General features: G+C 43.7%; 2 protein-coding genes and 1 long non-coding RNA gene across 5 annotated transcripts; 2 read left to right on the forward strand and 1 right to left on the reverse strand.

Moving 5' to 3' along the window:
• Positions 1-10,123: 10,123 nt before the first annotated feature.
• On the reverse strand, positions 10,124-37,441 carry FAM114A2 (family with sequence similarity 114 member A2). Its single transcript, XM_066613741.1, has 14 exons — positions 37,370-37,441; positions 32,371-32,567; positions 30,137-30,236; positions 29,617-29,712; positions 27,771-27,892; positions 24,902-25,036; positions 24,577-24,735; positions 23,998-24,121; positions 21,772-21,851; positions 20,090-20,218; positions 19,427-19,566; positions 18,505-18,577; positions 17,880-17,933; positions 10,124-15,949 (listed from the first exon to the last, which is right to left on the reverse strand). Exons 2-14 carry the CDS (start codon positions 32,551-32,553, stop codon positions 15,848-15,850), a joined length of 1,497 nt encoding a protein of 498 aa, XP_066469838.1. The 5' UTR covers positions 32,554-32,567; positions 37,370-37,441; the 3' UTR covers positions 10,124-15,847.
• On the forward strand, positions 15,722-20,844 carry LOC136639502 (uncharacterized). The gene is made up of 3 exons (XR_010793689.1): positions 15,722-15,969; positions 18,333-18,420; positions 19,324-20,844. It is a non-coding gene; the product is annotated as an uncharacterized lncRNA (long non-coding RNA).
• A 97-nt stretch (positions 37,442-37,538) lies between the features above and the next one.
• On the forward strand, positions 37,539-55,451 carry MFAP3 (microfibril associated protein 3). 3 transcript variants are annotated; one of them, XR_010793851.1, is made up of 5 exons: positions 37,539-37,581; positions 46,947-47,379; positions 48,491-49,143; positions 49,986-50,081; positions 52,479-55,451. XR_010793851.1 is itself a non-coding variant. In XM_066616923.1 (4 exons), the coding sequence occupies exons 2-4, from the start codon at positions 47,097-47,099 to the stop codon at positions 50,022-50,024; spliced, it is 975 nt and encodes a 324-aa protein (XP_066473020.1). In that variant the 5' UTR covers positions 37,539-37,581; positions 46,947-47,096; the 3' UTR covers positions 50,025-50,571. The 3 variants fall into 3 exon arrangements, 2 of the variants coding, with proteins under 2 accessions (XP_066473020.1, XP_066473019.1); XM_066616923.1 differs by lacking the exon at positions 52,479-55,451 and having other exon boundaries at positions 49,986-50,571; XM_066616922.1 differs by lacking the exon at positions 52,479-55,451 and having other exon boundaries at positions 48,491-50,571.
• Positions 55,452-71,720: the final 16,269 nt, after the last annotated feature.

The following is a 71,720-nucleotide window of genomic DNA, read 5'->3' on the forward strand; positions in this document are numbered from 1 at the left end:
AATGTCCATGTAAATAGATGTGCATGAACTTTGGGCCCAATCCCATCCAACTTTCCAGCATCGGTGCAACTGCAATGCAGCTCCAAGGTAAGGGAACAAATGTTCCCATACCTTGAGGAGGCCTCTGTGACTGCCTCTCCACCACAGGATGCAGTGCACGCCCCATTGGCATGAATGCACTGGCACTGGAAAATTGGATAGGATTGGGCCCAGTATCATCTAGGAGTTAGTGTGTTGCACTTTGATCAGGGACACCAGGGGTAATATCCCCAGTAGCTATGAAGCTGACTGGATGAACTTAAATCAGTCACAGCCTCTTAGCCTACCCTACCTTACAGGGTTGTTCTGAAGATTAAATGGGGTAAGCCATGCCTATGTATCCCATCCAGAGTTCAATGAAATAAGGCTGAGATACGAATCACTATACAGTATTAACCTGCCATGACATTTTATATGCTAGTGAGGCTCATTTTAAATGGATTGCTTGCAACAGGTTGTAGAATGTTCTGAATATTGAAGCTACATTAGAAAAGCAAATGACTTGAGAAGGAGAGACTCTTCTAGGGTAAGTGGAGGACTACAACATACGAAGCAGTATATATGGAGCTGGATGTTGTGGGGAGGTGGGGGGAAATAAGTCAATCAGTGCTCCCTGATTTGAGAGCAGGAAAATTAGGTTCCTGTTTCTGGTTGTAGAATGCTGGAGGATGTGGCATTATGATTTAGACAGGCTGTGCTGGAAGGGGTGCAGAGGTAGCAAATGCTCCGGGCTGCAGTCTGGCTGGGGGCCACAGTCTGGCTGCCCGCCAATGCAATTGCCCCCTCCCCCCACGATCACTGCTCATGCCTCTTGCAAAAAGTGCCAGAAAAGAACAGCAGGGGGGTTCGCAGTCTCTGGCCACTTGCTCTCCTTGCTCCAGAGGCTTGGGGGGGGGGAACCAGAAGGCTTGGGGGGGCAAGGTGTGGAGAGGTGGCAGAGCAAGGGGAACAAGTGACCAGAAACTCCAATCACTGTTCACAACAATTGGGAGGTGAGCAGGAGGGATTGGGGGAGGTAGTGGATTTTTTTTATTTTTCAATTTTTTTAAAAAAAGTGGGTGTGATGTCACACCTGGAAGTGATGTTGCTTTCCAGGTGTGACATGGGGGGGGGCATCATTTTAAACTTTGCCCTGGGCTCCAGGGTGGCTAGCTATAACTGCAGCCCCCCTACAAAAGGTTACTATTGCTGGTAGCGCCCGAAACTGAGCAAGTTACCAGTGACAAATGCATGTAGTCACAGAGTTAAGCACCATGAAAGAGATTTACCCACTTTGCAGATGTACCTCCTACTCCTTGGACTGGAAAATGAAGAGGGGGACATTGCAGAAGAGGAAGTGTTGCTCTCGCCCACCCTTCCACTCCCTCTCACTTCTGCTCTACCCCCTCTTCCTTTTTCAATCCAGGGAGCTGGGATGTGGAGGTGGATGCCTAGCCAATCTGCCGACAAAAGCAACTGCCTTGGTCACCCTCATGGATAGGTCAGCCCTACTTCTTCGGTGGGAGGTGGGGTGGAAACAGTGCTGCAGCTGCTGTCTCAAGCTATGGCCTGAGGTGAATAGCTAGGATTTGGTGGAGAAGAAGAGACCATATTCCCACAATAACTAGGACTCTTTGATGTGGCTCTTTGGTAGGGCTCCCTTCCTCATATTTCCTGAGAAGAGCAGGAGGCATTGAGAGGGAACCGGAGCTCCGACCTCAACCCTCTGGCAGTTTTCTGCAGCTGCCTTTGCTCACCTGTGGTCCAACTCCTTTTCCTGCCAAGCTCTCTTTTGCCCTTGCTTTACCACCCAGCCAAGCAAACCAAAGCAGCAGCAGCAGCAGCATGTTTCCTGCTGAGTTTCCTCCCAACTTGGCCAAACTCAGTCACAGCAGCGGAGGACACATGTGCAGAGTTGTGCCTTATGATATTTATCCCACCTCTTCCAGGAGACCTGAGATGAGGAAGGTGAATAATGCCTCATTTGAAGTGCTGAAGCACCTTGACACCCTGGGCAGTAATTTTCACTTCTGCTGCAGCAGCGCCCTCCCACTCTTTGGAAGGTCACAGGTGCGCATGGGAGCCTCCAATGACTGAGGCAGAGCCAACCATCACAATGAGTCAGAGTGAGGAGGTCAAAAGTCGGGTTGCCAACCCTCCAGAACTGGCCTGGAGTTTCTGTGAATCAGCATCCATCTTTAGGTGACAACTGCAAGCAATCCTGGAGTTTTAAACAGGGCTTCCAGGAATTCCCAACATTACATGATGCTGGAAAATAATCTCCAGATACAGTTTCTGTCAATGCTGGCAACCCTACTGCAGAGGTGGTGGATTCACCTGGAACTCATGAAACCATTGGGCCCTATTCATGAACTGCCCAGATCAGGTTGGCACCTGGGGCTACTGGGTGTTGGGGCTTTGCAAATGTCACATTCTCCTTGAACATGTGCTGTGGTCCTTTTCCTTCAACGGAGCGTCAGTACTATAATATTTATCTCAGAAAGCAAACTTTAAAGGATAGTTATTGTACTAAAATTTCCACCCCTACTTTTTCCATCTTTTCTTACCTTTTTCTCCTTCTTTTTCTTAACTTTTTTGTCTCCCTCCTTCTTGTCTTTCTCCTTCTCTTTTTCCTTGTCCTTGTCGTCTCTCCCAAATACTACAGACAGTAACAAGAAGTCAGAAGACACAGGAATATGAAACTGGGTGTGCTGTGATGTTTACCAAGCAGGGTGGGAGACTCATTATTTTCTCCAACTAAAACATCTTTCCAAATGTTAGTGCACATGATGGCTAAGCTTTTTGGCCAAGTGTGCCACACATCATGCGTGAGACTGCAACACTTTAGCATGCATCACTATGGTGCATGTGCAGTCCAAAGGCCTGCTGTAGTTTTGTCTCTAGTCTACTGAGTCAAGGAGTGGGCAATAGCAAAGCTGGGACATGCAGGAATGCAGGCCCTTACTGTCCAGTCTAGTTCAGCTTAAAAGTCCTGTTGCAGCAGGTGCCACTTGGGCAACTGTGCCACAGATTGGTGAGATACCTTGTTTATCTACAAGAAAAACATGCAAAAACTTCCCCAGACGTCTAACTGGAGACACATTCCACTCTCTGGTCTGCTCATTACGTAGATGGAAACCTCTGGTGGCCTTAGAACAGGAAGAGGATAAAGTGAATAGGGAAGGACAGAGTCCATCTCAAGCCCTTAGCTACAAGAAGAAGCAAATGCCAGCATGATGGTTAGTCTGGGCATATTTGTGAATATTTTGTCATATTTGGGCATGTTTGTGAATAGGGTTACATGCTAAGCTATGCTGTGAGTGAGCTGCTGTCACAAAGTGACACAGTAAACACCAACAGAGATGTATCTGAGGAATTCAGATTTAAGCCCATAAACAGTTATGCAGATATAAAGGTGTGGGAAGTTAGATAAAACTGTGTTGCAGTACAGAAATGGATAGAATTTGGAGTTGATGATGAGGGAGAGAGATTTTATGTTAACATCTTATTTGAAATAAAAAATCTTGGGATGATTTTCCATAAAGATTCAAAGCAGAAGAGACGCACCTTTTAAGATTGAAGACATTCTTCAGTTACTTCACAGTTCTTGCTAGGAAGTTCAGAATACCTTAATATCTGAACCTGAGGTTCTTTGGCCAGTATCCTACAACGTCCTTGTGCAGAAGCAGGACTGATAGTTCCCTATGTAGGAGGGGAAAAACACATGTGAAAAGTGCATTGGAATCTCTGTGGAAGATCTTTGAGTCCAACCTGTGTATTTGGAGCAAGCCGTCCTCATGGGACCAGTCTTGGGAGAGTTGATATGATATTAGCTGATATGATACTGGCTTATTTCCAAGCCCATGCAGAGAGAAACCTGTTTGACCTGTTGTCTCTTGGTTTCACCTGCAGCCTCACATACCTCAGAGTCACCCATCTAATAATTAACAAAGACTGGATGATACACTATGGACTTACAAATTTGTTTGCTGTGTAACAAACGAGCACTATTAATTTTATTACTCTCACTGGAAAATTTCAGATTTTCCTCCTTAGTACTGGAAAAGCTAAAAAAAAAAAGTCACTGGTAAAACCACTGAAGAGGAAATCAAGCCAATGCAAATATTTCTTTCCTCCATGAGCTTCTTTTCCTGATGCAAATTTGATAAGCCCCAATGTTTACATTTCCTAGAGGCTTGCCTCTGGTGATCAGCCTCACTTCCCCAAAACACTGAAGAACCTCACAGCAAAATGTCAGGACCTCAGCTCCACCAATCATACATAATGGGCACAGCCCAGAATCCCAGTCCAATACGCAACCCTTCAAACTGCACATCCAGTGGAGATTACTGTCTTGCCCACCACAGATGGAGTAGTAAATGATCTAAAACCAAAGCATGATAAAGGAAAATAATCTCACCTGGTGGAGAGGAAAGACTGTCAGCCTCCTAAATACTCTGTTGGCTGACTGAGATGTAGCTCATGCTTTATTAGTTCCACTGTCTCTCCTCCCACAATATGCTCTGGAAGAGAAGAAAAACTGGTTCAAGAGCCCTGCCCCAGAACATGCATCAGAAGGTGTGGCTGCAACCCTTGCTTAGGCAAAGGTCATTCTTGAACCCTGACAGTCTCTAACAGAAACTTGAAATATGAAGCAGTTAAACCAGACTTGTGAGTTAGCTGAAACATGATTTCCCTCTCTCTCCCTGAATTACTCCAAAATGGTAACAAATCCACTGAAAGAAATGGAAGCCAACGATGGGAGAACTTGGCTTAATATTTAGCAGATTTCTCAGTAGACAATTGTAAAAAAAGCAACTCTCTCAGAGCTCTCTTTCAGCACATAATGTTGGTGCATGCATACTTATGGTGCAATATGCATGCACTTTATTGCATTGTGCCCTGGGGACTGCAGTTTCCAGCACCAGACATGGATGAGAGCCACTCAGAAATTCAACTTTAAACTTCTGTCTCCTCTGAAACACACATATCCAAGAACAAGAGTTTCAGTTCAGGCTAGCGGTCTGCATCAATAAAATGTTCACAAGGAACACTAAAGAGGATAGGACCAAATTGAGAAAACTTCTTGCTATCAGTTTAGAGTGGAATCCTAACAGTGCGCTTGGCCGGCATAAGTCCCTTGCGCCAGTCCAAGAGTGTCACAAATGTGCCATAATTCACATTCACAACTACTATGGAGTTGGCCACGCCAGTGCACAAATGTGTGCTAGTGCACAGAGGCCACATCCAGCCTCTGTACTGCTGAAAACAGGCAAGATTGCACAAGACAAGTGTGGGGGGTGGGGAGGGTGACACGAAGGCTGAACAGGGTTGTTTGGGGGCAGGGGAAGGTGGGGGAAGGTGGGCCAGTGGACAGACTGGGGCTGGGATGAGGTGGGACCAGCCTGGGCAACCTAGGCTTTATTCTCACCCCCCCACCTCAGCCAGCCTAGTGTTGCACTGGGCTGCTTGAATCTGCACCAGTGATTTTGCTAGTGCAAGTTCACATAGTTCCGTGGGGTGGCTGCCATTATATGGGGTAAGGGGAAATAAATCCCCTTATTCCGAATTGCATGGCAGCCGCCTTCTAACCTGTGTGAGATACAGTAGAGGCCAGTTGGCCTGCCTGTTCCAGTGCAGGCCTGCCCATCAGGTGACCAGATCACCGAGTGTATCATAAATAACAAGGAATAAAAATTAAAGAGCTTGGGCGTACATGTCTACAAAGCAGTTGACCATCATAATTCACTTGGATTGACAGCAGTCAGTGAGCAAAATCTTTAATTTAATCTTTAATTTAATATTAATCTTTAATTAATATTAAATATTTTGCTGTGGCTGAAATGCTCACTGACTGCTGTCAACCCAAGTGAATTTAATATTAAATTTAAAGGTCTTTCATTTTGCTTTTAAATTTAATATTTAATTTAATATTTTGCACATGCACTACAGTGCAGCTCAAATGCTGACAGTGCACGTCTAGGACCTCATTTCACTTTATGAGCTGGAGAAGAACGTCCGGAGGGAAATGATGCTCAATTCATCATACCACAGAGCATTAAGAGCTGGACAAATTCATATTCCTAACAAGGTAATTAAGAACTCTTGCAACTTCTGTATATATTATAGAACTGCTGTGTTGCCTGGAGGATGTGCTTCTCAATTTGCACTGTGAAAATAGGCAGGTGGAGGGCCATTTACACTTTATGTGACATATGATTGCTGTGGTAAATCCATTAAGTGTGGGGGAGGTACATGCCTTCAGACATTTGAAGACACACAGTACATTTGCCCACTGCATGTTGTTTTTGTCTATTTAACCCATTTCTGCCCAGTCCACAGATGTACACAATTGATCCCTGTTGTGAATATGCAACACTGGGCAGAAATGACTTATGGAGGCTTTCCTGTACCCACCACTTCCTTTCCACTTCCTTTCCAACCATGATGGCAACTGCTGTTTTAAGGAAGGTTAGACCAAAGAGCACCTTGAAGCCTCTCGTCAGAGTCATGACCAAAAATACATAATCTACTCTAAGTGGTATTCTACAAATGTAAATAACTTCTCTTCTCAAGCGCATCGGTAAAGCAGCTACCACGTTTTCCAGACTCACAAAGAGAGTACACTTCTGTACTGCAGCGAGTCATGGACTCTTCGCTCACAACAGGAGAGGAAACTGAGCGCTTTCCACATGCGCTGCCTCCGACGCATCCTCGGCATCACCTGGCAGGACAAAGTTCCAAACAACACAGTTCTGGAACGTGCTGGAATCCCTAGCATGTATTCAAAGCTGAAACAGAGACGCCTGCGTTGGCTTGGTCATGTCGTGAGAATGGATGATGGCCGGATCCCAAAGGATCTCCTCTATGGAGAACTCGTGCAAGGAAAGCGCCCTACAGGTAGACCACAGCTGCGATACAAGGACATCTGCAAGAGGGATCTGAAGGCCTTAGGGATGGACCTCAACAAGTGGGAAACCCTGGCCTCTGAGCGGCCCGCTTGGAGGCAGGCTGTGCAGCATGGCCTTTCCCAGTTTGAAGAGACACTTTGCCAACAGTCTGAGGCTAAGAGGCAAAGAAGGAAGGCCCATAGCCAGGGAGACAGACCAGGGACAGACTGCACTTGCTCCCGGTGTGGAAGGGATTGTCACTCCCGGATTGGCCTTTTTAGCCACACTAGACGCTGTGCCAGAACCACCTTTCAGAGCGCGATACCATAGTCTTTCGAGACTGAAGGTTGCCAATACAAAAATAACTTCTCTTACTTTTGAACTTGGAATACTAGTGTATGCTGCCAGTACTTAGCATTACAGCTGTTATTTAGGACTAGTTAGTTTTTCATTCATTAGATTGCTATCCTGTCTTTTGATCTCTTTTGATCCTAGGGGGATGCTTATAAAAGATAGGGTTTTAATTATGTAAGCAAGCATACCTTCCTCACATAAACATTCCCATGCTCGGAGCCTCTTCTTCTTCAAGTTATTCAATTTGCACAAGCTGTTTTTTTACTGCAGGGCATGACTAAACAAACAGCCTGGGCTGGGCAACTTATATGGGGCTCAGGGGTTGATTTAGCTCTCCTGCTCAGGGGAATTGCTCCTTGTGTTCATGATATGGCAAAATGTTCCTGTTGCACTTAATACTCCTGTCCTAATAATGACATCAAGCTGTTTGGGTGCAAAGCGTCAAAGGAAGGAGAAATTGCAGGTAGGCAGAAATGCTCCTTTCTCCGCCCCATCCCCCGATTATACTGGTACTTCAGTATTTCTAATTCTCAGCCCTAACTGCCAATAATTTAGTATACTTTTTATTAACAACACTATACTGACTATTATATTGTTCTTTTTTAGGCTAACCATGGCAGGAATTTAAAGGTCAAAACACTGCCAACTTCTCAATATGGAAAGGAGGTCAATAATGCCCCTTTGGACATTCCTGGTAGGTTTCAAGGTTTCTAAACTGGAAAAAGAATGAGCATGCAGGTTATAATCCCTTGTTTCCAATAAAATTCTGCACCCATCTTCTTCTGTTCCACTTCCTCACCATTCACCTGTAAGGTATGCCATCCATTTCCATCTGTAATATCCTGAGGGACAGAGAGCTTTCTATTTGTAAGCCCTTGTGATAGCAAACCCACTAATCTCATGGCCACTTCCCAACTGGTGTTGGCAAAGAGAGCATTCAGCTAGATTCTTTGACAAGCAACACCTATCCCAAAGTGTCCTTGTGAGTACATGTTGCATGGATATGGGACTTTTGTCATATAAATTCACATGTCAGATATGATCTAGGAAGTGTTTATAGCAGACTGCTCCTCCTTCGTACTATTATCAGGTTTTAGCTTGGGTAATGAAGTGTATTTCTTTTTTGACTGCACCCGTTTGTGTCCTTTTTCCTTGCAAGTAATACTACTACCTTGTGCAGTTTGTCTCTAATGCCTCATCCTCTTCCTAACCTGATGAGCTTGTCTGTTTCCGATCTGCCTATAAAATCAGCAATGGTAGTATCCCCTAAGCCAAGGAGTGATATTCTTAATAATAATAAAAGTATTCCTTTAGTTTTGGAGTAGGCATTCAATCAGTGTATTGGCCTTCTCACCTTTTTCACGATTAACAGTGAGGCTGAACATCTGTGAAGTTCCTACTTGTTTACATCTGCAAGAGGGATCTGAAGGCCTTAGGAGTGGACCTCAACAAGTGGGAAACCCTGGCCTCTGAGCAGCCCACTTGGAGGCAGGCTGGGCAGCATGGCCTTTCCCAGTTTGAAGAGACACTTGGCCAACAGTCTGAGGCTAAGAGACAAAGAAGGAAGGCCCATAGCCCGGGAGACAGACCAGGGACAGACTGCACTTGCTCCCAGTGTGGAAGGGATTGTCACTCCCGAATTGGCCTTTTCAGCCACACTAGACGCTGTTCCAGAACCACCTTTCAGAGCGCGATATCTTTCGAGACTGAAGGTTGCCAACAGTGTCTGTTCTCATGGCTTCTGTTTTACAACCCCACATATAATAACAAAAATAAAAATGTTTCCCCCACCACTTTTTTAAATGATTGAGTAAGCAAAGTTAGTGATGTCTGCACATGTGATCATTTCATGGTTATTTTTAAGATTCCTTCTTTCCTCCCCTCCCCATTTTAAATAAACTACTCATAGTAAAAGGAGGAAGCACATACATCAAGAACATTATCTGCAGGCCCTAGAGCCTTATGCATTACACAGGACTTGCTTACACTATAGGAAATAGGAAACCTAGAAGGCTGCTAATGAAATGACAACATGCAATTTTGGCTGTATAGTGTGTATGTGGAGATGGTGTGGTGGAAGATTTGGTCTGTTACAAGTGTGCTAGGAAAGGGTTGTTTTCCTTTCATCTTTTTTAGAATTTATTAATCTGCTTGTAGAGAAAACCTTGCATTTTACTGGGTGGAAAAACCATAAGCTGCCCATGACTGCCTTGGTTTTAGTCAATGTTGCAAAACAGAGGAAAATTTATGAAAGTTAAGGCTTTGAACTGTAATGCTGATGCTTAAAGATTAGCACAGTATGAATGAATGAATGAATGAATAAACCTTTATTAGGCATAGATTAAAAAATCATAAAAGCAAACATAATCAGTCCTAATCCTGTTTATCAAAAACAGAGTTAAGATACTAAATTACTAATAATACATTTACAGTTCAACATAAAATATCAATATTTTTGACAAATTACATTAAGAAGGCTTAGAAATCGCTAAAAGTAAAAATTTAGAAACCCCCTCTAGCATATCTGGTGAGCAGTCATTTAGGAGACACTTCAGTTTTGCCTCATCCGAAAGCTCATTCATTTTGCTGAGAAGTGGAGTCATGTAAGTGTGGCGGGATCTAGTGTGCTGAGGACAATAAAAAAAGAATGTGTATGATTGATTCAACAATTCCCAAATTACAAGGGCAGAGGTGTTCTTTATATGGTATTTGCCTATATCTGCCTTCTGTGACCTTGGATGGAAACACATTGAATCTTGCCAAGGAGATTGCGTGACGTTCAGAAGGATTGATCAGAATACTCAGATAAGGAGCCATTTGCCCATACTTAAGCGGGATAGAGAAATTAAGAGGGGAGCAAATTCTAGAGATCAGCACAGTATTTTATTCTATGTTTTGCTTATTATTCTATGCAATTTATTATGACTTACAACCAAAACAATATAATAAACATTAAAAACTGCAGAAGAGATTCTTGTTCAAGCATCTCACAAGAACAGAAACATGTTACAATAGAAATTTCATCTGGACAAAATGCAATTCAGTATCATCAAAGAATTCTTCTTTAAGGTTCTCTTTGCAAGCTTTTCAAGAACTCTCCAAGATGTATAGAAAAAATGCAAACAGCTGGCCCTCTGCCATGTAGGAAGCCAGTGTTATAACCAACTGCACAACAACTCCAGGAGAAGACAGATGCAAGGAATCTATGAACAATGAGCTTTAAAAAAAAGTTCTCATAGCTACGACTGAGGGCATACATGGTCTACAAATGGGACAAAGTTGTATTGAAAAAACCCACCCCTCTCTTTCGAACATGGCCATCAAACTGAAGGTAAACAGCTGTGTATCATAACACAAACTAGACAAAGTCATTGCATACAAATTATGCATTAGTTGTGATATTTGAGAATATGGCCCAGGATAAAAAAGGGGGGGGGCTTTCTGTCTGCATACAAGTCCTCCTTCTCACTATGGATCCTTGCAATTCTCTCAAAAGCCTCTCTTGGAGACTGGGTTACTCTGGAGCTATACAATGCAGCTCAAAGAGTTGCTGGTAGAAGGGAAAGCTATCACACACGCCAGGAGCACACAAAAATCATTAAAACATGCACAGAGGCTCCTGGCCTCAGCACTTCCAGGCCAGTTGTATATCTGCATGCACTTTATTGTATCAGCAACCCAATAATCCTCTGAACATGCCTTGAAGATGTCCATGTTCTCATGGGGGATGCAATAGCTTTCTCTTGTACACCAGATGTTTCTCCATCTAACAACTGGAGAGCCTGGCAATGGCAAATGAACGAACAGCACCATATTCAGACATTTCATATTCATCCCCCCCTCCCACGTCTCTCTAAATATTTGCACTGCTGGTTTAAGAGCCACAGAAAGTTGCACACTTACTAAAAGACTGGATGAGCCAGTACTGTATTAGGTTTGTTGTTACTGCATGAACTGGGCTATTGTACGACATCTATAGCACAGATGTATATTTGTACATGCATTAATTATAATTACAAAGATTATATTTGTATATGCATTATTTTTCAAATTAGAGATCTTGCTTCCTGAAAGCAGAGCATACTTACGATAAAAATCAGCTGGAATCAGAGTATTGCTGTTTTTAGATTTCTAAACACACTGCAATAGGTATCTTCTCACACCATCAAAAAACCAAGATGCCATGCCTCTGCAGATGATTCAGTTCTCACTGTGAACATTTATAATTCTACTAAGTCCAAGAGGGTGCCAGTATGGCTATCGAGCAGAGGGGCTGTAAAAGGTAAGGAGGCTTCCTTCCATAAATGGAAGTTTTGCCTTAATGAGAATTTAATACACACACACTCCAGCAGAACAAATATAAAAAGACAACACAGGAGGCAAAGGAAAATTTGTGACGCATGCCTGACCAGCAACATTAAGGGAAATCATATTTTCCAAGTGTGTTAGAAACAGAAAATGTGCTAGAGGAGGAGTTGGCACGCTAGATAGTGAAGGGGGTGAAAAAGATCAAAGGGAACTGGAAGATTGCAGAGAAATTCAATGAATTTTTTGCATCTGTCTTCATAGCAAAAGAGCTCAGGCAAACACTGTTGCCTGAACAGCCTTCCCTGGGAAGGATGATCAAAGAATTAGATCAAAGAACACAGGTCGAGAGAGAGGACATTTCAGAACCTATTGACAAATTAAGACTGATGAGTCACTAAACCCAGATGGCATCTACCCAAGAGTACTTAAGGAACAGAAGTGTGAAATTACTGATCTTCTGAGTTAAAATATGAAACTTGCCCCCCTCAAAATGCCCAGTGTGCCAGAAGACTGAAGGATAGCTAATGTACTGCCAATCTTTAAAAAGGAGGGTCGAAGGACCCAGGAAACTACATGCCAATCAGTCCAACATGTTCCAGGTAAGATGGTGCAAAGCCTAATCAAGCATAACATTTTGGAATTTATAAAAGTTTTGTTGAGAGTCAGTATGGCTTCTGTAAGAGTAAGTCTTTCCTCAAGAATCTTTCAGATGACACTAAACTTTTCCAGGTGGTGAAGTACAGAATGGATTGTGAAGTGCTCCAGAGGTTCTCTTCAAAATGGGAGAAAGGGCAGCAAAATGGCAGATATGCTTCAATGTAAGTGTAAAATGATGCACATTGGGGCAAGAAACCAAAATTTAACATATATACTGATCAATTCTGAGCTGTCTGTGATGGATCAGAAGTGAGATCTTGGGGTAGTGGTGGACAGTTCGGTGAAGGTGTTGACCCTGTGTGTGGCAGCTGTGAAGGCAAATCATTGGTCAGGATAAAGATTGAGACTAAAACAGCCAATATTATGATGCCATTGTACAAACTGATGGTAAGACCACAGCCAGACTACTGGGTCAAGGGCTGGTCACTGCTTCTCATAAAGGATATAGTGGATCTGGAAAAGGTGCAGAAAAGAGCAATCAAAAGGAAAAGCTACAATGTTTGGGGCTCTTCAGTCTAGAAAGAAGACACCTAAGGGGGACATGTTGAGACATAAAATTATGCATGGGGTGGATAGAGGGAAGTTCTTTTCACTGTCACACAACACCAGAACCAGGGGACATCCACTAGAATTAACTAATGGGAAAGTTAGAACAGACAAAAAGGAATTTTTTTTTTTACCCAGAGTATAATTAACCTGTGGAACTCCTTGCCAGAGGTTGTTGTGATGGCACCTGGCCTAGATGCCTTTAAAAAGGGAACAGACGTAAGTTTCTGAGATTTAGAAGTAGCCTCTCTCTGAATGCCTGATGCAAGGGAGTGGCAACAGGAGACAGGTATCTTGTTGTCTTATGTGCTCCCTGAGACATCTGATGGGTCACACTGTGAAATACAGGAAGCTGGACTAGATGGGCCCTTGGCCCATAAATATTACCCCCCTACTGCAGCTGAAGAACTGAGGCTGAGTTGGAGTGGCCTGTCTAAGGCTACCAAGTGAATTCATGGCATCAGTGACATTTGAACCTCAAAAGTCCCAATTCACAGCCCAGCACTGCATCACACCCGCTGATAAGGTTAATTTGCAATGAAATTTTACCAACATCTACTTTGGGAAGAACAAATTCCTTTCTTTCTCCCTGCTCTAGTGCATTAGAAAAAATCCCTGAGGTAGCCTTAGAATTTCTGGTAGTACCAGAAAGGCTGAACATATTTTGGAGGCTGCTCACAGATTTTTCTATAATCGTTTCTAAGCACTTTGGAGTTCTCTAGGTATATGTGGGAGAGATATTTAATAGTACAGCACTCCTTCAGCCAGGTTTACAATGCTACCGTGGTCATTGTCAGACTAGTGTAAGAAGTTTACCACTAGCTTCAAAATTCTGATTCAAGGCTCCACAGAATCCCCAATTTGTGGTACATCTGTGTGACATCGCATGTGGATCTGCCACATGAAAAATAGTTGCTCCTTGAGTCTACATGGGAACAGTGATTGCATGCAAAGGAGAAAGCTTCAAAGCAGTGCTTCTCAAATTGTGGGTCATGAGCAGATTTTTCTGTGAGTTATGGGTCCACTATGACCAGAAGCTGCATCTGGGTCGTGCCAGTCCATGATCCATGTTATTGGCCACTTCATCCCATGCTCCAGAATGCCTTGCAGAAGCTACCTGCAAGGCATTCTGGAGCACAACATGGTATGACACAGCCAATGATGCAGGTCATGAGCTGGTATGACCCTGAAGCAGCTTCTGGTTCACGGTTCATATTGTCTTGCAGTTTCCTGGTCCCAGCAGGCCTGGGACCGACCATGGATGCTGGAATGGGTCACAAAGGTAGGAAGTTTGAGGACTACCGCTTTAGAGCATAGGAGAGAAGTACAATTCATCTTTTGCTAATCCAGACTGCAGTGTTGCCAGACAGTCATTTGGTTAATTGGAATTTTTGCCTTTGGAACATTACATAACATTTATTTGCATTATATAATATAGTGCAGATTTCACAACATCACACGTATTCAAAATATAGTTTGCTAGGGAAAAAATTGGTCAAAGGGAATAACTAATGCTAAAAACAAGATTTTTGTTCAGCTGTATAATCGCACTGGTCTGTTGTCACATTTTGAGTGCATTATACCACGGATGTTTTTCTTGATAACCAGTATTATCAGAGTATACCAGTGAAGAGATTTGGCAATCACAGCAGTTTGAAGGTTGGAACCGATGCTAGAAGACAGCAGCAGGTTCTCTATTAAACAGAAGCAATTTAATTCAGTTAAACTTTCTTCCCCTCCTGTTAAAGTAGAAGTTTCGATCTCCTGCAAAAAAAAAAAAATCACAATGATGATGAATTGTCTACTTTGGACAGAAGCAGGGGGCACAGTGACTGCATTTTTGTTTTCGTTAAGTGCTCATCCATGAATTCCTCCTGGGAAAGAAAAAAAAAAAACAGGCAGCACTCAAGCACAAGAGAAAACATCTCTCATAGTGGTATAGAACAAAACAGCAGAAAGTCATTGTTCTGTTTAAAAAAAGGAAAAAGATTTGGGACTGTTTGGAGAGTCTTGAGGTTTGTCTATATGAAGAGAACAAAGCTATCACTGGAGTCTAGACTTTGCTCCCACATTCCTGAATAGTTCTTGCTGTAGAACAAAGAAACAGCTTTTGCTGCCTTGCAACAGGGCTAAGGGATAAAAAATACTGCATCAGCTCTATGCATTTGTTTAGCTTCCTATGTCATAAAAAGCTTGAATTAGTCACTTGAGTGGAACCAGCCTTCTTTTTGCTACGTCATATTTATTGCTAGAGGTTAGGCATTCAAACTGTAGTGTTGGATAAATCAGTTCCAAAGTTCTGTCTCCATACATGTATTTGTTTCTTCGGTGTTCATCCTGGAAATATTATCATCTGAACAAGGAAGTTCTTAGAATTCCCAATTCTTTTTCAAAGCTATCACTTAAATCCAGAAGGCAAAGACAGTGGGTGGTCAGTCAGGCTGCTAATCTCTTTTACCTTGCCATAGCCTATGTACATTTACTTGGAAGTAAGTCACACTGTGTCCAATGAGGTTTATTCCCATATACGGAATATAAAATCATAATCTTAGGGAGCCTCTTACTGAATATCCTCCCTTGGATCTCTAGGTCACTGAAGAATGTACACAATAGGAAAATGGTTTTGAGGAGACATATCTTCCTTTTGCAGCAACTTCATGCTGGATTGGTATTTAACTTGAGGCATCCATTTAGAGGGTATACGGAGCATTTTATTATGTATTCCAATAATTCCTCTAGGAAGGGATTCCATCAATAGAGATGAATTATCATGTCTTTTGGATTCAAAGGGCCTACACTTGAGTTCGAATGCACTACTTCATTACAAAAGAACATGTAGAAATAACATTACCCAGAATGTTGCCAAAACTACCTGTACTTTGAACTATCTGCATTTCAATCCCTTCTCACAAGTGTACACATCTAACTCATGGATGTTCAGCATCTCATTACTGTCAGCAAAATCCTAGAAATTGAGGCTTTTGTCTTTTGTTACATGTTCTTATCCTTTTGCTGAATCAGATAACTATTGTGCAAGCAGGTTTGGGCTCTGCTGTTGTACAGTCCAATTTGATTTATTGCTTTGTTAACTCTGTCTGAGCTTGGATGTGGGAGATCTGAAGAACCGGCAGGAGCAGCTGGAAGGCATCTTGGATATATGAGGCACTGTTTGAAGCCTAAAAGCAAGAACCAAAAGGTAAGTCACACTGGGCCCTCTCCCTTGCATACAGAGTTAATCTGAACAGTGAACATTTGCTCCCTCGCTTACCAATCCTGTCATAGAATATTATGCAGCACTAGCTGTTTAGGACATAGAACCAAGACGCTGGCACTCACCTATAAGTCGACCCCACAGATAAGTCGAGGGCAGGTTTTGAGCCAACCATCATGGAATTTTCTATGACCCTCAGATAAGTCGGGGGTTAAACTTAGGGGGGTGTCTGACTATAGTTTTGTCTGATTTTACCTGAGGCCAGATCCTGAAAAATAACCTACCAGTAATTGTTACCCAAGAACTGTACTCTCTAATTTATTAAAAAATCATAAGATACATTTTTATTCTTTTTTAAATTCTGGTCTTCACCACCTTTTTGTAAACACTATCAGAGTAAGTGCACTGTAAACTACATACCAGTAAAACAGTGGTTCCCAACCTGGTATTCATGCACTCCCAGAGACACTCAACAAGACCTGTAGGGGTACTTGAAAAAGAATGGAATAATGGCAGAAAAAGGCAGGTCGTGCTCCAGAATGCCTTGCAAGGCAGGAATGCCTTGGAAGGACCAGCAAGGCAGGAAGGGAGGTAGCTAGTTGGCTGTGAAAGCCCCACCAATAGCTAGTTTTTGGTCATCATTTCATGTATGCACCAGTGATTGAAAACCAGCACAGGAAAAAAGCTGAAACATAATAGGGAAAGTGATCAATCACCCAGAATTTCTCAGGACACTTCTAGTGCAAAACAGTGCAAAGGCAGAGTCTTCTGTTCTTCAAACAGTTAAAAAGAGATAACAGTGAAATACATGAAGTCTGGGTTTTCATATGGGGAAGATGAGGGCTTGTATTATTAATTACAAACATTTGCTAATAGGAAGGGTATAATTTATGGAAATGGGCTGCCAAGGGATATGCAAGTGAAAAAGGTTGAACCATGAATCAAATCCACCTTTAAGGTGTCTGGTGTGTTAAGCCAGAAGCTCTACGTACTACATACAACCCATAACACATAACCGGGAGTGTGCAATTCAATTCACAGCAGAGAGATGCAGCTACATATATTTGCAACCCTTTTACTCAGAAGTAGACCCACTGTTTTCCATGGGTGTCATTCTTAAGTAATGGTGCACTGAATTGTAGCCTGGGAAGGAGGGTCCCATCCTGGTGTTTCAAAAAACAGACCTGCTTTGCAAACATTTGCAAAGCAGAACCAGGCTGTAGCAGAAGGAAGGAGAATAAAAGGTTAACTTTGGCTGGAATTTCCCAGTTGCCGTAGAAACGATCTCTGCCCTGCCTGCCTGCCCTTGAGAAGCAAAACTGTTCAGAGTTGAAAGGCTCTGCCCTCTGATTGACCCGGAGATCAGGCAAAGTGAGAACTGGAGCTTGATTACTTGGCAAAAATTCCACATACTATACATGAGTATCTAGGGTACACAGTATGCCAAAGTCTCTATCCCTTGCCTACTAAACATCCTGTCTTCCCCCTCTTTTTAAAAAAAAACACACTTTAAACTTTCTTTAAATCCTGAGAGCTGGAATCTTGCTAAGATAAAACAAAACTGAAACATTAAAGGTCATGAGAAAAATCATAGATTCTGTGCCAAGAAACCAGACTAATACAGCTGCATATTGTCCGAATATGATACTACAAAGATCCTCTATCTTACATCCAATCAACATCATAGGCAGTGTGATGCAAGCTATGGTGCTTTTGATAATGAGATTTCAGAAACAACACCTTCAACAATGTAATATTAACCGGATACTGTACCTCTGTAACAATACTACACTACAGCCTTCAACACTTAATTCTCTCTTCACACACAGTCATTAGCCAACCATGTCAGAGTCCGAGCCTGTGAAGATTCTATCACTAGTTAACACATTCCTTACCTCTAAAAATACTCCTGTGATTAATGGGTTAAGGACATCTGCCTTCTCTTCCACCTGAAAAGATTAGATATTTCAGAAATGAGTACAGCTACGTGGAAGGACTCTGACCTAATTTAATACAGGTTCATTAATTTACTTCAGTTGATAATCTGACTCAAATGGTCCAAACGTGCAGCTCTGCACCAAGCATGTGCTATAAGGGCGTTCTGAAATCAAATTCTTGCGGAGTCGTAAAAACTCACTATAACACTGGAACACGTTTCCTGAGAAAATGTTCAGCATGAAGTGACCATGGAGGAGACAAACAGGAAAAAAAATCCCTCATTTGTGACATGTGATTAACATGAGCTGCCACAGTAGAAAGGGAAAAGAAAATGTTTGGGCCTGGTGGATGATCCCCAGTGATGTTGCCAAAACTGCCTGCAAAAGAATTAACCTTTTCTCTTTCTTTAGGACAAAGTTCAATAATGGAAAAGTCCAATCCTGTATGGACTCCGCTGCAGCTACAAGAGACCACAGGATGCCTCCCTGCTCTAAACCAGTATGTCAAGACATTGCATTGGTACATTGTGGTTGCCTCACTCTTCTGTGTTCATACAACAGTCTTTCAATCATGATCCCTTACCCCTGCAGCTGTTAAGCATGTAGCAAAGTCTTTAGACAGAGATGACAGTTCTTTACAGAGCACAACAGTCATTCTAGAAAAGAACAAACAGTGCATAGTAAATAAGACATATTAAAGCAAAGTTGCCTCCTTTCATTTGATGCCTGTCAGTGCTGGCTCATAAACAACAAATGCAATTCCATTTATGAAACTTCTTTTCACAAAATAGAAAGAAGGGATCAAGCACCTGCAAACTTCCACAGTAAACCACAGGCAAACAGCTAAATAACTGAAATTAGTTTAAATACTTTACATGCAGCATATAAATATATATTTAAAATATTTCACAAAGGCACCTGCTTTCTATTTAAAAACAAACTCCCCAGCTATGTGTGCTACAGATGTTTTACAACAACAGTTTTTAGGGAACCACTGCAATGCCAACCATTTCCATAGAAACTACACACTACAGGTGATTCTGGGACATGTTTTAAGGTCATACACTCAATTCATGTGACATTAGGGCCAACTGGGAACTGAAGTGGCAAGGGGAGACGCTTGACCCCCTTCACTGCTCCAAACTATCCCCCTCATTAGTTTTTACTTCGGTGGGACTTGTTTACATATGAAACCTGTAAAAGCTTCTTTTGGAAGAGCAATAAGGACAAGAGAAATTAAGGCTATAGATGAAATTGGGGGCAGGGGCACAATTTTAAAGAGGAAAAAACATGGTTTCATCAGCATAAATGTTCTGCTACAAATTGCAATCTCTATAGCTGCATTTGGTGACAGAAAAAAAACACTCAAGACTGAGCACTCCATGTCTTTTGTTAATTTCAGGATTGTTAAGAGAAACTATCCAGCTGTGTCAAAGCCAATAAGCAACATACAGTTTCATAAACCTCCGTTATACATGGCGGGATCCAAGACTGATCCATCTTACTGTGAAAGGACTTTGGCTCGGTCTATGGCTGACACTTCTTGCTTCTGGCCATGAAGAACCAATGCTGCTGTTTTGTGAAACACTTCAATGGAATAGGCTGTCAATTCAGCTAGGCTTCGGATGGCAAATGTGTGAATATCCTGCAAGAGTTAGAAAATGATGTCAGTTTGTCACCAGCTGCTTTGTGAGAACAAGGAGAAGAAAAAGTGGGAAGGTGAAGAGCCACCATCCCCTCCTCCATCTGTTGGTGAATTGTTAAGCTGAACTGTGCTTCTTCCCCCTTAGAGAAACATCAAATGTCCTGTGAGGCAAATACCTCAGAGACAAATCCCCATCCCCTTTTACTTAAATATTCATCTCTCTCTCTCTCTCTCTCTCTCTCTCTCTCTCTCTCTCACACACACACACACACACACACACACACACACAAGACACCTTGAGCATCTCCCAATGTCGTGGGAAAAGGCAGCATGCAAAAATTTAATTAAGTGAAAAGCTATTCTATGAGCTATTCTATGAGCTTTTCTGTCTCACTCTGTTCCAAAAGTTTCATGCAGAGATTATAAATACCAGGACAAAAGGAAAATGCTTTCAACTAACAGTATGGCCCAAGAGTATACCCACAGTCAGAATGCGCTGCAACCTGGGCTTGGTTAAAATTACCTCTACTGATTTTCTGTCTTCTTGTTCTGCATCCCCCGAGCCCACTTGTTGGCCTTCTTCATTTTGTCTTTCCTCCTTTTTGGTTGGCACATGAAAGCTTTTAGCCAACTCATGAGCAGAGTTCCTTGCCTGCCCAAAAGGAAGCAGATGTACCCCAGTACATTATTCAAAAGTGTAGGAAGTCTGATTCCCCAACTCATCCCTCAATAAAAGAAGTTCAAGTGTGATTATATAAGTGATCATAACACCTATTTGACAAAGAGACCAAGTATAGGAGAGTCAGAAAAACCAGTGTCCATGGTGGGGACCAGTTTAGCCCTAATAGAAACTTTACCCATAGGGGTAAGTGGCAAATTTTCCCAAATGTGAGATAACCCCAACCCTGCTCAAGAGCACCCCCCCCCCAACCACTAAGAAGCAAGTCTCTTGCTATGTGCATTGGTTTCTTGGTCATGCTAATATAAGACCAAGTGTTGGAAAACAGCATGTATAGATTGGTTTGCTTTCATTGACTGGTGGCAAACTGAATCGTGGTTCAGTTTACATATACACATGCGTGCTCATGTTTGTGTGTGCTTTGAATTACTATAGCTTGCTCCACGTCTTAGAATGGGCTGAATTGTAAAAGCTACATAAATTTTCATCTCTGTATAAAATTGTCATACATTAAGAAATTTTTATCCCACCCTTCCGTCCCTACAGGGGCCACTCAAGGCAGCTCATAATCAAATGTAAAACAATGTATAAAACTGATAATCAAATGGATATATTAAAAACTATCATCAACATTGTGTTGCAAGTGTAATTTTAATCATAATTTGCGTTATAATTGTTACTGATGCCAAGAAAGGGTTAGGCTATAATGTGAAATAACTCAGTGACTTAAAGACAATCTGCTCAAACATTGAGGTTTCATCATTCTCTTTTGGACTCTAGCGCCACTCAGTGGCTCTGTGAGATGCCACAAAAGAGTGCAAGGAGAGTGCCAATAAACTGCTCTGAGGAAGCAGGAGAACCTGCCCCTAGATGACAATTGTATTAACTGCACTCACTTGGGATGGTATGCTTTTTACGCTCTCAGGGAATAAATATCCCAGGAGTGAAGTTTAGAAAATGAGGGCCCAATTCTATGGGCCACAGTGCTGGTGCTCCACCAGTGCCATTGATCCGGGCTATCACAAAAGTGCTAGCATCAATCAGCACTGAGCCTCAGCTCCCAAAGATGAGCGCCAAGAGCTCCCGGAAGTAAGTAGGGCCACTGGTTGGTGAAAAGGCTTTTCAGGGCAGGGCGGGGAAAGGGATCAGAACTGGGTGGGGAAAGGGGAGGATCAGAGATGGCAGCAGGCTCTGCCGCTGTATCCTAATCCCCCCCCAGGGCTGGGAAACTCAACACGGATCTCCTTGAAACTGCACTCACTCAGCCTAGAGGAAAGAGGATACAACTTCTTGCGTATTTCAGGGCCCAAAAACACCACCAAACAACTCCCTACCTCAGTAGTTCCTAAACTGTGCCCTGTAGCAAACTCACAGGGATGCCACAGAATGTCCTCAGCATCGTCTTCTTCCCAGCTCTCCCGGGTGCTGCTATATTGAATGGCACGTGATTGTGACCACAGTAAGTTTGAGAACTGCTGTCGTAGACCACCACAATAAACAGAAAATGAGAAAACGGAGCAACTCACCCGGGTTAGTTTCTCTGGCTTTGTAGAGACATGTAGTTGTGAAAAGAGATCTAGTAGCTCTTTGGTGAAGTCTTCCTGCTCTGAAAGCAGCAGGAGACAGAAGCTGAATGCAACATATTATATATAACAAAGTCATTTAGTTAGTGACAAAGTCATTTAGGGTGCAATCCTAACCAACTTTCCAGCACTGACATAGCTGTGCCAATGCGGTGTGCACTGCATCCTGTAGTGGGGAGGTAATCAAGGGGGCCTCCTCAAGCTAAGGGCATGTTTTTTACCTTACCTTGGAGGCTGCATTGGGGCTAAGTCAGTGCTGGAAAGTTGGTTAGGATTGTGCTCTTAGTTTGGTTACTAGGACAGCGCTGCACCATTTTGTCCTCCAGAAGGTGTGTGTTTGGTATGACAAAGAAAAGAGGGATCTGGAAAAGTCCCCAGAGCCTTAGGTCTCTATCCACAGAAGTACTGTCAATAACATTGGGATGCAAGGGTGAAGTTATTTGCCACACAAAAGAACCACTGCCATGGAACAAACAAGAACTTAGCAAGGGCCTGTATACCCTCTTGTTTGCTCTATAGAGGCAACTGCAGAAGCTGCAAGGGACCCTACAGAACAAGGAGGCCTCCATCCCATTCCCTTCAGCAATGATGTAATATCACCGAGGGCCTATCCAAGTTATGTCAGGCAGTAGGGTGGAGGGAAGAGCCCACACAGTCACTCAACCACCCTACTGTGGACCGTTAATAGAAGGCTAATTCGCTGGTAGTAAGAAAATCAGCACATATTCAGAAAATATGGAAAATTTAAACATTTTACTTGCCTCATCTCACATGACTGAAGAGGCTTGAAAAAAATAAATGTAATCTTAGTGTTTTGCCTAATGGTGAATAGGTCATATCTGTCAGTAACTTTGGACAGATTCTTCAACAACATTGGTGTAAGTGCCGATCAGCCTTTATATTCCAAAGCATGTGGCTGGGATCCAAAAGTACACTCAGAGGCTTGGTTAGTGGGAATTGTTTTGTAATGGAGGAGGAGGAATGCCAGGTTGCAACCTCCCAAGACACATAACAAATTGCTTCTGAAACAGCTTTTAGTTTAGACAGCTTTCCACATGGTATGGAAATTTGCAGGGGTGGGGGGACCAAAGCACACCTTCAATATCCTTTTGGGTACATGAAGCTAGTTGAACAAGTCCATTCAGATCCATTCTAAAGCCCCTATATTTTGCAAACAGGTACGTAAAGAACACACAACATTAGGGCATTTGCTCCCAGCTTGCAAAATGATACACATGTGAACCCACACGTGAAAGTGCAATACAAGGTCATTCCTTTTACAGTTTGAAGGTTTACCATGAGAAGGAATTGCCTTTTATTTTCTATGATGCAGCTTTTTGCCAGCCAGTATACCGTATTACTTGAAAAAGATATGCACTCTCTATAAACAGCTGCCTATGTAGCGCCTTAGAGAATTTAAACTGATGTTGAAAGCCAACTGTTTACCCATTATGCATGCAGCACCATATGTCCACACAATAGAAAAAGCTGCTTGATGCTCATACATTTCTCCATCCATCGAAGGCAGGCTAGAACTGAGGTTTAATCTAAGGAAAAGCCTCTGCCAAACCATTTATGTAAACAAGACCAAAAAACTGATGTAGGGAAAAACAGAGATCTCTGTTGAGCAAGTCCTAGAAAGGCCAACTGAAGCTTTTTAAAAAAATGTAAATAATGCAGTGGGGAGGCACATGCTACTGGGATAAGAATTGTGGTTTAGGCTAAGGCCCTTCCACACACACACCTGACCTACCTCACAGGGTTGTCATGAAGGAAAAATGGGTTATAGCCCCAGGATGCTTCCCTGAACTCTTTGCAGGAAGGCCGAGATACAATCAATAACACAAGTTAAGAATATCAAGATGTTGATGGCAATTTCATGCATTTTTTTGCTAAAGCGATCCATAAAACACAACCTGCAGAAGGCAGCATTGCACACAGTATGCATTCAATTAATGCCACATACTTCTCTTTAAAGATTCCAGAGAACTGGGCTCTGCCAGAAACAGAATAATGTTTCTGACCACTGATCTCAACTCGCTTGCCAGTCTTTATGAGAAGTCTCTGTCCCATAAGTGTCACTGAAGCATGCTTACTAATCGCAGAGTAAATTAACATTCAATTAGTTTAAAAGCCAGTGTTCACCCTTGAGAAAATGCTCATAATTACCCTTCTTTTCTTCCTCTTCCTCATCACAAAACTCAGCCAATGAAAATGCTTCTTTGAGCTGTTCCAGTTCTGCCTTTAAAATGTCTAACTTGTCTCCAGAGAGTGCGCTTATAACCGACTTCACCTGATCAAGCAAAAGAAAGTCAAAAACCCATCAGCAGAAATGCTTTCTACCAAGTGTGTGAAAAGAAAGGCAGCAGCACAAATGATAGGTTAATGAGTGAAAATAATTCTCGCTTTGAGAAGGGGAGCCCAGCATTTCCACCAAGGAGGGAAACAGAGTATCAAACTTGCCATATCTCACAATTGCACTGAGTTTTGCAAACTGTGGCCCAGTCAGTGAGAACAACAAAGATGAAGAAAGCTCTTATTTAAACATATACTACACCGGGGGGGGGGGGGGAGAGAAAAACAGCTGAGGGAGGATGTGAGGCCATTCTCCCCCTATTTTTATTTGGCTTTCATTTACTGTGCAAGACACTTGTGAGGAATCTATAAAAGACTCATCCCCCAGAATTTAATAGATACCTATCTTTTTTCTCTTCAGCTGTAAAAAAAGAAATTGCTCAAGGCCATTACCTTTGATTCACTCTCTCTAGAAAGCATCTCTAAGGCTTCTAAATGAGAAAGACCCTGAAACTCATCAAAGAGTAGCCCATAATGGGCTTTCTTCTCTGTAGCCATGGAAACTTCACTAGCTGTCCTCTGTTCTTCTGTCTCCTTTGCTTCTCGCAAGATCTACAAATGGAAAAATCGAAGCATTACAATTGCTGCATAAAAAAAGACAAAGGTTCATGCCTGGAATGTTTGCTTTCCTACTGTGAGCAATTCTAGCGATGGATCATTTGTTGTTGATGGAACCCAGGAGGTGATGGCTCTCAGCTGAGCTAGGGAAAGCCAGTACCTGAGAAAGTGTGGAATTTCTGCTCATCAGACCTTTTGTTTTCTTAAACCCAGGATCACCTTCAGCTATCACATCCATAGTCTTCTTGCCAATGAATTCCAAAGCATCCAGGCCTCCAGTAATGACGGTCTTCCCCTAGAAAACAGTTGCACGTTTGGAAGAGAGATGAGTACAACTCAAAGTTCGCCATGAAAAACAATGCCATTTGCGAGACCTGAGAACAGGAACCTTTCTTCTCACTATGCAAGCCACCACATACACAGACACTGCCATATAACAACACATAAAACTCAAAAGCCTGGAAGAACTAGAACAGGGTTGTTAAACATAAGGTCTGCAGGCCTGATGCAGCCTCTGGAAGCTCTTTATCTGGCCCCCATTATAATCGGGCTCTCCCAGTGCCGCCCTTTCAGCAGCACTGCTTCTGCAGAGGCTCTGGGAGGAAGAGACGGAAAGCCTCAGAAGACAAGGAACATCCTGGGCAAAGGGTCAGACCAAGGGGGCCGAGAGAGGGAGATGCTGCTGAGATGCTGGGAGAGCCCAATTATCATGCAGACAGCCCTTTCAGCAGCACCACCTCTGCAGAGGCACCACTTTGCAGGGCGTCAGCTCTGAGCTCCTGTGATACTGTGGCAGAGGTGATGCTGCTGAAAGGGTGGTCTGCATGATAAGTGGGCTTTCTTAGCATGATAACTGAGCTCTACCTAGTTTGACACTCCTGGACTGAAAGGTCTTTGTCTGGCATCAAAATTACATCAAAGTAGATTCCAAGTGAACTCCCCTGGGCACAAAGTTCAATAATCAGGGTGCCACAACTGAAATGGTTGTCTCCCCACTCACCACCTGCTTGTCTATGTCAATCACCTTAGGTAGAAGGGGCCCCTGAACATGACCTAAGGGTCTGGACAGCCTCAAGCTCAAAAGTAGGTGGGCCAGGTTCCAAGCAATGAAGGGCTTCAAAGGTAACCACCCACACATTGAATTCTGCCCAGAAGCCAACTCAGTTGTTAGGCATTAACCACTCGCAGTGGAACACATTGGCAAGTTTCAGGTGCCCCAACCTTCCCCAAGGAGTTTGAATGAATGCCATATATTGATTGGAAGAGGAAGGCATGGTGATGGTGGGAGGGGGAAGAGTGCTAACGCCTCCCTCCTTTCCTCTCATCAGTCTCTGTACCAGTGACTGAATCAGTACACTCCACTGCCTTCATGAGAACAAAGTCAAGCAGAGAGAGATCATCCTTGGAAGCCTCTCTCCCAGTTACATAGAAATTCTCCCAAAACCTAGACTGTAGCGGGTGGACAGGAGTCCAGGAGAATTGGGGCAAGGCTCTGGCTGAATTCAACCAACAACAGAGAAGCAAAGAGTTAAAACATAAAAAGAGATCATTAAAACACAAAAGAAGTGGGAGAAATAATACAAAGGAGGAAAACATAGAACAAGGAGGTTTAAAATGTGCCCGATGTGGATCTTAACAAATACACAAGCAGGAAATTACAGGAAAACTTAAATGGAAAATAATTCCCTAATACGATTTAGCTCACTGATCCTACTGGGGCCTTAGGTTTCTAGGAGCCACTATACTCTCTGAGTGAGGCAGGTGAACTAGCTGTGCAGACTCATTCTGAGAAAACAAGATCAGAACATACATGAGTATCTTTGGACTTGACCTTAAGTAACCAAGTTTCAATGAGATCAGAGGTTCATTTCAATGGATTGTTCATGGTCAGCTGGGCATCCCTACATGACATGATCAGGGGGCTTGGATGCCCAATAGGTTAAGTGCAGTGATTTCCAAGCTGTGGGTTGGGACCCACTGGTTAGTCGCAACCTGATTTATGGTGGGTTACCAAAGAGTGATGGAAAGATCAGATAATGAATTGCCTCAAGCCCTAAAGCTATTCAAAAATCAGGTACTGTAGCTGTTAACTACCCTAAAAAGAGCTTCTAAGGCTCCTGCAGTTTGAAGCTTAGCTGCTAACTGCCCTGCAAGGAGCTGAGCTCCTGCAGTTTGCAAGCATGGGAGATAAATGTTTGAGGGTCTTTCTCTGGTCACTATTACTTATAATTTTATAAAACAATATTATTTCTTTTTAGATTTCCTTTTATAAAAGTCTGGTAAACCTACGTGGGTCCGGCTAGTGTTGTTTTAAAAAGTGGGTCCTGGTGCTGGGAATGACTGGGCTACTGCATACCAACCCCAGGAGGTGAGCTGGCTGGTTATTGTTCTGGATGGATTCAGATAATGAAAACAAGCAATTTATAAACTGTCTACCTGCTGGGCCATGCAACCTTTCTGCAATGGTGCAAATTGGCAATGGTGCTAATTTCAAGCATCTCAGAAAAGCCTCTTCCTGTGCAGAACCTTATGCTGTAGCTTTCTTTAAGGGAAAAATATGACTCGAAGAAGGGAGCTCAGTCATTACAGAAGGTTAGGAAATTAAGCCCAAGGAATTATTCTGCAAGAGAATGAAGTAGTTATTGATTCTAATGAAGCAGCTAAAGATGATTGCTGCCCTCCCCAAGGTATACCCCATTGATGCACCTTATATGCCAGTGATCTTTTGTAGTAGTGGATAATCACCACTGTGTGTTCCATGCAGAATTGTTCCTAGAAACCAAGATATTCTAGCAAGGTTTTTAAAACTGTTGCTTCTCATGTGCAAACTGAAGCTGCTAGTACTGTGTTGTTTTTCCAGATTATGTTTCATTGTCAGCTAGTCAATAAAGTCATTATTTTGCAGAAAGGCAGGATATAAATTAACAAACAGAACTAAAAACTAAGCTAAATAGAGGTTTCATCCTACCAGGACTAAAAAAAGAAAAAGAAAAAGAGATAATTAACATATTCCTTTCGGTCTCACTCACTGTGTTCTGGACGGCAGCCGAAATAGTAGAAAACATTCCAAATGCACCACTAATAGGCGATAGGTTTTCAGTCTCTCCTTTGTAGTCATCACTGCCTGCTTCAGTCTCTTGATTTTCTGGAACTAAGGGGATACTGTGAGTTGAATTATAAAATTTCAGCGCTTCAAAACTGCATTGTAAACTGGATACCATGTGATTCAAAATGGATGATTTTGAAACAAAGAGCCAAGGTGTAAATATGTCTCCACGGCATCCTTGAAGCATTACCAAACATCAGTGCATACTTTCTAGCTTGTGCACACTCTCTGTGCCATGGAAGTCGCTTAATTTTAATACATCTGTAAATGAGTTTGCGAATGAAGCCCCAAGCATAGTTCTTTATGTGTGAAGGTACCATATCAATCAGTTTGCCATAGAACACCACAATTGCCACCTTGATCTTAATTCAACATCCTTACTTCAAGTTAGCAAACATCTACTACTTCCAGGAATTCTGAACTGGGAATCACTGGGTCTACATACTGATGAAAGGTGGCCCCAGGCAAACAGAAAATCTAAGAGCATAATCCTATATGTAACTACATATAAAAGTAACCTCTATACATGGGAGTAAGTTTCACTGAATTTAAGCAGGTATAGGACTTTTGCCTTTCAGAGAAGTCCTATACATATTTACTCAGAAAACACATCAATTGAGTCTTGAGGCTTACTAATGAAATATGACTTATTTCCAGCTAAATGTGTATAGATAAAGCAAGCTTACATGCTTTATGACCTATGGATCAAGAGAGATTTGTTTCACATTTTATGGCCCATGAAGCAAACTGCTGAGCAACTCAAAAAAGCGCCATATGCAATATCATTAAGAGTGAATGCACGATGGCCACCCTGCACTGCATTTCTATTCTCTGAAGGATGTTCTCTAACTAAAACTGACAGAGTTTTATAACATTTAATGTCTCAATCACAAAGCCAAACTGTGTGTTTGATCTTCCATAACGACAGAACTCAGCGCTGTGTTATCATACCCTAGGCTGTAAGTGAATAGGCGGTTTCCATCAATATCAAACTTTACATTATTGCATATGAAAATGTACATTGAGTTTGATCCAGAAATATATATCTACCCAAAGGGCATTGACTGGGATCTAAAGAACTATTTTAGGGGCACCCAAGAGCTTGGGTAGGGCCGGTGGAGTTTGTGACTACTACTCTTTTTTTAAACAGCAGGCCCACATGCTGCATCAAACTACTTTTTAAAGCACCACCACTTTGCCTCATGACTTGGGGAGATGCTGCTTATTTGAAACAAGTTCAAAACTCCACTGGACACATGGAAGTAGAATTACATCCGGATTCCAACCGCAGTACATGTCTAGTACTACATGAAATCATTTGATAGTGATATACAGTCTCATCTGGATCAGTGACCCACAGTTATTCACAGCACACAGCAGAGTCAGGGCACTGGTTTGTTCAAATGCAGAGGCCTTTCCCACCAATCGTGTACAGAGGGACTTGATGAGATTTACATGGATGGAAAAAAGTCCAATGGCTGGATAAAAGCAACAATATCAAGTGTGGCTGCATTCCTCTGTGGGAATGCAGCCACATATGAATCTCACACATATGAATCTCAAGTAAAAGAGGGAGCAGCACAATGCATATGAAAAGTCTCATGGCTTGTAAGCAATGACAGGAGGAAAGGCAGTTTCTCTGGCAAGGTACAACAGAGTCTGTCAGTTAAGAAGTAATAGTGTAAATATAACACCATCCATCACAGTACAACAGGTGACAAACTTAAAACACGTTTTATTATTTTATTATTTTTTAAATAAAAACTGACCTTCTGTAACATTTTTGGCTTCAGAAGGCAATTCGCTAGGGCTAGGAATTCCAAGGGATGTCTCTGCTTTTTCAATAACATTTGAGATTCCATGACCTACAGAAGGCAGAGAATAGTATTAGAATAGAATAGTATTAGAATAGAATAGAATAGAATAGTATTACTTTAGTCCTAAGAGAAAATGAATTTCTTCACTGAGCAAGCAAGCAAGCAAAAGCCAAAGAAACATGAACTGCTCAAGGCAGAGGGCTGCATCTGAAAAACCTAACAATACATTGCCCAATCTAGCCATTAGTTTAAAATTCATTTATACAGAATGCTTCTCTCTTTCTTATTTTGACATAAAATGCTGTAAGGTTACATAAATTATCCAGGCTTTTTGTTAACACGTCTAATGTTAATATTTTGGATAATTTTTCTTCCATATTTTCAAGAAGGCATTTTGCCACAGCTAGAGTCTAAAAGCAAAGAAGCAATGTTGGGAGAGACCACTATATAGCAAATTTTTAGCAGGCCTTACCTACTGTAGCCACAGTAGCAGAAGCAGTTGAAAGCAATGATTTTCCCCAGCTCCCCCAGTATCCCCATGCTGTCTGTGACTTTTCAGTGGAACTGGAGCCCTTTAAGAGAAGAAAGTGAGATTATTTCAACTACACCTTTGAAATCAAGATCTCAGTTACCAGAACTCATTTTCAGTTACTTTACAGCCAGGACAACCAGAAGCAAAAACTCTAAATGTGTACTGTATTTCTAACTCACTCCAGCTGAAGGATTCAGGGCAAGCAAGATTTTATCATTTATGAACCTAATAAATCATTATGATGCAATAAATAATTGCTTTCAGCTGGAAGCACCGACATAAGGTGGTAATGCAAGGGAGGGTTTTCTCCATAGAGATGCCCCACGTGAGGAATTTCTTCTCCCTTCAATTTAGGTTGGTCTCTTCTTCACAGATATTTCAGCAAACTTTAAATACTTTTTTGTTCTCTTCCGCTCTCTAATATAGGACAATCCTTCCCCCTATTTGGCTTATTTGTTCTCTGGATTGCTGTTTTTCTTATTAGTATTTTGACTGCTGGAGGTTTCTTTTTTTACGTTTTTAATTTTACTAACGTAAGTCACGCTGGATACTTCGACTGGATTGGAAAAGCCTGCCCTTCTACATACTCATGTTTGGGTTTTATTATAGCCACGTGTCTGTTTCTGCCACAGCTCTCTGTGGCATATATCAGTGCAAAGGATAAAAGTGATTAAATGGACCTGACACACAGATAGTAAAGTCAAAAGAAAACTCCATTATTTTTAAACATGACAATAGAATATAAGTGAAAAAAACGGGTAAGTAAAGATGTTATGGTGCAGTAGTACCTAAGCCATAGAAGCATGGTGGTTGTTTTAAGGTATGAGGTTCAAGCAACACTATCACTCCAGAATAATCATAGGGAACCAGTAGTATCATGCACTTTCAGTACCTCATTTCCTATGAAAAGTTTGTTACCTATGAAAAGTGGTTCTGCACTAAGACTGCAACAGCAGTTCCACTTAAAACATGTAGCATAACAGGTTCTGCTTAGAAATACACCGTTTTGTTCTGTTTTATAGCTGGGGAATATTGAGACTCAGAGATGTACAACTTGGCTGCCCTCCCCCCAACTTGAGTTTTAGCAGCCTAATTTTGGGGGGGAGGGAGGAAGAAGAATGCATTTTTGTTACTGCCATTATTGAACAACTGGGAGTCAGAAATGCTTGCTGATTAACTACAAATCACCCAGAGGTCTATCACTAGGATCCTGATCTACATTCTGCCCACCCCCAGTGTAGAATGTGTCCCAGCTGAGCTAAGAAAAGACTGCCTGTGGGACACTGCCAGTGTGAGCCTTCTCTCTTCTCCCATCAACAGCAAAGTAATAAATAGCACTGAGGAGCATCCTTTGCCTGTCATTTCTCTAAACTTCACATCTCTCAGATGATTCCATCTGAGTATCAAATTTTAGATTTTCAAAATTTAGACTTTCATAGTACCGCAAGAGTAAGCAACTGAAGGCTTCAGCTTTTTCCTGTACCTGACAGCAGCCATGCACAAGGATACTAACCATAGCTATTCTTTTGCAAAACATTTCTTTTGCAAACAAAAGAAAGTTTGGCTTTTGCTATCTCTATCATTCAAACAGGTCCACGTTTATGAATATTGGAGATGAATGTATAATTTCATATGTAGAATAAATGTAAAATGCAGAGATACCTACTTAACAGTTCCACAGATGTATGCCAAACACCACATACAGAAGTTTCTGAAGCGAATGGATAGAGGGATGCTCCCTCTCACACAACACCAGGGGATATCCACTGAAATTGCATGTTGGGAGAGTTAAAACTGACAAAAATAAATATTTCTTTACCCAATGTGTAACTGATCTGTGGAACTCCTTGCCGCCGGATGTAGTGATTGCATCTGACCTACATGCCCTTAAAAGGGGATTGGACAGATTTATGAAGGAAAAGTCAATCACAGGTTACATGCCATGATGGGTATTTGTAACCTCCTGGTTTTAGAAGAAAGCTATCTCTAACATGTCAGACGCAAGGCAGTGGCAACAGGAGACAGGTATCTTGTTGTCTCATCTGGTGGGCCATCATGAGATACAGGAAGCCTGATCCAGCAAGGCTCTTCTTACGTTGCTCTGGGGGAAATATTCAAAACGTAAACACTGAAAAGAAAATTAGAATTTATTAATACTGGGTTAACACAAATACCTGTACATTCTGTGCCAATGGCTCTTGCACAATAGGAAGCTCAGAGACTTTGGCTTCTGGTCTTTTCCGTGTCATAGCCACAGGCTCGGTTTCTGCCTCTGTTGCAAACACCTCTGCCTTCTGATCATTCTCATCAAGTCCATCAGCATCTTCTTTCAAAGTTTTATCATCCCTTTCAGACATGATCACAACATATCCTAGATTTATAAAGAAGAAGTGTTATAATCTATACAACATAATGTGCCATATAGTATTTATCTTATATGACCTTACAACAAGCTTATGAAATAGGTCACAGTGATCAGAAAGTCCCCCAACATACTAACTGACTGGAAGCTGAGTTAGTATGTCAGAGAGAATGAGAGAGAAAATGAATTATCACTGTCTACACACTCCATTCCCATGGATTCACTTATCTGAAAGACTGTTACTCATGTCATGCCATCCTCTGCCTGTTCTCAAGATATGCACAGAAGCTATTCTGAGGCTATCCATTGTGACCATTCTAAGGTTATTCCCTGCTGGAATTCCTAACCTGGTTAGCTACGCCTCTCCCTAGGCCCACAGATCCCATAGGATCAATGATTCCATATCCACCAATTATCCACTGGGTTTTCCAAGAACCTAACCCCAGTGGATAACAAGAACTGACTCAGACACACTTGAACAAGGGTAGTTAAAACTTTGAAATTACTGAATTGTGCTACTAATCAATTTTATGAAACAAAATGGAACATTTACCATGGAAGAATATAGCCATATAAAATATTCTATTCAACATCATGGTCACTACTAGCTCCTAACTAAAGGTGGAGAAAATAAACATTTTCCCCATGGTAACTCAGTGTACTGTGAGCTCACTTTGCCTGTGACATTGGGACAGTAAACGTGACAGTTTCCATTTATGGGTATATGTGGCATAAGACTCCAGTCTAGAATGTTTTAGGGGTTTCTCACCCTCCTTCTCACATTAATTTGAGACAATACTAGTGAGATTTAGAAAAGTAACTATCTTTTCTTTGGAATAACCTAACAAGAAAGAGTTCTAATTAATTATCAACAACAAATATATTTACAGCTTAATAAAACTGTAACATAATAATATTTACACAACTCTTTTCCTTTCTCTGATGGGTGAAATAATAACCCTAAACATATGAGATCTCCAGGAAAGTCACTGTTCACACTGTAAATTTCTCAGAGCAGAGGATCCCAAACTCTCAGGAGAATCAGGACCTCTGTAAGTTGGTGTGGAGGTGGGTGAGGAAACAGTACCTCCAGGATTGTGATGCTGCAGCGAAAACAGGGCACATTTTCACTCATTGTCCCTCCGGAAGGTGTGGGGGGCCCATGGCCCCCTCTGTAGGCCTTCCCGCACTTCAGAATGGCTCCCTAACACGATTACAACCCATTTCCAGTTTTTAGACATGATCCTGAAGATGTTGTCACCACCACCACGATGTTGCCACAACTCTTAAGGGGGTAGCAACCAGTTTCCCCGGCTGAGGTATTCCAACACCCCAGTTTGGGAACTTCTGCCTCAGATGAAGGCTGCCTCAAAATGCAGCATTGACTTTACTTACAGAAAGCCAGGACAGATGGATTCCACAGAAATTATCCTTGCAAGAGCTTCACCTGAAAGTAAAACCTATTTCACCCTTTATGTGAAAGGGTTGTACAAGACAGAGATCCCTCATACCCTCTCTCCTCTCCCTGCGACTACAGTTTCACTACCATCTTCATTCCCTTCCCTCAGGCAGACCTCAGCAAGCTGACACACAACTTTATAATTCTACTTTACAGTTCAGCAGTCTTAAGCCCAATTTCTTACCACTGAAACATAGTCCAATTAGTATTTGTTTATTCTAAACAAAATGTTTATACGTTTGTGACATATACATGGGGGGGGGAATCAACCTTTTCCCCAGACTCATATCCCTATGCATACTTTGCACAACTAAGAGGGAATCACCACCTTGGGACTTTAGACTTCCACGCAAGGAGAAATAAAAAGCAAGACCTTTATGGGCCTTGCTAGAAATGCAGATTCAGCACAACATTTGTAGCCAGATTCTGAAAGCATTCATTCAATATTTGTACAGAGGTACACAAATTCAGTTGTATGCATTGGACGCTCATCAGAAAAGGGCTACAGGAGGCTGGAAAAGTTACACTGTTAAAAAACAGGTTTCAACATAATCAATACAATAATGAGCTATGGTGAGTAAAGTGGGACATAACAGCTCTTCACTATCCCATAACTACATTGACCTTTGGCACCATTGCCAAACTGATAAAAGGCCACACTCACAAATGGTCTGCACAAGGTATTTTACTTAACAAGTTCAGATCACACCACCCCACAGCTAAAATGACCAAACTTTGGTCAACTTTCCATATTAATCTGTGGTTAGAATTCAGAAAGCTTTCTCAATATACATTCAATCAAATTAATTATTGGAAAAGCCATGCATTTAACATGACATTGGAATAATTAATATGGCATGGTCCAGCAGGTATAGATGGACCTAGAAGACGCTATCATTACTTCAGTACCCCTCCTGAAAAAGCTAGGGCCATAGTGGCATATTCTACAGGAAGTGTGCATACAGAACTAGAAAGCATAATCAGATATGAGGTTTCTGAACAGAAATTCAGGACAGAGAAGGCACAGGGAGCAGGGGAAAAATCTCAGCTCAGGAAGGTTTACAGGTCTCAGCAGTGCAAACTCAGTCTAAAGAGTGCTACAGTACTTGGGTCCAGCTCTTCAGCTGCTTTTCAACGTTTCTGCATAGCAGATTATTGGTGTGAAGCATATGGTGCCATCAATATGCAGATGCAAACATGCATGCAGAAATGCAATGGAAAAATTACAGTAAATAGATTGTATTTAGAATACTTTTTTTAAAATAAACCAAGCAGCTTTGATATCAACTGCAATTAACATTAGGTCAAGTAACAGCTTGTTAATTATGTATTTTTAGCAATGTGTTTTTAACCACAACACAAATAATCTTAAAGCAAATATAAATAAAACCATCAATTTGCTGCCAGTGGCACCTATTTCCACACTGTGTGATGCAAGAGAGGTTGAAGAGTGCTATGAAAAACTAAGTCACACTAAATGCCTCTGTTACTCCGTGTCCTCTTGGAGCTGGGAAGTCTCCTACAACTTTGTTCTCTCTCTGCCAGTACGTGGGCAGTGACTTCATTCCAAAGGTATGAAGGACATTCTGGAATTACCCAATACACAACTTGTGCTAAAACTGACAAAGGTGGAAGAAGTCCAGGAGCATCACCATTGCTTCCAAAGCAATGAGGGCAAGACCGTCAAAGGCAATAATTAACTGCAATTGCAAGTAAGATGCTTGCTTGTTGTTCTTGGAGTTGATTGAGATGTTATAAATATGTATCTTTTTCAGTGAAAGAGTGAGGTGAGCATCCCCAATTTTAAGCCAGAATTGCCTTTCACATATCATAAGTTTGCATATCGACATTGTCCTGGGGATTGCCAATGGCATGTACAAACTTGTACAGTAAACATGTCTTAATTCTGATTGTCAGCTGGAAAAGAGGGATACAAATAAAGAATATACAAACATTTATAAATCAGATTTAACTCCAATTTGCACCCTGTGGGCCCACCTGAAACTGGTTCATCACCCACCTAGTGGGTCCTGACCCACAGTTTGTGAAACACTGCCCTAACAATATGTTATTTCAATTTCTCCAAAGGCAGAATCATTGAGAACAGGAAGTGAGGCAGCACTTCTACAGTGGTTCCTAAACTATGGGTCAGGACGCACTGGTGGATCGCAACTTGATTTTTGGTGGGTCCCATAGCAGCTGAGCAGAGCCTCCAATGAAAACACAAGTGATGGAAAGATCAGATTACTAACTGCCTCAAGCCCTGAGACTTTTCAGAAATCTTAATTGCTCTGCAAAGAGCTCCTGCTGTTTGCAAGCATGTGCACACATGGGGAGATAAATGTCAGAGCATCTTTTTTCCTGGTTGTTATTATTATGTGTAAGTAAGTAAAAATATTATTTCCTTTTAGATTTTTTTTTAAGTCTTGTGAACCAAGGTGGGTCCCAATAGGGCAGCCATTTTCAACCATTGTGCCGTGGCACACTGGTGTGCCGCGAGTGGTCCACAGGTGTGCCACAGGAATTTGGGGGAAGGTCATTTATTAATAGGGCCAATGGGAGATGTGAGCCCCCAACTGGCAGCATGGTGTGCCTTGTCAATTGTCAAAAACCTGGTGGGGTGCCTTGACCATTTTAGTGCCTTGTCAGTGTGCCATGAGATGAAAAAGGTTGAAAAACACTGCAATAGAGTGTTATTTTAAAAAGTGGGTCCCGGTGCTAAGACGTTTGGGAACTACTGGTTTAGAGTTATGGGATTTAAGAATATAAGAAGAGCCCTGCTGGATCAGGCCAAAGGCCCACGTAGTCCAGCTTCATGTATCTCACAGTGGCCCACCAAATGCCCCAGGGAGCACACAAGACAACAGACACAACCTGCGTCTGGCAATCTGGGGCAACCCATTTCTAAAATCAGGAGCTTGCACATACCTATCATGACTTATAAACCGTGATGGACTTTTCCTCCAGAAATTGGTCCAATCCCCTCTAAAAGGCATCCAGGCAAGATGCCATCACCACTTCCTGTGGCAAGGAGTTCCACAGACTAAACACATTAATGTGGCCGAAGGGGATTTCTACTGAACTTACTGCTCCTGTAAACAAGCAGTCAGGGTGCTCTGTGCAGAGTGACCAAGTTGACCAGGAGCACAAGCCTTTGCACGTCTACTTAGGAGTAAGTCCTACTGATTTCAATGGGGCTTCCTCCCCTCTTTCTCCCCCTTCCCCTCACTAACCTGTAGGAAGCTTTTGGACACCAAAATCACCACCTGCATCAACAGAGCCTGCAGGCAACAAAAACAACCACCCCCGCCTCAGCCCGGATGCTGCCCCCTCAGCCTCCCTGGGCGCTCACCTGCCAGAGCCAGGCAGGCCACGTCTCAGCCACTGCACAGTCCCACAAGCGTTTGTTCCTCCGAACCATAGAGGCGCCGGGAAAGAGCGGCGCACACCCGGAAGGACGCCATGGTGAGAGCTGAAGGCGACTCCCAGCGGAGGTTGCGCATGCGCAGTGAAGTCGCTGTCGGCTGGAAAGGGGAAGAAGCAGCACCAGGAACAGGAGGAGGGGTATGTCTGGATTGGGGTCGGGGTGGGTGAGTGACAGCCCAATCTTATGCATGTCTACTCAGAAGTAAATCCCCTTATGGTCAATGGGGCTTACTCCCAGGAAAGTGTGGACAGGATTGAGTGAGCGATTGAGGCTGCAATCATATCTACATTTACCTGGGAGTAAGACCCATTGACCACAGTGGGACTTACTTCTGAGTAGACTTCTGAGTAGACTCTGAGCACACTGCGCCCAGCACACGGCCATGACCCTTCGTCATAGGTGCTGCAGTGACGCGTGGGGTGCTTTGAAGTAGGGGCGTGACGTCATGATGCTCAACCATGACGTAGTGTGTGTTGGGAGGCTTTGTCCTGAGGGATAATAATCACGTGGTTTTGGAGGGTGGGAGTGCTTTTAACTTCAGCTGGGGGGCCTTTGGGAGTGCTTTACAAGGGGGGGGCAGAGAAGAGGGGTCTGCTTAGGGACTATCAATGAAGATATAGCCCTGGGAAGTTGACTAATACAAGGTTGCTGCTGCTATTATTATCATTTAAATAGCACTATCAGTGTTTATGGGGCTTTATTTAGGATACAGGAGGCTTGTCATGTTTGATTTTTAAAAAAATGCTAGTAGCACTAGAAGCAGACTCTGAACAGGCAAGAGAATGAGGCATGGGAGATGGTGGGGGGAGGAAACAGGGGGGGTGAATGGGCCATGAGAATGGTTGGGGAGGCAGAGGCTTCCCACCTGAGAACTTCAGAAAGCACTGACACTGTGTGAGGCATGCAGGCACTCACAAACTGTGCCCATAGCACTGTAGGTTGTGAGTGCTTGTGCACTGCACACAGAGACAGTGCTTTTTGAAGGACTCCTCTGGGAAGCCCCTGCCTCCCCACCCACTGCACATCCCTATGGGAAATGTCAAAGTGGAAACTGGTGAATGTGGTAAGGTCTACAGCTATTTTCAACCACTGTGCCTTGGCACACTGGTGTGCTGCAAATGGCCCCCAGGTGTGCTGTAGGAATTTGGGAGAGGGTCATGAATTGGTCAGGCCATTGGGGGTTGTGAGCCCCCCAGTGGCAGTAGGGTGTGCCTTGTCAATTGTAAAAAAACAGATGGTGTGTCTTGATCATTTTAGTGCCTTGCCAGTGAGCTATGAGCGGAAAAGGTTAAAAGTCACTTGTCTATAAGGTTTATACTGCATCTGAAAAGTGTTATTTTAAATGTAAGGAAGCTAAGCAGGGTCAGGCCTGGTTAGTACTTGGATGGGAGACAGCCTGGGAATACCAGGTGCTGTAGGCTTATACCATAGTCTTTCGAGACTGAAGGTTGCCAATGAGTGCTCTTTGATGCAGAAAACTGGGGTATACTGTAAATTAACTAAAAAAGTATTTGGCTGGACACCTTTGAAGCTTATTGGTTTTCCAGGGCCTAAAGGAGGTTATCCACAAAAATGTGTTTTTCCTACTTGAACGAGTCAATTAATGGCTGGTGCTGCCTCTGTCATAAATTGCCCTGTTACTAGTTAAACAGTGCTATTCAAATGGCTTTGCAGGTCAAATGTTCTCAGAGGAGTTGTGCATAGCCAGGACACTCTACCTTCCAGGTTTGTTTTAAACAACATTTTAGTGGCAGCAGGTGCTCTGTCATGTTTAGTAGGTTGTAGGTCACAGAGTAGTCCTTGACAGCCTCTGCATAGTCAATGTTAGATAACAGGACTAGGAAAGATTTCTTTCTGAAATTGCTGCTTGTAGCAGCAGCAGGCAGGACTCCACATTACTGCAGGTGGGAGAGGAAGGCAGCTAAAGCAGTCACAGGAGGACTATCCAGGCACAGTTTTGGTTCCCTTGTCCCTGAATTTATCAGTGCATTTAAAGGTAATGTACATTCTCCAGGTTGCAGTTTGGCAATTCTAGTCTGTACTTGGAGAGCCATGTGAGTCAGAGCAAACAGCTGCCAAAACCCAAAGCATTAACAGTATTTTTTTGATATCTTTGTGAGTCCTTAGTAACTAATATCACTGCAACTTTTCAGTGTTGTGTTTCTGTGATGTAATGAATATCTGTGTTATTCATTAGCAAGGGAAGGTAAAAAAGCAGTTGTGTCAGTTGTGTTTGGGCATGGTTCGTGTTTGATGCTATGGCACCATCAGGCTTTACAGTTCAATTCATGTAACTGCTTTTAAAAAAACACACCATGTTTTATTCATTGTAATTGCATTATGGCAGATGGGACTTGTATTATATGTTAAATTCTTGAGCATTGGCATTCCATTTTTTTTAAGATGTCAGCCCTGTGGGCAGTATATGACAGATAGGTAAGGGTCAATGGCGCATCTATGCGAAACTGGGAGTCAGTATCTGAGGTGTTTTGACCAACCATCTTATGCCTTCAAAGGAAGGGAGGCCTCCTATGTGTTATTTCTGGGGGGAAAAACACATTTTATCTAACTAGATGATCTACTTCAAAATAACACATCAATTATTTTAGTGTTCTTCAACCTTGGGGTTGGGACCCCAATGGGTTTGCGAAGCCTCTGTTGGTGGCAGCTTAAGGGAACAAAAAAAGTTGAAGTCTACCAGACTAGAGCACTAAGATGTAAAGGGGTAGGCATCTGGTGTACCCCCTTTTTGTACCATAAGATCATGCCCCAGTCCTGCTCAGTAGCTTTCACTAGAGCCTGCTTCATGGTAACTTATTCTGCTCTCTGTAATAAGGATATGTAGTTACAGTGAATGGTGCTGGAAGGGCATAAAGGGGGCAGGGAGTGGGCAGATAGGGTCCCAGGAGGGGGCTGGGACCAACGGTGGGTCCTCAGTCTCATTCTTTATTTATTGGGGTCGTGGCACAAATGAAGACCATTGTGTTATGTTATACTCAGAACTAGGGAATTGTATAAGTTTGGAATAAGCTTTCTCTTATTACATCTTGGAGTCTGGTTGCAGGGGATCCACAATATAATAGGATGATATGCACAGATTCATCATTGTGGGATTTTTATAACTAGGTCATGTTCCATGTTGTTAGGCTGTTTTCAGTGCTTTGAGCCTGTGTGCTGTGATATTGCATGTGCCAATGGGGCACAATCCTAACCAGGTCTACTCAGAAGTAAGTCCTATTTTGTTTAACGGGGCTTACTCTCAGGAAAGTGTGGTTAGGATTGCAGCCTAAAAAAAAGTTTCACTTTACCAGCTGCTCAAGATTTTGTTTTTATCCTTTCTACTATGGGGGAGTGCCTTCTGAAGCATTTGTTGAGCTCCACATTCATCTGGTCATGCCATTTTGTTGACCTTGAGTTCTCCTTCACCTGGCCTTAGATAGGAGCTGAGGCATGTTTGTCTACTCATGAGTAAATATGCACGAGTGGCTCAATTTCACTTTCTGTAAGGTTCAGTACATTTTCCTTGTCTGCTTGGAGGTGATTTCCTTCTTGAGAAGCTTTTGAGGCCTGCATTCATTGAATTAGGACCATTCTGATGGCCTTGATTTCCTCTTAGACTGCCCTTCAAAGTGGACTGAGGCACATTTGCCTACTCATGAGTAAACCTGTACATATCTACTGTAAGCAAGTCTACTCAGAAGTAAGTCCTATTGTGTTCAATGGGACTTACTCACAGGAAAATGAGGTTAGGATTGCAGCCTTAGTTTCACTTTCCATAGGGCTCAATACATTTTCCTCATCAGCTGTCAGTTTCAGGTTCAAGAGTCACCTACAAATCAGGTCACTACCCGGGGTTTGAGACATATTGTACTAAGATAACTGTAGAACCCTGGGTATGTGCTTCTTTCTGTGTTGTGATGATTCTTTTTGTGTTTTGTGCCTTTCTGTGTTGCACTGCATAAAATTGAGCATATCAAAATGAAACATTTCTCCAGCTGGGTGAGCAGTTCAATCTGAATTGTGTGTCACTGCACATACAGGTTATATTGTTCAGGGAGATTAAATATGACTGAACATTAAAGCAGGGAACGTGCTGGAATCCCTAGCATGTATGCACTGCTGAAACATAGATGCCTGTGTTGGCTCAGTCATGTCGTGAGAATGGATGATGGCCGGATCCCAAAGGATCTCCTCTATGGAGAACTCATGCAAGGAAAGCGCCCTACAGGTAGACCACAGCTGCGATACAAGGACATCTACAAGAGGGATCTGAAGGCCTTAGGAGTAGACCTCAACAGGTGGGAAACCCTGGCCTCTTGAGCGGTCCGCTTGGAGGCAGGCTGTGCAGCATGGCCTTTCCCAGTTTGAAGAGACACTTTGCCAGCAGTCTGAGGCAAAGAAGGAAGGCCCATAGCCAGGGAGACAAACCAGGGACAGACTGCACTTGCTCCCGGTGTGGAAGGGATTGTCACTCCCGGATTGGCCTTTTCAGCCACACTAGACGCTGTGCCAGAACCACCTTTCAGAGCGCGATACCATAGTCTTCCAAGACTGAAGGTTGCCAATACAATATAACAACTATGTGCTATGAACATTTTCGTATTTTTTTAGTTTTAGAACATTACAGTATATTTTCCCTCCTTGTGTCTTATCAACAGCAGCAGCTGTTTTATACAAGTATGATGACTGTCATAAAAAAAAATTCACATCTTGTTGATTTTTTCAAAACCTAGCAATAAAAGATCTTGCTTAACACTAATGGGTTTGCATGAAAGAAGATGAGAAAAGCAATTTAATAAATCAAACACTGAAAGATTTAATGGCAAATCCAGTGACCCGTCACCACCACTGCTGTGCATTATTGAAACTCTGTACAATATACGGGGGAACATATGCAATTACTGTAGATAATTATCTCAGTCTTTGAGAGAAAGCGTAACTCGTTGTTTGTTCCTCGGTTACAATGTAACAAGCAGGGGTTTTAGTGTTGCCTCATAAATGGAGCCAATAAAATTTGATGAACCAATTTCTTAAGTAACATAATATAAGCTGAGGGGGAGACCACATGAGTTGAATGAAAGAAATGAATTCTTTTTTTAAAAAATAGCATCAGCTTCTTCATTATTTATTGCTTGTAAAAATGCTTATACTATACTAGGAGCTGTACATAAAAGAAATGGGCCCCTGCCCTCCAGCTTGCAATTGAAATAAAAACATGAATAGAAAGGGATGGGAATGGAGGGGAAAGAAAGTCTTCATGTGCTGGTTGAGGCTGAAAGTAATCTAAGGGGAAAAAATTACAGTAAAAAACTCTATGCAATAGTTACCAAAAAAATAAGAAAAGTATCCGAATCAAATATATCAAAAAGTAAACACACATTTAAAAAGTGTGTGTGTGTGTGTGTGTGTGTGTGTGAGAGAGAGAGAGAGAGAGAGAGAGAGAGAGAGACTTAAAAGAGGATGGCTGACACCTATCTAGACTCTTTCACCTATTAGGGCCCAATCTTATCCCATTTTCTAGGATTGATGCTGCTCTGCCAACAGGTCATGCATTGCATCCTGCACTGGGAAGACAGCCACAAAGGCCTCCTCAGTGTAATGGAATGTTTGTTCCCTTTCTTGGAGCTGCGTTGCGGCTGCATCAGTGCTGGAAAGTTGGTTAAAGATTGGGCCCTTAGAAGCTGCAGGAGAGAAAGCACCACACAAGAAATGGCATGGAGGAGGCTTCATGAGATTACTATTTGAGGTGTAAAATTTAGAAGTTTAAACATAATATTTGGTGGGTCACATAAACAGTTAATGCATCAGAGTCTTGATTGCTATCAGAATTAATATTTCAATTATCCTAGATCATCTGAGATATAAAAGAGTGCTCAGAGTCTTAAGTATGGTTAGATTGATGAAGCCAGTCTGCATGTTAAAGGTACATAGAATTTTTTCTTCATCTTGCTATGTGTAGTCATTCAGTAGAGTAGTCTATGGACAAACATTAGAAAGTGCTTCTAAATAGTATGATCATTTGTTGCTCTTTTAACTTCAATAAAATCACTGGCTGAAGTCTAATACAAAGTGGGCTTAAGCCTATTGATTTTCAGGGTAACTTAAGCACTCCTAATTCTGTATAAAATTTTGGTGAAGCATTCATTTAATATTTGTAAAGTTCCGTGAACCAGTCTTTTTTTCCTCCTACATCAGTGGTTCTCACACATTTAACACCAGGACCCACTTTTAGAATGACAGTCTGTCAGGACACACTGGAAGTGATGTCATGAACGGCTGCAATCCTACCCACACTTACCCAGGAGTAAGTTCAATTTACTATCATTGTTAAAAAAAAATATACATAGTAGCTTGTTATAAGTACGGGTCTGTAATATTACCCCAAATGCAGTCACATACCATGGTAGCATCAAGTCTAATATATTAAAAGTAAAATATTGAAATGAATGGGGACCCATTTGAAATTGGCTTGCGACCCACCTAGTGGGTCCCGACCCACAGTTTGTGAAACACTGTCCTACATAATAGGACTATAGCATTAGAGATTGTTGTGTGTCATCCTGTGAAAAATGTTGGAAATCTCCCAGATGGCTGTATTCCATAGGAAACTTTCAGCCTAGTCCTGGCCCAACTGGTGCTCACATGCTGCCTTTTTCCATCACCCCGAGAATAAAAATCTTGCACGTACATTAGCACACACCCACGTGTTCCCTCTCCCCCAGTTGCTTTGGTGTAGGGTAGTGGTATTCAAACTGGGACATTGCGATGCTCCAGCCTGAGGGTCCTTGTCCCTTTCCCCTTAAGGGGTGGGGGCAGCCAGGAACCAGGGAGGAGGCAGCAGCATGATCCCCAGGATCGTGCTGCTTAGGGGGCTGCAAGGGCTTGGTGCACTTGCCCAAGCCCCCTGCAGCCCCCCGGGGGTGCGGGGAGCCCTGTGTGACCTTCGGCGGGGCTCCCTGGGTCAGGGAAGGTGACAGCTGAATGATCGCGCTCCGCTGTGCTAAACCAGAAGCGGTACGTGATCGCCCCACTTCCCCTTTTGACCAGTCCCTGCCTTCAGGGCTCCCCGCACCCCCAGGGGACTGCAGGGGGCTTGGGCAAGTGCCTGAGAGGCACGATCCTGAGGATTGCACTGCTGTCTCCCCCCCGCCCCCGCAAAGACTTACTGCGGGATTCAAACGTCCTGCGAGTTTGAAAACTGCAGGTGTAGGGACTGAAGTTGCAGGGTCCAACACCCCTTTTGGAGAAGTGGCAGGAAGACGTGTACAGGTGGAGCCTATTTATACGCCTTAGTTCCCTCTGTGACCCGGCAAAAAAACTCATTGTGCTAAATTCCATAGAGTTAAGCAAATACACTGCAGCCTGACACTTGGGGCTGGAAGGAAACTAAGGCAGCTGTTATCAATCCCCTCTGCCTCCTCCTCCTCCTTCCCCTTTCACAGGTGGGATGTTGAGCTTTTAAGAGTCCAGACCTATGCATTTCTACTCAGAAGTAAACCCCATTGTAATCAATGAGGCTTACTTCCAGGAAAGTTCGGAGAGGATTGTAGCCTAAATCTCATGCTTTGCTTGCTGGGAAGGCTTGCTTGCTGGCTGTTTTGTTTCTGTAGGCTGGAGCACGGAGAGCCTGCACCATCTCATGGGGGGGGGGTGGAATTGGGCAAACACTCCCTGGGTTTTTTAAAGCAATCCCCTCTGTTGCTACCACACCTGCCCCTCTGAGTGTGAGTGTGTGTGAGAGAGAGAGAGAGAGAGAGCGCGCGCGCGCGCAAGCACTCTACCTTGCTCTGGCTACAGAGGTTTTCTTCCCCCCCTTTCAGCCTCTTTGCTGGCTCAGGGGCTCCAAGAGTGTTACTGTTCCTTCACAAGGGGAACCTCTTCCATGGCTCCAGTGCTATATCCCTGCCTGAGCCTTTTTGCAGTGTTTTGGGCTGCCTGGAAATGGAGCAGAGGCCAGCACAGGGCAAAGCAGGCAAAGGTATGTGTGACTTTCTGTTCCCCCCACCCCATTCAAGTTGAGACAAATCAGCAGATAAAAAATCCATGGTCAAATAGGTTACACCTGTATTAAGGGCTTAGAGAAGCAGACTTGCATTTGACATTGGCAATTAATTGTAAGTGCATTTTTGTGAATGTCCATAAAATGGGTCTATATTGGAGCATGTTGAGCATAGAACATGAGAGCTAATAGGCCATGCAAGTGCTTTTATAAGTTGCATTTTATCTCTACTTCTCCAAACCATGTAACTTTGCAGCTTTTCCACATTTCAGAAATTTGACTGGTCTGCTTTTTAACACAATAATTTTTTTAAAATGTTATACACATTCCTCATATTGTATCATTTGCTTTGTGAAGAGAACCCTTGAAAAGAACAGATAGTGAGTCTGAGATGGTAACCAGAGGCAAGTTCCTAACATGAGGAAATACCAAGAGGAATAAGGCTCCATTCCTTAACTGGAAACTATGTTCATAGCTGGCTTTTCTTGAACAAGGTGCAAGCAGATTTTGTGAGTACCTGAGCTCGGTGCACCAGCTTAACACCGATCCATGCGGTTAAGCATGTTTTCAAGGGTTAGCGCCGGCTGAGCGCCAGAGCTGGTCCAGTGCAAGCTTGCACTGGGCAGCACCAGTGGGAAGCTGGCTGTTGCTCAGTCCTGCAGGCAGCAGAGAGGTGAGTGAGGGGAAGTGGAGAGGAGGTGTTCCAGGGTAGGGGGAAGTGTGGCGGAGGGAGGGAGTGGGGCGAGCGGAGGGTGGGACAGGTGGAGTTCGGCTCCACTGGATCCTGAGCCCCATGTCAGGCTGCGTGGTTCAACATGGGACTCTCAATTCACTTCCAGCTCAAGAGCCACTGCAAAATTGGGTAGCTACTTCTCTTACCCCTGGGAAGGGGACAAAAGTCCCCTTCCCCTGAGCTGCTGTGGGTTGCCTGGTTGCGCGTTGGATGCCACAGTAGCAATTTTGGCGCTGTGGCAGCCCCACGCTCCAGGCAGCTCAGGATTGGGCTGCCCAACCTGATTCACTTGTCACACAGGAGGAGAAAAGGAGTGCAACCAAAGCAATTGGCCTTCGCAGGCCCCAGAATGCCCTGCAGAAGTGACTGGAAGTGACTTCAGTTCAAACCAGAAGTTGTGTCCACAAACCACAAGTTGCTTCTGGTTGCTTCCGCAGGACATTTGGCGCAACCAGGAAGCAGTCTCTTGGGGATCCCAAGAAAGCATTGCAACGCTATAGGCAGCATTGCATCATGGTGCAGCACGTGGGTTCACAATCCATCGCACATTGGGTCATGACCCACAGTTTGAGAAATGCTACTCTATTGTATGTGAATCACCAATCAGTTTGTGATTGCACTAACAGATGTTCACTTTAATCTCAGGCCAAGTCAGCTGAGACTTTATTTTTCATAATTCCACCATGGAGTCTGTTTACTAGGTGTTTGCATTTGAAAATTGTAAAGCTTTGCATTGTTAATAACCTTTACTCATGCTTTTACATTTGCAGTTGGATGTTCCGTTCATGTGTAAACAAAAATCTTCAACATTTGTCTGCTGCTGAATCAGTCAAGAGCTTTGGTGACCAGCATAATGCAGTGAATTCTTTGTAAACAACCTGCCTTGGCTCTTAGTGTTTTTTCTCGTTATTTACGCTTCCATGAAGCTCAGTTGTTGCCTCTTAACTCTGGTTCTTGGATCTAGTGTTTTTGCACTAGAAAATGTGGCCACCAACCTGACAGTTCCATCTGGGACAAGGTTCCTGCCGCTCAACGCATCATTTCTTCCCATCTTACGAGCCTTGGCAAAATCATCTGTAGCACAGGATGTCATAGTGAAAGAGGGGAACTATGCTTTTATTCAATGCAAGCTGAACACAAGCTCGTATGACTCCATCCTTTGGTATAACTCAAAAGGAAATCTGCTAGAGCATAATGGAGGAGGTAAGTGGTAGTATTTTCCTAGCTTGATGCAATAGACCAGATGTACTGTAATTATCTGGACCTTTGCAATTCATCACACTTTATTTTTTTAAGATACATGAAAGGAAAACCATTCCTTCTGGATTATTGACCTCCTTTAACTAGTGCTTGCTGGTTTATTACTTTCTATTACTGCAAAAGATAAATCAACAATCACAATCGGGTTTTTAGATTTGTTTTAGTATCATTATTTGAACCATTGACCTCTCTAGTATTAAAATATTTTATTGACTAGGAGCCCAATTCTGAGCTCCACGTACCAGTTTACCACTGGCACACACCATCACAAATGTGCCATAAAGCACATTTGCAATGGTTAGTGCTGGCTGAGCGCAGGTGTTGGCCCAGTGCGAGCCCACACTGGGCTACCGTCAGTGCGAGGCCATCTGCTGCCAGGCGGTGGAGAGGTGAGTAATCGTGGGGGGGGGGCTTTTCAAGGTAGGGGGAGGGCAGGAGGGAGGCGTGGCGGGGGAAGGGAGGAGGGTGGGACCAGTTGAGCTTGTCTCCACCAGACCCTGAGCCCCATGTAAGGCCGCGTGGCCTGACAAGGGATTCTCCAATTCTGCACCGGCTTTAAAGCCACTGCAGAATCAAGTAGCCCCATTGCAGGGCTATTTCTCTTACCCAGGGGAAGGGGATGAAAGTCCCCTATCCCCAAGGAGCCACTGCAGGCTGCCCTGGTTGCATGTTGGATGCCGCAGTAGCCATTTTGGCGCTAAAGCAGCCCCAAGCTCTGGGCAGCTCAGAATTGGGCTGCCTGTAAACGTATTTGGCCTTGGTTAACTAAAAGGCTCACATTTACATGTTGTGAGTTGTCCATCTGTCCTATCTTGTATTGCCCCCTGCTTAGAGGCCCTATTCATAAGGTATTATGAGAAGCCTCCAACTCAGTAGTAGAGTACATGCTTTGTATGAAGAAAATTGTAGATTCAAGCTCTGTGATCCCAGGTAGGGCAGAGGAAAATTCCTGTATGCAACCCTGGTGAGCTGCTGTCTCTCTGTGGTGACAATATGTAAAGTATTAACTATAAATCTGTAACAGTATAGTAAACTCTTGTATTTTTGTCTTTAGATGGAAGATGGTTGATTTCCGATACTGTCCTTAATATCACAAGTGTAACTTTTGGTGACCGGGGGCGATACACTTGTGTTGCTACTAATGAAAATGGCATTTTGTATTACTCTGTCACCCTCAGGGTGGTCTCCACATCTGGGGACATGGGCATCTACTACATGATTGTCTGCCTTGTTGCCTTTACTATCACCTTGATCTTAAATATAACACGTTTGTGCATGATGAGCAGCCATCTCCGCAAGACAGAGAAGGCCATCAATGAGTTCTTCAGGACAGAAGGAGCTGAGAAGCTGCAGAAGGCCTTTGAAATTGCCAAACGCATTCCTATCATTACCTCTGCCAAGACTCTTGAACTGGCCAAAGTCACCCAGTTTAAGACCATGGAATTTGCTCGCTACATCGAAGAATTGGCCAGAAGTATCCCTCTTCCACCACTAATTTTGAACTGTAGGGCCTTCATGGAAGAGATTTTTGAAGCAGTGCGAGTTGATGACCCCGATGAAGTTGTAGATGGAGTCAAACAGACCCAGGCCCTTGGTGCTCAAGAGGCACTGTACCCCTTAAACCCAGAAATCAAGCGTAGTCATTCCCCAGCAGGGGATTCGGATGATGGCTCGGTGAATGACCATGGCAAAGAAATAGCTGTTGAGGTATCAGTCCACCTTCAGTCAGAAGCACAAAGCATTGACACTGTTTCCCATGACAGTGTCCCCTCCATACCTTCTGAAGAGGAAGCCTGTGCTTAATCCAAATAGAGCCGCAAAGGCATATGTATAAATGCAGCATCTGATTTCTTGAACATTTTAAGAGAAACGGAACAGCAGAGTTACAAATGCACAAAAACTAGGGTGTGTGCCTGTGTGTGTTAATTGCTCCAGAGACTAGAAGGTGCCAAACCAGATAGCAGAAAGGTGGATTGGTGTTCTGTTACATAGCTATGTTCATCTACAGATTGAAAACCAACTTAGGAGAAATTGTTTTAAAATTCTCCTTAGCAAGAGTGTTATTGCACATACTATTGGGAGCATTATACAAAATGAATTTTTTGTCCCAATCTTTGATCATCTCAAGTATTTTATCAGAAGACCCTAAACAAACCAAAAATCAGTTAATATGAACTGTTTTTCCCACATCTACAAGAAAACTCAGATTCCTAAATGTGCCCATGTAATGCTAATTTCAGTGTGTGACAGTCTGGTTCAGCAAATCTGAATTTATGAGATAATGCTCGTGTATCCTAAGTACTGTAGCAAGAGTAAGGGTTTATTCGATGGTTTCAAAACAATTCTGGGAAGCTAGAAAAAAAACCAGAGCTATCATTTTTCTATGCTTGCCTATGTTGCACTCAGATGCAACACTAGAACTAGAAAATGGAAACCTGAATGCAGATTTTGGCATCTGAATCTCTCACTACAGCCAAGAACTTATACTTGGCCATTTATTTGGTGCTAATTGCCAAGTGTTCTGAGGTGCTTTTTGTTTCTTTTTCAAGGCAACTCAAGATGTCAGCACTATGAGTATCGTCTACTGAAACTGGAGTGCTGACTGACCTGCCAAAATATTCTAGTGCCATCAGCATTGCCATGAGGTAGGGAACAGCAGCATAACTAAAAAGTTATGATCTTGTCAATGGGTCTGCAATAAATAAACCCAGACACTGAAAAGAAAAAGAAAATAAGAAAACCCAGCTTTCTCAGGCACTTTTCCCTCAATAAGGGAGAGGAATGTTCCTAGGACTCTGCTCCTAGACAAACTAGATGATGTTTCTTGTAACAGTTAAAAAAGATGAAAACAGTTGCAGGAGCCTGCTATTCTGAGCAGAGAACTGGGGGAGGAGAAACGTCATTCTGCTCTGGGAGGAATGAGAAAGGTGTCCAGAGCGGTTCATCCATGAGATCAACTGAAGCCATTGCCTCAAGAAGCAGATTGTTGGGGACTGCCTACCTCCATCCACCCCCTTTCCTTCACTGATCTTCCTCCTCCTCTGGATTGGAATACAAAGGGGCAAACAGAAGTTTGGAGGAGAAGAGAGCCATGGGCTAGACCAGGGGTGCTCAAACTTTCAACTTTAGGGATGCTGGACCTTTAAAAAGTGTATAGAAGAGAGAATTTCAGCAGGTGCAACTTGTCATCCCACAGATAACAAGCTACACCTGTTGAAATTCTCTCTTCTATACACTTGTTAAAGGTCCAACATCCCTAAAGTTGAAAGTTTGAGCACCCCTGGGCTAGACTGTTGGAGAAGCAGAAGTTGCCACATCATGAAGTAAGGGGGAGCAGCAAGTGGCTTGCTGCCTCAGGTGCCAGGAGGTCTTGGGTGGGTCGATAAGAGTCTGGGAGTAGCAGTTTTTAGTGGAAAGGGGCATAGCAGCTTCCCTCAATCATCCCATTGCTGAAATTTGCAGCTCCCTGCTGATGCTTAGAGCTATCAGGAGACTATTACACCCACTCAGTGATATGGTGTCTCTTTAGCTGGAACTAATATTGCTGTGCTCCATAAAGGACATGTGGCTATCATCCTGAGTGACCTCTATCTAAGAATGAGATTTAGGTGTGTCTATACATGCATCGAGTGGTACAGTGAACTGTACCATTTCAGACCACAGGTAGGGACTACCACTTCTGAATGTTTCCTCGCATAAAATAAGTTCCTGCAGATAGAAACCTAGCCTTATTGAAGAGAGAGATTCTTGCACAGCCCTTTGTTGGCTTTTCTGGTTTTTTATTTGCAGGGAGTTTTCAACAAAAGGGAGCACTCCAAAGTGTAGCTGCCTCACCTGCAGTTCAAATTGGTGCAATCCGTTCTACCATGTTGTTCTGCTGCACATGTAGACCAATCCTCCTTCAGCATATTGCTGGCACATGACACCAAGCAGGTCCTGTCCCTTCCCATCTTCTCCCGTTTTCCCATGCTATTAATTGACCCAAAGGGAGCTTCCTAGGGCCAAACTATGCCATGTAGAATTAGAAAATAGGCTGAGCTGATAACTGAGTAATGGAAAGAGGATTAATTGCTGGTTTGTTTGTCTCCTTCCTTAAGAGAAAGAATGTGGCTGTCTGTCCACCTGCTTGGCCTGTGCTTTCTTTTCTTTCATGTTGTGTTGTTGTGTCAGCCAATTGTGTGTGTTACCCATATGAATGAATGTCTTTGCTGCTTATTATGCCCTCAGAGGCCTAGGAAATCAATATAGTCTCCTGCTTTCATTACTTGGTGTTTTCCCTTCTCTTTTACATTTTAAAAGTGTTTCACTTTAATTGCATTTTCCATTCAGTTTGGATTTAATGTATGTAAGGCTTGTCTGCACTCCACAAATTAATTTCTTTAAACTGCTATAAATCTATTACCAAATCATTTTAACAACTTGGCAACAAGAACCCCATTTAATTTCTTCTTTCCTTGCCATTCTATTCATAAAATATCATTTGAGCTGGCAGCCATTGAAGGGAAATGAGCAGGATTTTGAGGAGGATTTAATATTACATTTATAACCATTGAAGTGGGTGACAGACAGAAATCAAAGTCATTGGCAAGGAACCCCAACTGTAAGAGAGAAAATCTGAATCTTATTCACCTGTCAGTATTTACCTTGCATTTCTTCCCATAAAAATTTGTATTGTTAAACTAGCATGATCATTCACTTGCCAGAGGGATATACTTCTGTAAGAATATATGTCTCACACAGGGAGTTTATCCCTAACCTCTGAAGGTGTTCTTCATATTGGGGTAACCCACTTCTGACGCACAGATGTTGCCTGTTTTCAGTCCTAGCTCCACAATGTTCCCTGCATTATCCTAAGTCCTTCCTGAAGACAGGGACTAACAGCGCAGTCTTATACAGGTGTACTCAGACATATGTCCACTACAATGTCACGTAGTCCCAGGTAAATGTATATAAATGCAGCCTAAAATGCAGCAGATTTCCAATAATCCAGTAATTTTGAGACTTAAGTGCTACCCCAATTATTGAATGTGCCCATCTAACAGGTCTATGCTGGAATGAAGCATTGCCAACATCTCTTGAGCAGCTGCATCAGCTTGGAGCATTTGTCAAGTCCTTGTTACCTGGACATGTGTTCACTGCACCTCAACCCACTTCAGGCACACTTCTCTGCCTTGTCAGGGTGAGGCCTGCTCTATGGTCCTGGATGTCGGCGAGGGCCCTTAACCTCCAGCAACCATTCCACTAGGATATGCAGCCAGAACCAAGCGCATCCAGCACCTCCACAGCCTCACTGTGGCCAGGAACCATTTTGATGCGGAACTATCAGGAAAGCTGTCATCTTGGATGCCAAACTATTGCAGTTTGACTGTACTGCTGTGTTACTGAGATGTTCACATAAACTAATCTGGCAAAAGTGGCTTCATGAGACTGCTTGACAGATAAACTTATCTGAAGTTCTCGGTTAGAACAGGAGACCAATTCATTCCCTAACCCTGTGCTGATAATGGTCAATACAGCTATTCGATGAAGACGTTCTGAAGTACAGCATTAGAATTTGGCCATGTTTGATGCTAAATGCTGCAGTCCTGAGTCTGTGCAGGAAACCTATCTCAGCAGTTCAATTAAGTTAACAGTCTGAATGTTTAATCACGCACCTCACCATTTGCAGTCAGAAGAGAACATTCCTACAATCTTCCAAGAGCAAACGCTCTTTGAACTCTGGAAACAGACTAAAGGTTTTTATCCCATTAACCTGTGCCCTTCCAGTTAAATTTTGCAACGGTGAAATCCACAGGCTGTGTGTTCCACCCAAAAGAATTCTTCCGTTTTCATTCCTTGTTCAGAGTTGAGTCCAGCGTAATTCTCTGAAAAATCCAGCTGCGCCTTAACACTGTAGCATTTGGCATGGCAGTGACAACTCAAATGATTGTTGAATACATTCATAGGCCAAATAATCACATCAGATAATAATAATTTTTCCTTTCTGGACTTAAGGTCTCTGTACCTTCATAACCTGATGGTGTTGTATTCTTTGGAGACATAACTAGCAAATCAAGGTTTCTTTTTATGGAGTTTCCAGTCTGGCGGGCTTAAAGAAAGCAGTGCTAATGGTTCCATCATGCAAGTAGCAAGACAGAAAACCAAAAGATACTGGAAGTGGGTGTGGGGTCTGCAGAAAATACATTCAACATGCCCTGTTTAATTCTTGTGCTCATGGCGTTTGAAAAATAATAATAATAATGTTGATAAATTCAAATGTGTGTTCTTATCTTTCTGAAGTGCTTTAGATAGAGGTAATATATCAAAGAGAATGTCCACCAGAAAGAGACCTTAAAAATAAAAGGCAGTATTTCTCTGTAGCCTAAGGTTTTCTCTCTCTCTCTCTCTCTCTCTCTCTCAGTTCTAAGTCATATATTCATTTTGCTCCATGATATGTATTGTATCCCATCCTTAGTCTTATGTAAATGACTTCCTTGTATGACTCGGGGTGCAATCCTAACCCCTTATGTCAGTACTTTCCAGCCAATGGGACATGTGCTGCATCCTGCAGTTGGGTGTCATTCACGGAGGCCTCCTCAATGTAAGGGAATGTTTGTTCCCTTACCTCAGAGCTGCATTGCCCTTATGTCAGTGCTGGAGAGCACTGACATGAGGGGTTAGGATTGCACCCTAAGGGACCAATCCTATCCAGCTTTCCAGCACTGATGCAGCTGTGCCAACACAGCTGATGCAGCTGTACCAACACAGCTTCCTGCCATAGGGGAGCAGTCACAGAGGCCTTCTCAAGGTAAGGGAATGCATGTTTTCCTACCTTGGGACTGCATTGCAGCTGCATCAGTGCTAGAAAGTTGGTCAGGATTGGGGCATAAAAAGTATGGAATTTCTCTTGTCTCTGTTCAGTGTAACAAAATTAGTCCTAGTGGCTAACTAAGTTTAGGATACCATCCGATCTATTATTTTCACTGAGTAGATTAAAAAAATTATTAGAACTGGATGCATGGTGTGGAATGCGTTGTGAAGTGCAGATAGTTTTCTAACAAACCTTTACAAAATGTTGACAAAGTTATTAATTTATATGGAATAGATTGATGGTGTTTGCATTTGTTTGATGCAGTGAACTAAACATTAATGTAGGAGTCCTCAGGTGACCAACTTTATATGCCCATTCCTAAATAAATTCTCCCCCCAACCGATGCAGTCATGTCAATGGAGCATGCACTGTATCTTCAGGAGGGCAGTCCTAAAGGCCTCTTGAAGAGAACAAGGTTCCTTGACCTTGGTGTAAACCTCTGCTTCCCAGAGATTTACTTGGATCTGCACCAGCTTTTTCACTAGTGCAACTCTGAGTGAACCCAGGGAGGTGGTTCAAGACTGGGAAGGGGGAATACGATAATGGCAGACCTGCTGCTGCTTCCCTTCCCTTGACACATGCCATCCCTGCCCCATTTCCCAAAAGATGGATGAATGCAGGGGGGTGGTTCAAAGCTGGAAAGGGGGATGAGATAATGGCAGAGCTGCTGCCGCCAACAGCTGCCCCTTGCCCTTGACCCCATTCCTGCTCTCGTTCCTGTCCCATTCTTCCCCCATGCTCCCGCCCACACCAACTTGCTGGCATTGGGGCATCTTCATGAGCCACTTCTGTTTGACTGGTGCCACTCACTGCTTATGGCAGGGGTGCAGTTGCATGTGATAGTGTGCTGTGTTTTGTGATGCCAGAAAGGCCACTGGGCTACCATTCATCCTTAAAGATGTCCCTTGCAGAATGTCCAGTTGTACCTGTTTACTTATTTCTAATGTCTTTTGTAAATCATGAGATTGTCTTGTCCTGTTTCTTAGCCTCCTGATTTTTGTACGTAGCATTAAAAAGCTGAAGTGTTACTGTCTAATATCCTGCTGAAGTAATTTGTATTCTGAAGATTTCTGCATCTTTGTTTTCTGTTAACAGCATAGGTTTTCATACTTTCATATAAAATACAACGTTTCTCCCCAGAATAAAAACAATCATTAAAAGCCTGGATTGTGTTTCTGATTTTATGTTTCCTCTGACCAACTGTCCAATAAAAGTTCTTAAATAACTGGCATTAGCTGTTGCCAGTGAACTTCTCATGTAATCAGAGAAAGTTTGCTAGAGTATTTGATCATTTGAGTGTCTGTCCATATCTTTACGTCTTTGATGTGTTTTGATGTCCTAAAGCCCTTTGGCAATCTGTAATAAATTCTCCAAGGTCAAAAGACAAGTGGCTGTAGAATAATTGAACTGTAAGAGCTGTGTTGCAGCAGATCTAATTGGCACTTTGCTAAATGTACAGGTTCTTGTTTATTTTTCATAAATTCCATCTGTGTCACAAAACTGGATTTCAGAAAAGGAACACCTCATTAACAAAGTCTGCACAGCAAATAGAACAATTTAAAAGCTGGGGGGAAAAATGGATGAGTGTAAGATACCAGGGGTGTCAAAATCTTGCATTGCTCTTAGGACCATTGAGAGTTAGATCATAACACCGACAACTAAAATATTTCTTGCCAAGGAGAGAATAACTCCTTAAGGAAAAAGTGGAACAATATGTTTTATTTGGATCACTTAACACTTAAAATGCATGATCTAATATTTCAGAATATACAACACTCTTCAGTAAATGAGAGAACAGTGAAAAAAATATAGAGGTTTCTGGAGCAGATTTTTTGGCTGCCCCTGTTTGCAGACTTTCTTCAGATTTTATATGTACAGAGCACATTGATGCCAATGAGTCATTACTTATCCTAGTTGTATTACAGGTAAAGCTGCAGTCCTATATGTGCTTTTTTGAGACAAAAACCCCCCTGAACACTGTTCGACATGCTTATTTGAGACTAAACACTGAATAAATTGCACTGTAAGTCTCAAATCATGGAGTGGCCTCCTAAGCCAAATTAGCACATGAAAACTGGAACTAAACACCCAGCTATAAAACCAGACAGAATATTGGATTAAATAACAAGCAATTACAATTGCTTAGAATAATTTCATCCTGAAAATTAGAATAATTAGAATAAGAATGCCCCGTCTCCACTTTTCAATTGCATTATAAAAATACAGTCAAGTGCCACCATCACACAAAAAATCAAAATGTTGCTAGTTCTTCTGCTGGATTACATCCCTGAAAGAATGCAGATGTGCCCTGGTGCATGTCTGCAGCATGAAAAAGATGTGATTTTGAGTATGGTTATCCTCCTTTTTTCATGACATCAAATAAGAGCCATTCAAATAAAGAAAGATTGTTCGTGCATACCTGTGAACATGATCACAATCTTTCAGAGGCTGAAAGATTCATGTTTTGCTGAAAAGGGGTATGACAATCTGAAACCCTTTTTAGTTTCAAAGATACTGTGGATGTTGCTAATTAGTTAGCCAGCTTGTTCCATTCAAGGGAATAAAAAACAAGTCTTAGTAGACTATCATTTGTCCTCAAAACAAAAATGAGTTTTATCAATGGAGCAACACTCTTGTGCAACTCAAATTCAAACTGACGTTAATGCCAAAACAAATTAGCAGATATAGATGTCTGTGGCACACCTGTCCATCCATCTGCCTGGGGGACCCCAAATGGTAATCAGAGTGTCCGTGAATTCACAAAGGCACAGTATGCTCTGTGTTGTTTTTAATTAAGGCAGTCTGCCCAGTATGACAGCCACTAGGAGATGGATGGGACAGAGACCATTGCTATGAGGCATCATTTTAACACAGAGATGCACAGTGGTTACTTTAAACTGACATACCAAACAGGACAAGTTACCAGAAAGAGATTTGTGGCAGCCTGTGGCTACTCTACTTCAGTAAAAATTAAAAACCAACTTTGTGCCAAAATTTGGCACTCAGATTTTTGAAGGAAGGAATATATACATTTCAGTGGTAAAGCAGATTCATGTTCTAGCACTAAGTTGCAGAGGACTCTGGGCCAAAACCCTGCACTGGACCCTCATGATGTTTCCTGCCTGCCCTGGCCCCTACTTGCAGGTTTGATGCTACCACTGCCACCAGTAAGGAGGGTTGTGAGGATCAGCCCCACAAGGTTGACCCATTGATGGACAGGGACCCTCAGCCATTGCTCCATGTGGCCAATCCCTGATACAAGGAATTGCTAGCTGAGAGAAGAATGAAGACAAGCTGACAGCTGGCTGCATGATGTCCCCTAAATGACTGGTGTGGATGAACCTTTCGCAGGTTCAATGCCATTTCAAGGAAGGCCGGTCAGAAACCCTGGAGTACTACTGCTAATCAATGAAGAAAAAACTGAGCTGGATGGTCTGAGTAATAGTAAGGCACCTTCTTATATTTATAGGCAAGTACTGTATTAATACAATCTATGAAAATCTGGATATCATTCATAACAGCTCTAAATGAAAACCAGGGCACAGGCATCGAAAGAAGGGAACCCTAACTGGCCCCTGGACAAACCCATGAGAGTCTCTTTGTTCCATTCCCATGGGAGATCAAGGCATGCATGAATGAGTGTCAGCTCCAAATATAAGACTGCTCCTTTGAGATTAAGACACAGAGATCATTCAGAGAACGAATTCCATATATGGAATTGCTCCTCATTATGCACTCATTCCTTACTTACCACCTCCTTTTATTTTCAAATATTTGCATCTCTCCTTTGTGTTTTGACAAGCATTCAAGGGAAAATGTTAAAATGTGCGCAAATGCCAAGGGTGAAAACAATTGTCGTACTAAAAGCAGTACAGAAATTTTAAACATAGAACCAACTGTCAAAGCATAAAACATTGCAGCACCAATGTTGGTTAAGCATACCTTGACCACCTTCTGGAACAAAAAGGTCTTTACATGCTAGGAGTAGGTGCCTGCACACACATGACACAGGTTTCATGTTCAGAGATCTGATCATCAGCAAGCATTCCAAATTGCATGGAATCAGGGCTGGCCCAGCTATGAGGCCCACTGAATGTACTGCTTCAGGCGATAGGCTGGGAGGGGCAGCAAGCGGATGGAAAAAACCCCTGCTGCCCACCAGTTCCCCTAGCATGTCACCAACTTGCCAGTTCTACCTGGCTACCCCATCCTCTTCCCAAATGTCCTCCTTGACTGCATAAGGGAGGAGAACTTCCTTGTTCTCCAGCACTGCCACCACCAAAATCTTTTATTGAGCACTCACAGGAGAGTGCTCAGGAAAAGAGTCAGGGTTGCTGCTGCCTTTTCTCCCCCGTCATTTCCTGTAAAATAACCAGGTGGAAGGGTGCTGGAAACAAAACTTCCAGTACCCCCAGGATCCCAATTAGTGGCCACTTTACACAAAGCAGCAGATTGGGGGGGGGGGGACAAGGACAGTAAGATGCATGCTGGAAGGAGGCATGCACTGGTGGGCAATGAATTGATGTTGAGTGTCTGCTGGGAGAGGCAGTGGATCAGCTTGGGCCACCCCTGCATGGAAGGTTGCATACATCTCTTTAGGTATAAGGCCTTTTCAAACAAATACCAGATGGATAGCTGCTGGAGGTCCAAGACCGCTTTCCCTGTCCTCTGAAGGCAGGGGGCTGGGAAAGAAATGAGTAGTGGGTAGTTGCTGGTATCATATTATGCAGGATTTCAACCTTTGCTAGAGATGTATGTATCACAAACTGCTGATTCTGAGTTCATTTCCCTAGTGCCAAAAACAGATGTTTAAATCTGTAATTATCAGCATTTAACACTAGAGGCAGCTGTTGCTTTTTACATGAAGGAGATACAAAAGGAGCTAGCATAAAAAGCAGGAGCCTTATATAGCCTCAACTTGACTGGGCGTGCAGAAATTTAAGGCTTCAATCCTATGCACACTTATCCTGGAGTAAACCCATTGAACTCAATGGAACTTACTTCTAAGTAGACATGTATAAGATTGCACTGTAAGGCTATTACGTGGTCAGAGCTTCTGAGTTTGGTCCATAATCGCAGGAGATTTGCTGACCTAGTTTTCATAATAGTTTTTTAATCTTTGGATTTCTCCATTACAGCTAAATGACAGGCATATTTTTAAACCGTTCTATAAAAGCAGGAAGAACCGAAATGTACATCAGTGAAAGCTGCATTCCTCACTGCATCAAACCTTGTACAGCAAAAACCAGTCAGTTAAGCTCTTTTAAAATCCTATCAATTTCAGTAGGAGAGTTAAGCACATGCTTAAACCCCTCCCATTAAAATCAATGGGATTTAATGTATTTAGTGTTCACATTCCTCTAAGGCAGGGGTGCCCAAACCCTGGCCCTGGGGCCACTTGTGGCCCTTGAGGGCTCCCAGTCTGGCCCTAAGGAAGCCCCCAGTCTCCAATGAGCCTCTGGCCCTCTGCAGGCTTGCTGGAGCCCACACTAGCCTGATGCAACTGCTCTCAGCGTGATGGCCAACTGTTCGATCTCTCGCGTGAGCTGTGGGACGAGGGCTCCCTCCACTGCTTGCTGTTTCACATCTTTGATGCGGCAGCAAAGGAAAGGCTGGCCTTGCTTTGTGCAAGGCCTTTTATAGGCCTTGAGCTATTGCAACACCTTCATTCATTCATATAAGTTCCATCTCTAATATATTCATTTATGTAAATTTATTCAAATTTAAAATGTAAATTAATTCTTTTTTCCTGGCCCCCAACACAGGGTCAGAGAGATGATGTGGCCATTCTGCCAAAAATTTGGACACCCATGCTCTAAGGCAGTGGTTCTCAAACTGGTGGGTCGCAACCCCCCAGCTCATGTAACGATGCCCCATTCCCTTTAAGGGGTGGGGGCAGGGGAAAAGCAGCAAAGCGATCCCCAGGACTGCACCCCTGTGGGGGAAGGGGGTGCTATCTTTAAACAAAACTTACATGCTACCCAGGTCCAGGGAGTGTGGGAAGCCCCGTGGAGCGCTTGCAGGGCTCCCTGCGGCTTCTAAACAGTGCAAGTTGCAAGTGTGACAAAACTGGAAATTCCACTTTCGGTTTAATTGCACTTGCAACTTTCACTGTTTAGAAGCCGCGGGGAGCCCTGCAAGCGCTCTGCGGGGCTCCCCACACCTCCGGACCCTGGGAGCACATATGTTTTGTTGAAAAATAGCACCCCTCCCCCCCGCAGGGGTACAATCCTGGGGATTGCTTTGCTGCCCCTGCTCCCACCCCTGCAAAGACTGACCCCGGGAGTAAATCTCCTGGAACATTTGAGAATCACTGCTCTAAGGAGTTCAGAGCAGCTTATGTGGCTCCCACCCCCCCTTTTATTCTTACAACAACCCTGTGAGGTAGGTTATGCTGAGAGAGAGAGAGAGAGAGAGAGAGAGAGAGAGAGACTAGCTAGGAAGCTTCATGGCCATGCAGGTATTTGAACCTGGGTCTTCCTAGTCCAAGTTAAGCACTAATCATTACATTACACTTAGAAATGTTGGCTGGATCATGTTCCTATTTTTCTGTCTCTTAAGAATCACTGAAGATTAAGGGACAGGCCACAATTATTTCTCTGACGACTGCTGTGATTAACATTTAAAACTTGCAATTCTTAGCAGATCCTAGGTGACTCTGAGCCCATAACAACACACACTCTCTCAGCTGAATCCAGAACATTGTTGTGGGAGGAATGACACCACATGGCCAGCCAGAGCTCTTTGGAGGACATTTCCATTTGGTGTATTGCTGAAAAATGCACAGGAGTCCCACTGGCAAGACACTGGTGTCTTTGGCATCGAGCATTTCCTGTTGGTGACAGTGAAGTACCGTATTTTTCGCTCCATAAGACGCACCTGACCATAAGACGCACCTAGTTTTTAGAGGAGAAAAACAAGGAAAAAAATATTCTGAACCAAATAGAGTAATAAAATATTTAATAAACTATAACAGAATAACATTTGAACCATATAAAGTGAACAGCAGTCAACAGTGGCATTAAGGACCATTATCACTGTCATTAACAAATGGAGAGACTTAAAGGTTTGAGCACTCTAGTATTCTGGAAACACCAAGAACTCATCATCGCTAGAGTCAGAATTTATGAAGCTCACAAAAGCAGATGCACACAAATAGGGGATCACATTATCTTTCTGCTACAATGATGTTCTGCCAAATTCCAATCCACTGGGCCTCGTGCCCGCTTAAGGCTGATCAGTCCCCCTTGTGCAACTCACCAGTGCAGCAAGCAAAAATGAGTCCAGTTCCAGTCCACAGATGCCAAGTAAATCAGTCCCATCATTCAGAGTTACCAAATCAGAGTCCAGAGCCAATAAGCCAAATTACAGTCCAAGGTCAGGTTCCAGGTAGATCAGTTAAATCCACCAGGGTATCCAAGTCCAGTCAGATTCCAAATTCAATAAATCCAGCCAGTCTCCTCTCCTACCTCCAACCTGCACTCCTTCAAAACCCACAAACCCTTTCTGCCTCTGGTACTCCTTATATCCCTGAGGACCCTATTGCCTTCCAGTGGCTGCAGCTGTGCCCAGGATGCCCAGGCCTTACCCTTAAAGGGGCCACTGCTGACACCACATCTACCTCCTCACCAGATCTTCCTGGATTCCAATACAAGGGGGGGGGGGAGCAGATCTCTATACAGACCAGTGCAAAAACAGGGGAAAGGTGTGGGGGAGGTAAGATCTTTGTATAGGCATCACAGCAAGACCATTGCAAAACCCCTTGCACACAGAACCAACAGAAGGAAGTGGGGGGGGGGGTGCAGATCTCCATACATACCAGTGCAAAAGCAGGGGAAAAGTGTGGGGCAGATAAGATCTCTGTATAGGCATCACAGCAAGACCATTGCAAAACCCCTTGCACACAGAACCAACAGAAGGAAGTGGTGGGGGGGTGCAGATCTCCATACATACCAGTGCAAAAGCAGGGGAAAAGTGTGGGGCAGATAAGATCTCTGTATAGGCATCACAGCAAGACCATTGCAAAACCCCTTGCACACAGAACCAACAGATGGAAGTGGGTGGGGTGCAGATCTCCATACATACCAGTGCAAAAGCAGGGGAAAAGTGTGGGGGAGGTAAGATCTCTGTATAGGCATCACAGCAAGACCATTGCAAAACCCCTTGCACACAGAACCAACAGATGGAAGTGGGGGGGGGCACAGATCTCCACACATAGCAGTGCAAAAGCAGGGGAAAAGTGTGGGGCAGGTAAGATCTCTGTATAGGCATCACAGCAAGACCATTGCAAAACCCCTTGCACACAGAACCAACAGATGGAAGTGGGGGGGGCGCAGATCTCCACACATAGCAGTGCAAAAGCAGGGGAAAAGTGTGGGGCAGGTAAGATCTCTGTATAGGCATCACAGCAAGACCATTGCAAAACCCCTTGCACACAGAACCAACAGAAGGAAGTGGGGGGGGGGCGCAGATCTCCACACATAGCAGTGCAAAAGCAGGGGAAAAGTGTGGGGCAGGTAAGATCTCTGTATAGGCATCACAGCAAGACCATTGCAAAACCCCTTGCACACAGAACCAACAGATGGAAGTGGGGGGGGGGCGCAGATCTCCACACATAGCAGTGCAAAAGCAGGGGAAAAGTGTGGGGCAGGTAAGATCTCTGTATAGGCATCACAGCAAGACCATTGCAAAACCCCTTGCACACAGAACCAACAAATGGAAGTGGGGGGGGGTGCAGATCTTCATACATACCAGTGCAAAAGCAGGGGAAAAGTGTGGGGCAGGTAAGATCTCTGTATAGACATCACAGCAAGACCAGTGCAAAACCCCTTGCACACAGAACCAACAGATGGAAGTGGGGGGGGGGGGTGCAGATCTCCATACATACCAGTGCAAAAGCAGGGGAAAGGTAAGTCATCCCCAGTAGAGCCAATGGGGCTCACTCCCAGGGATGAGTGGACGGGAGAAAAGCCTGCCAGCGCCTCCTCTCCCAGGGAGGAGCCCGTCTCAGTCCCTGGGCTCCCTGGGCTCACTCCCTAGGCTCGCTCCCTGGGCTCATAAGCCTGCCAGGGGCTCACTCCTAGGGATGCGTGGACAGGAGAGAAGCCCGCGATTGACTCATTTCGCCTGAGATGGACTGGTAGCTCCAGGATCGACATAATGAGCACCCCTGCTCTAGGGGCTTGCTCAGCAAGACTGCCATCCCACCCAACCACCCCCGCTTTCCTGGGAGTGAGCCCCAGTGACTCTGAGACTTACTTCTGAGTAGACACGTGGGCTTTCTCAGCGAGCCAGCCATCCCACCCACCCACGCCCCCTTTCCTGGGAGTCAGCCCCAGTGACTCTGAGACTTACTTCTGAGTAGACACATGGGCTTTCGCAACAAGCCTGCCATCCCACGCACCCACCCCCGCTTTCCTGGGAGTGAACCCCAGTGACTCTGAGACTTACTTCTGAGTAGACACGCGGGCTTGCTCAGCAAGACTGCCACCCCACCCATTCCGCTTTCCTGGGAAGCGGAGCCGAGCAGAGCGGGCAGGGGGCGGGGCCAGGGGCGGAGTTTTTTTTTTTTTTTTGCGCAGTATTCGCTCCATAAGACGCACACACTTTTCCCCCCACTTTTTTGGAGGGAAAAAGTGCGTCTTATAGAGCGAAAAATACGGTAGGTTTCTGGAATGACTGCATATAACCAGGGTAATAGCCTGGGCTACTATGTATCTGTCTAATGCATCTGATGAAGTGTCACGCATCTAATGAAATGGACTATAATTCACAAAAACTTGTCTTAAAGTACATTAATTATGACACTGTGCCACAAGACTCTCTGTGGTTTTTGCCGTTACAAACATGGCTAGCCCTCTGGAAGTCTCAGCTTTGGAACACTGCTTTGGGGACAATTACTGGCAGGATTTGCCAACTTTTTTCTGGCAATATTTCTGGCCTTTAGCAGCTGCATGACAAGCAGAAGCTCAGAAGCTGATCTTTTGTCCTGCCAGGAGGAAATTTCTGCCTGCCAGGCAGCTGTTCAAAGCACAAGAGTCTTGCCAGGAAAAAGCAATTGGCTACCTTACTGACATTCCCTTAATGGTTGAGTTTCCTCTGGGAGGGTAGAACTGGAACTAAGTGACTGGTTATCACACCGATTGGAGATTTATATATTAATCATCTGAACCCACAGGAAAGAGGCCCCTGAGAAATCCCCTGAGGACATCAACAACTTCCACTTCACCTGGACAAGTTCATCAAGCAGGTTCACTTTCTGGACAAGGCAACATGATGGGCATATAAACACTGCCTTATCTCTGAAAACCACTGACTGTTATGCATGATTGAGACACATTCAGCTGGTTGACCAGAACACCACACAGTCCGTCACCTAGAGGCAAGCCCTATGATCCAGTCACATTTGTAGTTTCTTGGTCAGAGGCTGTACGTGTGTGCTTGTCTGCCAATGGAAGATGATACTTCATGCATCAGACAAAGTGGGCTCTAGTCCAGAAAAACTCATATGATAATAAATCTGTTATTGGGTGCTGCAATAATAGCACTTAGCATTTCTGTAGCATTTTTTTCAGTGTACAAAATGCTTCACATGTATTATCTTGATGGAATCCTTTATGTCACACTGAGTGACAATCCATGACAAAGGCAAAATCTGAACCCAGGAAATGCTGGGTTGCAGTTTGGTTTAGCCACTACCTTGCAACAAGTCTATGGACTCTTGTAGGTTTACAAAGGGGGAGAACAGGTGCAGCTGTAAGTAGTTATCCATTCTTCCATTTCTCAGTACAAAGGGTAATTTTGGAGTGGAGTGATAATTTCTATGGTTGCCACCTTTTTTTTGCTTCAATAAAAGCAGAAATTCTTTGAAAAGCTGAATCTAAGAGGACAACATGCAATGCAAACATATGTGCAAACATCCCTAAGAAAACAATGATTTATGGCCCAATACTATGGGGGTCTAACACCACAATTAGTAGTAATAGTAGATGCATATCTACTCAGAAGTAAGTCCCATTGTGTTCAGTAAGATCTATTCCCAAGAAAGTGTACATAGGAGTGTAGCTGTAGTGTGGTGGATCTCGCAATCTGCAACCATAAAACCTGGGATACTGGTGCAAAAGCTGCACCACTGTTGTGCACTACAGAGCTGCTGACCCAAATGACCAGAGGACCCAAGCATGTGACAGCAGCTCCCAGATGTTCTGCTGGAGCAGGTATGTCAGCTGTTGGGACAGGAGGGGGAGGATCTTGGTGGCAGCAGCACATACCAAGACCCTATCCCCCTTTCTCTGTCCCAAAATAGCCCAATAGTGAAGTGAGGGATGACAATTAAGAGTTGTGTTGGAGTGTGTGAGGATTTAGGGGTTTTGTGGGCTCTGCTGAAAGAGTATGTATTAACACCTTAAGGGAGTCTAGGGGAGGGGAGTCCAACCATCATTAATAGAGTGATAGGTCATTGAAGATATGGTAGCGGGGAACAGGTTGGCTGTTTCAGGAGAACAGAGTCAGTTGCTGACAGATTGTCCCTCTTTCTGGTCCTTCCCCCATCCTTCTGATCCTTGGCACTTTAGGCAGTGATCCCTTGAGTTTGTAACCGCTGCTCTTGAATGCCAGGTCAGTGAATAATAAAATCTGCTTAGTCCAATATTTAATCCTGGGTAGATGCTGTACCTGAACAGAGAGTCCATGCTCTGCCTAACATTCGTGCGTGACTCTCACTCTTGCACTGCTTAGGCAAGGACTTGACCAAAAGAGATGCTTTTTTATGAACGTCCTCAGCAAGGAGACAGAGGGGCGGGGGGGGGGGCAGAGTTCAGCATTGTGGTAGATGGAGATCCACCAGCAAGAGGCAGTAACAATCTCAAGATGGCCATCTCCCAAGCCTATACGAGCCTCACTTGGGCTACAGAAGAAAACTAGAGGCCCCTTCAGGTGCCCTTCACAACCACCACTGTGTTTCATCAGTCTGCATGGAGCCACTGGCAGTGCTTGGCCATCTGGCCCTTGCATCAGTGGGAGCACTGCACAGACAGCTAACCAAGGGCTATTCAGCCTAAACCCAGTGCCCTGCTTCTAGGCTTCTGTTCTGTCCAAAAAACACTTATCTTCCAATGCCTGCTTTTTGGCTAATTAACACCTCCTTTTCCAAGAACAGCAGCTGTGTGTGCAAAGGAATGACTACAGAACTCCTTATCAGTTTGAGCCATTAACAAAATTTATTGCTCTAAACACACTCCCTGCAATTCCTCTTGTTCAGAGGCTTTCCCCTCCCCAAAACTTCACTTAACTTAGTAGATAAAGGTCTAAAGCCTCCAGTCCAAGTCCACAGTCCAAACTCCAAAGCCAGTCTAGTCTTCCCAGTAGCAGTCCACTGCAGCAGAGTTCAGGTAATCCCTTCCTCTGTGTTCTCCAGCAGTGTCTCTTCCAGCAGGGTCCTGGCAGTCTACTCTTCTGTGAGTCCTCCAGCAGAGTTCTGATAGTTCCCTCCTCCAGGTAGGTCCATCCATGTGTGTCTTCTGGGGTTGCCTTTTATTCTTGTAGCCCCTTGTTAAGTCCAAATTAGGCTCAGCTGAGCCATCTCTTCAGTCAATGACCATTCAAAGAACCATCAAGGTCAAATGAAGCACAGGTTTCCTTCAGAGTCCCCATTGGTCTTGCTTGATTACAGCTGTGGAGCTAGCCCTTCCCTTCCCATAGCTGTCAAAACATGGGAATCGCTGTCAACACCACATAATCCACCAGATGATCTTCTAATCTTCCATTACAGCTTCCCAGAGGAATATCCCCAGCTCAGCTAGACCTCTCATGTGGTGGAGTGATGCAACCTCCTCAAGATGGTGGAGGTGATAACTATGATGTGATGCTCCTGCCTAATTGTGAAGTCTGTTGTATTTTCATCACAAAGTCCCCCTGAGCCAATCAGGGCTCGGCTCGGCTCTTGTGTTGCCAGAGGTTTTTTCCAAAGAGAGTCTAGGTCTGATCCAGAAACTGCCGGAGCAGCTATTCGTCTTTGGTCACCAAACAGCATCATGTTTGTGCTCATGAAGAACATGCCCTACTGTGACTTGGAGCAACTCTTGCTCCTGTTTCTTTTCAGCATCTGGGGTTTCAAGTAGATTTATCACTCTTGGGTAAGGGAAAAGCCTCAGTGTGGGAGGAAAGATGAGTCCTGCTACTGGGGTCTCCTTGCAGAGTCAATCAATACCTCAGCCAAGGAGGAGGAAGTAAACCTGTTTACTAGTAACCTGAATGTAAGAACTAGGTTTTTGGCCTAGACCTGAGGACCATGAAGGAGGGCTCCCAGAACTCCTCAGGTTCTGACCCTAGGACTGTTCACACATGTAAGTGAATGGAGAAGGGCCTGGTGCGTGGAGCACCTAGCAGTTAATGATGACTAGTACCTATTTGACCATTCTAACTGGGAGTGAACAGGGAAAAGGAAGCTCACACTGCCACCACACAAAGTTAGAAAGCCGACATGAAAGGAAGCCTCCTTGAGAAAATGTCCCCCAAATGAAAAGTAGCCTCCAAATCTGGGGAATCCCTTAAGAATCAAGCATTATCGGAATGTGTGTGGCAGTCTATAACTGAAAAATAAAATAAACGAAGACCAGATTACTGCCTCCCCACACATCCACAATGTTTTTGTCTTTTTCTGTTTGTGTAACAGGCTCCTGGTGCTGCATGAGTGAAGGCACCCCTCCCCCACTGTGTGGGTGGGTGCGTGGGTGGGGAACACAGCATCTGTGTGTGTAAGAGAAGGGGGCAGCCTGTGTGTGTGAGAGAGGGGGGGAGCATTTGTGTTGTGGATAAGTTGTGATGAGCCAGGCTTGGGGTGGGGGGAAAGAGAGGCTCTGATGCTCCAGGCTTGGGGTGATAGGAGTGAGAGAGGCTGTGATGCTCCAGGCTTGGGGGGGGGGGAAGAGAGAGGCTTTGATGCTCCAGGCTTGGGGGGGAAGAGGGAGGCTGTGATGCTCCAGGCTTGGGGGGGAAGAGGGAGGCTGTGATGCTCCAGGCTTGGGGGGGAAGAGGGAGGCTGTGATGCTCCAGGCTTGGGGGGGGGGGAGAGGGAGGCTGTGATGCTCCAGGCTTGGGGAGGGGACACAAAAATGGGCGAGGGCAAGAACGTGCAACCCCCAACAGGCACACAGAAGCCTGGCTCTGTGTGTGTGAGGGGTGGTGAAGAGAGCATAAGTCTGTGTGAGCGTGAGTGAGGAAGAGAGCATGTAGAAGAGAGAAAGGGCTGCTGACCAACCTGCTGCAGCGCTAGGGGTGAGGGAGGAGCCCGCCAGGTTTGCCAGAGGCTGCACGTCCCTGGGTAGTGGGGGATGCTGGGTGGGAGGTGCAGGAAGCGGAGGGAGGCTCCTGGCTGGCTGGCTGAGGAGGGAGAGGGCGCAGCCGCAAGAGCAGCGCTAGCCATCCCGCCTTTTCTGGGACAGGCACACCTGGCTGGGTGGGCAGGAGGCTTTGTGCGGGCCACTGTTGGCTCAGCCTCCGGCAGGGCTGCAGCAGCCCAATGGAAGGGGGGGGGCGTTGTAGCACGTTGTTGCCTCCTCAAGCCTGCCGCCCTGGTGCATTTGCTACCCCTGCACCGCCTTAGCTACGCCACTGGGGGACACTATTCAAATACTGAAGCAGCCCCCCCCACCTACCCCCTGGCCATTCCATTACCTTCGCTTTTGTGTTTCTTCCTCAAACAAAGTGCATTCCTTGCTGAACTGAAGAGCAACAAGCGACCAGCCTGCACACTACAGGCAGAAGACCAGAGGCATAACTAGGGTGGAGACTGAGGGGCACCTGCCCTGGCCACTACTCTGGGGCAGGTGGCTTCACACCCCCTTTTCCAGTGCAGAAGGAACGGAGGTGTGAAGCCACGCAGCAGGGTGCACCTTTAAATGCCTTGTGACAAGGGGAAAAAGCACCAAAATCCAATTTCCTACTTTTGCGCTGTTAAATAATTATAATTTCATTCCATTAGATTCCATTATTCGCCCCATCTAGTGGCTGAATGCAGTATAGCATCAATACCAACGCATTCTGGGGCAACAGTGGAGGGGCAAAAAACCTGGGAGTGGGTTTTTAAAGCTATTTTTCCACTGATTTGGTATTCACTGATTTTTTTTTTTTAAATCCACTGGGGTTCTGGAACAGTGGATAACGAGACACAAGCAGCTGTGTTCTACAACTAGCAGACTTGTTTGGGGGGAGGCACTTAGCAGCAATCTGTCATATGAGAATAGGGCTGAAATCCTAGGCACACTTTCCTGGGAGTAAACCTCAATGAGTGGAATGGGACTTACTTATGAGTAAGAATGCAAAAAAGCATCTGTTTTATCTGTAAAATAGTGGGGGACATGGAAACATTCAGAACCCCAAGGTTTGTAACCTGGTGTGTTGAAGATTTTAATTATTATTCCAAATCAGTTTCTGAAATCTGCAATCTCCTTTCCTTTTTGTGTATTGTTTTTGTGTGTTCACCTTTTTGGTATTTTACATTTTAGCCCTCTGTCTGCAGAAACATAAATGGAGAAGAAAGTACAGTATTCAGCCAGGCCCAGGAGAGGGGGGTAAAGGGGGTAATTTGTACCCTGGCCCAGGGTCAGAAAGGGGGCCCGGGAGCCAAAGGAGGGGGCCCAGAAAGTTCCTGGGATCTAACCTGAACTTGCTGATGGGCTCTGCATCAAGAAGGCTAGTAGACCTGAGCTTCAAAGACTATTGTGGCTGTCAGCACCCTCCCCCTATCCTATTTTGCCCACATTCTGCTGCCCCCATTGCCCCCTCCCCCTTTGGGAAGGGGCCTGGAATAAACTTTGTATCCCCTGATAAAATTCCTTTCATAGGCCCTGGTATTCAGTGTTCATGCATGCCTGGCATCCATAATTGGAAAGATTTTGTCTGAGTTGACTGAAAAATGAAATGTTCACCATTGCAAATAGGGAATTTTTTTTTTTAAGTTTAATGTAAACCATTCCTGCACTTAAAGAAAAAAAATAACACACAAATTTGGAGGCTGCAAGTTTGTTAGATCACCATATACCTATTTACCTGTGGTCATGAATCAGGTGTCAAATAAAAGACTTTATGTTTCTCCAGAACATGGCCAGGCATGGGCTATACTCAGGGTGACCAGACAACCTGTTTTTCCAAGAACATGCCTCTTTTCTAGCCTCATGTCCTGGAAAAGATTTTTAATGTCCTTCTTTCTCTGCAGGCAGTGCATAGCCTTCTTGTAATTAATAAATTATATGTAATTTAGTTTAAATTTAATAATTTAGTGTTTAAATTAACCACATGAAATCAATGTACGAGTGTTTTTAGCTTTTATTTTGTCATTTCCTACATTTTTCTCAGATGTCCTACATCTTGTCCTCTTTTGAGGTTATGACATCCAGTCACCCTGTGGGGGAGGGTGTTTACAGACCTGGTGTGTATCATGGAGACCTGATTGGATGAGTTGGGAGTTGAAAGTCTTTCCCAGATTTGCTGACCAGGTTTCTGGCTATTGCAGTAGCAATGACTACAAGGACAGGGAGGTGGGGTTGCAATGGTCTATCAGGATACCATCCACCTTGCCAGGCATCCTGTTCAGCGGTCCACTGAGTTTGAGTACCTTTATGTCATGCAGGAGGGACAAGACAGAGGGGTACCAACAAGTACCTATTGGTGTACTACCCACCATACTGCCCAACGGTTTCCCTACCTGAGCTGACTGGGGTGATCTTGAGTGTGGTGTTGGAGTGTCCTTGCCTCGTAGTGTTAGGAGACTTTGTCCATGCCCAACCATGAGTCCATCTCAGTGGATATCTGCCCCAGTATATGATGCAGGACACATGCTGGATCTGGTGTTTACTGCTGAGCTGGTTGATTGTGATCTGGATATGGAGGAGATTAAGATCACTCCTTTGTCATGTACAGATCACTTCCTAGTGGAATTTAGGCTTATTAGGGATTTCACATGTTCCACTGGTGGCTATAATTCAATAGGATGGACTGTTAATCAATGAATCCCAGTAATTTGATGCTGGCAGCTTCCTTCACCACAAGAGTTTTCATCACAATTGTCTCGTTATCTCACCCTAAATCAAGTCAGTGGGGTTCTTCTTTTTTTCCCCATGCTCCATCTTCAAGAGCAAAACGCTTGTATGAATGATTCACAAGCTCAGTGAATCACTGAGGAGCTTCAACAGCTCACTGCTTCTTCCCCCTTGCTGCTTATTTTTGTGTCCGATATTCCTTTATATGCCACAGAGAGGTTTTGTCTGCATGCTACTCCTCCTTTATTTGATCACAGGGCCCAGCCAGGAGATGTAATTCAACCACAATGATCTGAAGAACTATTCTGATTCACTCTTCCTTTTGTAATCTTCCTTTTGTGATCTTCAGCTCGTGCCTTTGAATTCATTAGCTTTGAACACACGCATGCACGCACGCA

This window comes from Tiliqua scincoides, chromosome 2, assembly GCF_035046505.1.
Source record: "Tiliqua scincoides isolate rTilSci1 chromosome 2, rTilSci1.hap2, whole genome shotgun sequence".
Classification (NCBI taxonomy): domain Eukaryota; kingdom Metazoa; phylum Chordata; class Lepidosauria; order Squamata; family Scincidae; genus Tiliqua; species Tiliqua scincoides.

Coding starts and splice junctions, on each gene's coding strand:
- FAM114A2 (XM_066613741.1), bottom strand. CDS start 32,553: ATGTCTGAAAGGGATGATAAAACTTTGAAAGAAGATGCTGATGGACTT. Junction 20,219..21,771: donor AGCCAGAGAAACTAACCCGG/GTGAGTTGCTCC, acceptor CCTTTTGGGCAG/GCAAGGAACTCTGCTCATGA. Junction 15,950..17,879: donor TCACAGGAGTATTTTTAGAG/GTAAGGAATGTG, acceptor TCTTGCTTTTAG/GCTTCAAACAGTGCCTCATA.
- MFAP3 (XM_066616922.1), top strand. CDS start 47,097: ATGAAGCTCAGTTGTTGCCTCTTAACTCTGGTTCTTGGATCTAGTGTT. Junction 47,380..48,490: donor GCTAGAGCATAATGGAGGAG/GTAAGTGGTAGT, acceptor TTTTGTCTTTAG/ATGGAAGATGGTTGATTTCC.